Consider the following 72,089-nt stretch of genomic DNA (forward strand, 5'->3'; position numbering starts at 1 on the left):
AAGAATAACAGTCTTCCCCGCTGACGAAGGCAGTCCGGTGACAAAATCTAAGGCGATGTGAGACCACGGTCGAGAGGGAATGGGAAGCGGCCTGAGACGGCCGGCAGGAGGGGAGTTACCGGACTTAGTCTGCGCGCAGACCGAACAAGCAGCCACGAAACGACGCGTGTCATGCTCCCGGGTGGGCCACCAAAAACGCTGGCGAATGGAAGCAAGCGTACCCCGAACGCCAGGGTGGCCGGCTAACTTGGCAGAGTGAGCCCACTGAAGAACGGCCAGACGAGTAGGAACGGGAACGAAAAGAAGGTTCCTAGGACAAGCGCGCGGCGACGGAGTGTGAGTGAGCGCTTGCTTTACCTGCCTCTCAATTCCCCAGACAGTCAACCCGACAACACGCCCCTCAGGGAGAATCCCCTCGGGGTCAGTGGAGGCTACTGAAGAACTGAAGAGACGAGATAAAGCATCAGGCTTGGTGTTCTTAGAGCACGGGCGATAAGAAATCACGAACTCGAAACGAGCGAAAAACAGCGCCCAACGCGCCTGACGCGCATTAAGTCGTTTGGCAGAACGGATGTACTCAAGGTTCCTATGGTCAGTCCAAACGACAAAAGGAACGGTCGCCCCCTCCAACCACTGTCGCCATTCGCCTAGGGCTAACCGGATGGCGAGCAGTTTGCGGTTTCCCACATCATAGTTACGTTCCGACGGCGACAGGCGATGAGAAAAATATGCGCATGGGTGGACCTTGTCGTCAGAGAGGAAGCGCTGAGAAAGAATGGCTCCCACGCCCACCTCTGACGCGTCAACCTCGACAACGAACTGTCTAGTGACGTCAGGTGTAACAAGGATAGGTGCGGATGTAAAACGATTCTTGAGGAGATCAAAAGCTCCCTGGGCGGAAACGGACCACTTAAAGCACGTCTTGACAGAAGTAAGGGCTGTGAGAGGAGCTGCCACCTGACCGAAATTGCGGATGAAACGACGATAGAAGTTCGCGAAGCCGAGAAAGCGCTGCAGCTCGACGCGTGACTTAGGGACGGGCCAATCAATGACAGCTTGGACCTTAGCGGGATCCATCTTAATGCCTTCAGCGGAAATAACAGAACCGAGAAATGTGACGGAGGAGGCATGAAAAGAGCACTTCTCAGCCTTCACAAAAAGACAATTCTCTAAAAGGCGCTGGAGGACACGTCGAACGTGCTGAACATGAATCTGGAGTGACGGTGAAAAAATCAGGATATCGTCAAGGTAAACGAAAACAAAGATGTTCAGCATGTCTCTCAGGACATCATTGACTAATGCCTGAAAGACAGCTGGAGCGTTAGCGAGGCCGAAAGGAAGAACCCGGTATTCAAAGTGCCCTAACGGAGTGTTAAACGCCGTCTTCCACTCGTCCCCCTCCCTGATGCGCACGAGATGGTAAGCGTTACGAAGGTCCAACTTAGTGAAAAACCTGGCTCCCTGCAGGATCTCGAAGGCTGAAGACATAAGAGGAAGCGGATAACGATTCTTCACTGTTATGTCATTCAGCCCTCGATAATCTATGCAGGGGCGCAGGGACCCGTCCTTCTTCTTAACAAAAAAAAACCCCGCTCCGGCGGGAGAGGAGGAGGGGACTATGGTACCGGCGGCAAGAGCTACAGACAAATAATCTTCGAGAGCCTTACGTTCGGGAGCCGACAGAGAGTATAGTCTACCCCGGGGGGGAGTGGTTCCCGGAAGGAGATCAATACTACAATCATACGACCGGTGTGGAGGAAGAGAGGTGGCCCTGGACCGACTGAACACCGTGCGCAGATCGTGATATTCCTCCGGCACCCCTGTCAAATCACCAGGCTCCTCCTGTGAAGAAGAGACAGAGGAAACAGGAGGGATAGCAGACATTAAACATTTCACATGACAAGAGACGTTCCAGGAGAGGATAGAATTACTAGACCAATTAATGGAAGGATTATGACAAACTAGCCAGGGATGGCCCAAAACAACAGGTGTAAAAGGTGAACGAAAAATTAAAAAAGAAATGGTTTCGCTATGATTACCAGAAACAGTGAGGGTTAAAGGTAGCGTCTCACGCTGAATCCTGGGGAGAGGACTACCATCCAGGGCGAACAAGGCCGTGGACTCCCTTAACTGTCTGAGAGGAATGTCATGTTCCCGAGCCCAGGTCTCGTCCATAAAACAGCCCTCCGCCCCAGAGTCTATTAAGGCACTGCAGGAAGCTGACGAACCGGTCCAGCGTAGATGGACCGACAAGGTAGTGCAGGATCTTGAAGGAGAGACAGGAGTAGTAGCGCTCACCAGTAGCCCTCCGCTTACTGATGAGCTCTGGCTTTTACTGGACATGAAGTGACAAAATGACCAGCAGAACCGCAATAGAGACAGAGGCGGTTGGTGATTCTCCGTTCCCTCTCCTTAGTCGAGATGCGGATACCTCCCAGCTGCATAGGCTCAGCACCCGAGCCGGCAGAGGAAGATGGTAGTGATGCGGAGAGGGGGGCAACGGAGAACGCAAGCTCCTTTCCACGAGCTCGGTGACGAAGATCAACCCGTCGCTCAATGCGAATAGCGAGTTCAATCAAGGAATCCACGCTGGAAGGAACCTCCCGGGAGAGAATCTCATCCTTTACCTCTGCGCGGAGACCCTCCAGAAAACGAGCGAGCAAAGCCGGCTCGTTCCAGCCACTGGAGGCAGCAAGAGTGCGAAACTCAATAGAGTAGTCTGTTATGGATCGATTACCTTGACATAGGGAAGACAGGGCCCTGGAAGCCTCCTCCCCAAAAACAGATCGATCAAAAACCCGTATCATCTCCTCCTTAAAGTCCTGATACTGGTTAGTACACTCAGCCCTTGCCTCCCAGATTGCCGTGCCCCACTCACGAGCCCGTCCAGTAAGGAGAGATATGACGTAGGCGACACGAGCAGTGCTCCTGGCGTAAGTGTTGGGCTGGAGAGAAAACACAATATCACACTGGGTGAGGAACGAGCGGCATTCAGTGGGCTCCCCAGAGTAACACGGCGGGTTATTGATTCTGGGCTCCGGAGATTCGAAAGCCCTGGAAGTGGCCGGTGGATCGGGGCGGAGATGGTGAACCTGTTCTGTGAGGTTGGAGACTTGGGTGGCCAGGGTCTCAACGGCATGTCGAGCAGCAGACAATTCCTGCTCGTGTCTGCCTAGCATCGCTCCCTGGATCTCGACGGCTGAGTGGAGAGGATCCGAAGTCGCTGGGTCCATTCTTGGTCGGATTCTTCTGTCAGGTGCGTGAATGAGGACCCAAAAGCGAATTAACAAACAGAGTTTCTTTAATGATGAACACACGTGGGCTCAGATGGACAGGTAGATTCCGACAGGACAGGACAAGGTTGCAGCAAACACGATGATAGTCTGGTTCAGGCATGAGACACACAAACAAGAATCCGACAAAGACAGGAGCAGAAACAGAGAGAGATATAGGGACCTAATCAGAGGGAAAAAGGGAACAGGTGGGAAAGGGGGTGAATGAGGTAGTCAGAGAAGACAAGGAACAGCTGGGGGAAAGAGGGACAGAAACGGTAACCTAGTACGACCAGCAGAGGGAGACAGGGTGAAAGGAAACAAGACACAACATGACAGTACATGACAAATGCACTCCGTGATCAGTATCCCATACCTTGATTTGGACTCATACTCTGACCCTCCCATGCTCCAATCTGCGTGCTCGTTGCACGGTAGTATGCATTTTGAGAAACACCCAATGTCTTTACTGACGGTGAACATGTAAACCATCTCACATGTAAACATTCTGTTAACATGACAGTATTATTTTGTGCATCTGACCTGAGTAAATATGACATTCCTTTTCTGTGTTAATCTGAGAGACCACTAAAACAAGGAGCTGTAAATGTTTATGTAATGTTAATTACTTTCACAAAATAAAGCATGCACAGAATAAAACAAATTGTCTTTAAATTACAATGCTATTTTCCACAGATGTAGAACACTTTGGCAAACACACACAGGAACCTGCATGAGGACAAAATGAGGTGGAACAATAGTGATACAGTTTATTTCTAATTGAACCAAACTACCTAATAATCCCCTCCATATTGCCTAACTCTCACACTCACATGCACATGCACACATAATCAAACATGTTTTTTCTTGTTTACTGAGTATATTGTGTACATTTATAATTAATATACTTCAACTAATTGAACAAACCTTTTTACTTATATTTGTGGTGTGATTTTCATATTGGCCCCTTCGGGCTTCCAACCTCACCTTCACACTGTTTTTACCAGTTCATTATCGGTACTGTTTTGTTTTATACTTATTTTCTTTCACATATTCCGTCACCTCCCTATTTACAAATGAAGCACTGTCCATAAGTGACACATTGAAACAAGTATTATAAATATAACTGGTTGTTGCAGTCTTTCTGGAACATTTCATGGTATGTTCAGAGAAATTTCTTCAGACACAAATGCAGTGTGCAGCATCCTGACCAACATTTTTCACATGTTAATATGGTTAGTGTACTTTCCCCTGCAGTTCACTATGTTTTAAAGGAATTTGTACATCCCACTCCTTCAAATAGTTTTTGTGTTATTTAGAAATAGAAATCTCTATGACCCTATGACCTCCTCCCTGCTGAGGGAGTGAGAGAAGTGAGCGCTGGAAAGCTGAGGAGTATCCGAACTGTGAAAACACTGGAACATTTCTCAATCAGTACATTCTTTGATGAATCCCTGTTCCCTTCTCCTGTGCAATCCATGAGATCTAAGCTCTTTCCCTAAAGTAAGAATGTATTTCTGGTTGAAGATGTGTCATTGAGACTTTGACCACTGACATACTCTCTGACTCTACTGACTAAGTGGTGAGTAGCTCCATGCTGTGTGGCCTGGGTGCATATTTGTCAGTCTAACTTCTTTCCACCATTCCCTTTTTCCCCCCTTTCCATTTGGGCGGCAGGGTAGCCTAGTGGTTAGAGCATTGGGCTAGGTTGCAAGTTCAAATCTGTCATTCTGCCCCTGAACAAGGCAGTTCCTAGGCTGTCATTGAAAATAAGAATTTGTTCTTAACTGACTTGCCGAGTTAAATAAAGGTAAAATAAAAATTGCCCATCATTCTTACCTTTTTTTCCTTGAAGTACTAACACAGCAAAATGGGAACATTCCCAGAACATTACCAATATTCCCATTAAGTTCTAGTTAGGGTTTATTCTAACATTAGGATGACAACAGCCCAAAAATCTTAAAATAAAATAAAATTTGTTCAGAATTTTTCAACCACTCAATTTCTCATTGGGTTTCCTGGTAATGTAATAATGCAATGTACCAGTCATGTTTTTAGAGCATACAGCGGCAACAAAATGTAATAGCAATAGAAATGGTTCTCAGAAATCATTATGGGAATGTTCTACTAGTGCTGATGGAGATGTAATTAAAAACACCCATAACAACACAGGGAAAATTCCCACAAAGCTCTCCTGAAGTTATATTGTGATGTTATGACATGATTATTCCATTAAAGTTCCCTATACATTCTTCAGAGATCATGTCTGGATTCAATTAAATTGGTTCTGAGAAAACATTACTGGAACGTTCCACTTACATGAATGGATATGTCATCCGAGACAGCTACCCAGGTACAGGATCTTAATTTGACCAATTTCTCACAGCAGGAAAATAATCCTACAGCAACATGAAATGTGAATTGCTATGTGGATTATAATTCATGGCAATTTTGTATGTGTTGATACATGTTTATTAGGGCAAAAAAATATTCTGCTAATGTTGATGGAGATATTACTACTAACTATAAGAACAAATGTACTGTACTGTAATTATATGAAGTTGTCAATCTTCTTACATCATTATATTTTATTAGGGTATTGTCACGTTCTGACCTTAGTTCCTTTGTTATGTCTGTGTTTTAGTTTGGTCAGGGCGTGAGTTGGGGTGGGTAGTCTATGAGGCAACATATCCCAAGGACCCCAGCTTCTGCAGCCATCGTGAGGAGGATTCAGGAGGAGGAAGTTGGTGCCCCAACCACCCGACACACAGAGCCAACATCTCCAATATCGGAAGTAATTAAAGATACGGTCCCTTAAACATTTAGTTATTTTCAGGGATTTTCTGAATGAATACAGATCTACAATATGACAAGACTGAAATGTAAGTTAAAGGCACAATATGCAGATATAGCACTGCCATTGCATGGTTGCTGAAACCCTACAATGTCTGCCTCATTTCAGTTTATGTGACAAAAGACATCATTGTACCATCTAAACCGCTGGAAAATATATTTTGAATAATTAAAAATTATATACTTTTTAGCTGTGTGATGCTGATGTAAAATGAGTCAAAAACTGAAACTTTAGGACGGGAAACATAGAAATAGTGTACATGGAACGGCTCTACCCCTTATCAGACTTGCTTTCCATGAGAATTAAAGATCTATAACTACTTTTCTATATTATTTGGTTGGATCGCCTACAATACTATAAGTATTGTTCGTTTAAGATAACACTCAATTTTCGTTCTGGAGGGTTCTAACCATTTTGGTGGTAATTGAAGTGAGCTCACCGGGAGCTAGTTTTCTAATTACAGGTTCATGTAATTGCCCTAATCATTCACCTGTACATTTTAAAAAATTATATATGTAACCTTTATTTAACGAGGCAAGTCATTTAAGAACAAATTATTATTTACAATGATGGCCTACCAAAAGGCAAAAGGCCTCCTGAGGGGACAGGGGATAAAAAATATATATAAATATAGGACAAAACACACATCACGACAAGAGAGACACCGCAACACAAAATAAAGAGAGACATAAGACAACAGCATACAATGGCAGCAACACATGACAATACAGCATATTAGCAACACAACACAACATGACAACAACATGGTAGCAACACAACATGGCAGCAGCACACCATGGCAGCAGCGCGAAACATGGTAGAAACATTCTTGGGCACAGTTTAAAAGCACAAAGGGCAAGAACAATACATCACGCGAAGCAGCCATAATTGTCAGTAAGAGTGTCTATGATTGAGTCTTTGAACGAAGGGATGGAAATAAAACATTCCAGTTTGAGTGTTTGTTGCAGCTCGTTCCAGTCGCTTGCTGCAGCGAACTGAAAAGAGGAGCGACACAGGGATATGTGTGCTTTGGGGACATTTACAGAATGTGACTGGCAGAACAGGTGTTGTGCCTTGCGAAATAATGGTGTTTTTCCTATTTTGTTGCATTGCAACAAATTAGTTAGATTGCACACAGGTGGACTTTATTTAAGTGTCACATGATCTCAGTATATATACACTTGTTCTGAAAGTCCCCAGATTCTGCAACACCACTAAGCAAAGGGCACCACCAAGCAATCAACACCATAAAGACCAAGGAGCTCTCCAAACAGGCCAGGGACAACGTTGTGGAGAAGTGCAGATCAGGGTTGAGTTATAAAAACATATCAGAAACTTTGAACATCCCACGGAGCACCATTAAATTCATTATTAAAAAATGGAAAGAATATGGCACCACAACGAACCTGCCAAGAGAAGGCCGCCCACCAAATCTCACAGATCAGACAATGAGGGTATTAATCAGAGAGGCATTAAAGAGACCAAAGATAACCCTGAAGGAGCTGCAAAGCTCTACAGCGGAGATTGTAGTTTCCGTCCATGGGACCACTTTAAGCAGTACACTCCACAGAGCTGGGCTTTACGGAAGAGTGGGCAGAAAAAAAGCCATTGTTTAAATAAATAAATAAGCAAGCATGTTTGGTGCTTGCCAAAAAGCACGTGGGAGACTCATATGGAAGAGGTACTCTGGTCAGATGAGATTAAAATGTAGCTTTTTGGCCATCAAGGAAAATGTCTGGCGCAAACCCAACACCTCTCATCACCCAGAGAACACCATCCCCACAGTAAAGCATGTTGGTGGCAGCATCATGCTGTGGGGATGTTTTTCATCGTCAGGGACTGGGAAACTGGTCAGAATTGAAGGAATGATGGATGGCTCTAAATACAGGGACATTCTTGAGGGAAACCTGTTTCAGTCTTCCAGAGATTTGAGACTGGGTTCACCTTCCAGCAGGATAATAACCCTAAGCATGCTGCTAAAGCAACACTCAAGTGGTTTAAGGGGAAACATTTAAATGTCTTAGAATGGCCTAGTCAAAGCCCAGACCTCAATCCAATTGAGAATCGGTGGTATGATTTAAAGATTTCTGTACACCAGTGGAACCCATCCTACTTGAAGGAGCTGGAGCAGTTTTGCTTGAAGAATGGGCAACAATACCAGTGGCTAGATGTGCCAAACTTATAGAGACATACCCCAAGAGACTTGCAGATGTAATTGCTGCAAAAGGTGGATCTACAAAATATTTACTTTTTTTTTTTGGGGGGGGGGGTGAATACTTATGCATGCTCAAGTTTTCTGTTTTGTTTGTCTTATTTGTTGTTTGTTTCACAATAAAAAAATTGTTGCATCTTCAAAGTGGTAGTCATCTTGTGTAATTCAGATGATACGAACTCCCCCAAAAAATCGATTTTAATTCCAGGTTGCAAGTCAACAAAATAGGAAAAATGCCAATGGGGTGAATACTTTCGCAAGCCACTATATGTAGAGGATGAGGGCTGCCGTATGTACAGTAACTCAGATAGGGTGGAGTGAGGCCTAAGTGGGTTTTATAAATAAGCATCAACCAGTGGGTCTTGCGACGGGTATACAGAGATTACCAGTTTACAGAGGAGTATAGAGTGCAGTGATGTGTCCTATAAGGAGCACTGGTGGCAAATCTGATGGTCGAATATGTGCTGAGAGAAGAACAGTGTATCGACTAGCCATACTCCCAAGTACTTGCATGAGGTGACTACCTCAAGCTCTAAACCCTCAGAGGTAGTAATAACACCTGTGGGGAGAGGGGCTTCTTCTTATCAAACCACATTACCTTTGTTTTGGAAGTGTTCAGAACAAGGTTAAGGGCAGAGAAAGCTTGTTGAACACAAAGAAATCTTTGTTGTAGAGCGTTTAACACAAAATATGGGGAGGGGCCAGCTGAGTATAATACTGTATCATCTGCATATAAATGGATGAGAGAGCTTCCTATTGCCTGAGCTATGTTGATGATGTAAATTGAGAAGAACATGGGGCCTTGGTGACATGCAGTGGCTGAGACAGCAGATTTTCTGACTTTATACACTGCACTCTTTGAGAGAGGTGGTTAGCAAACCAGGCCAAAGACCACTCAGAGACACCAATACTCCTTAGCCAGCCCATAAGAACGAAATGGTCTACCCTATCAAAAGCTTTGGCCAAGTCAATAAAAATAGCAACACAACATTGCTTAGAATCAAGGGCAAAGGTGACATCATTGAGGACCTTTAAGGTTGCAGTGACACATCCATAGCCTGAGCCGAAACCAGATTGCATACCAGAGAGAATACTATAGACATCAAGAAAGCCAGTCAGTTGATTATTGACAAGTTTTTCTAACACTTTTGATAAATAGGGCAAAATAGGAATTGGCCAATAACAGTTAAGATCAGCTCAATCTCCCTCTTTAAATAAAGGATACACTGTGGCTGCCTTCCAAGCAATGGGAAACTCTCCAGAGAAGAGAGGGGTTAAAAAGGTCAGAGATATGCTTGGCGATGATAGGGGCAGCAACTTTAAAGAAGAAAGGTTCTAAACCATCTGACCCAGGTGGTTGTTTGGGGTCATGTTTTTAAGGAGCTCCTTTAGCACCTCAAACTCAGTTACTGCCTGCAGCAAGAAACTTTGTAGCGGGGCAGGGGAAAAAGAGGGAGGAGCATCAGGGTTGCATTTGAAGGGTTGGGAGATGCGGAAATGTTGGACGGTGAAGGAGGCATGGCTGAGTCATAAAGGAATCCTGACTTAATGAAGTGGTGATTAAAGAGCTCAGCCATGTGCTCTTTGTCAGTAAAAACCACATCATCAACATTAACTTATTGGTGTTAGACCCCAAGAGAGCGAAGTTCTCCTTAAAAAAGTAAGGGACCGTACATTTGGCGAATGTGGCGAATGTCAAAATGTTCCCTTAAGGTATGTAACTAACTTTGGCCTTCCGTATAGCCTGAGTGCACTTATTTCTCATTTGCCTGAATGAGATCCAGTCAGCCTGAGTATGCGTGTGCCGAGTGTTTTGCAAAATTGAATTCTTGAGGTGGAGTAACTCCGCAAGATCACGGTCGAACCAGGGCCTGAACCTGTTCTTAATTCTTATTTTCTTTATGGGAGCGTGTTTGTTAACAATACCATTGAAAATATTAAAAAATAAGTACCAATCATCTTCGACAGAGGGGATCAAGCAGATTCTATAGCAATTTACAGAGGCCAAACCATGAAGGAAGGCTTGCTCATTACAGTTTTTTAGCAAGCGTCTATGACAAATCAGGACAGGTCGTTTCACTGAGCAGCCATTACAAACACAGTGGGACACAGGCCAGGGCAGACGGTGGACAGATCGCCAGGTGGAATCCAAGCAGCAGTGCAGCAGGCAACGGGAGTATTATATTTTTCTGGGGTCAGATTCCTTGTAGAAATGCCAGGGGATGGTCTGAAAAGCAGGAGAGAGCTTCGATTTGGGTGGGGTAGGCTGTAGGCTGTGAGACTCTCCTGCCATTGTTGGGCTCGAAAGCTTTGACACCTCTCACTTCACACCTCAGTGCTAATTGAAGTTGTATCTGTTCTGTTCTAGCAAGCTTGGTAGCCTTAACTTAGCGTTCAATTCTTATAAAGTAAAATCTATCACTGGAATGTATTTTTATTTTTGGGTTTCAAAATAGCTTCAGACTAAACATTACTCAATCAGTTCCAGGTCAGATGGTGTTTTCAGGTTTCTGTCGTTTGTTTGCCAGAGCAGTAGCAGTATAGCTTGTGAATTGGAATCTTTGGTAGTAGGAATCCTTCCTGGTAAATTTGTCCAAAAGCAGGTTGTAGGTTTGGAGTTTTGATCTGCAGTGAAGGTTGTGTTGTGGAGGACAGTATCCTGTATATGTCCTTGCCAAAATATGAAATTTTATCGAACTGTAAATCTATATCTTTTTTTAAAACATGCAGAAAAATGCGGAGGCTTACATGCAGCTGTGTGTGTATCTATCTCCCCCCTAGTGCATTAACTGAGGTTAATCTATTATATATACAGTGCATTCGGAAGTATTCAGACCCCTTGACTTTTTTCACATTCTGTTACATTACAGACTTATTCTAAAATTGATTAAATTGTTTATTTCCTCCTAATCAATCTACACACGATACCTCATAATGACAAAGCAAAAACTGATTTTTAGACATTTTTGAAATATAACATTTACATAAGTATTCAGACCCTTTACTCAGCACTTTGTTGAAGCACCTTTGGCAGCGATTACAGCCTCAAGTCTCTTTGGGTATGAAGCTACAAGCTTGGCTCACCTGTATTGGGTGAGTTTCTCCCATTCTTCTCTGTAGATCATCTCAAGCTCTGTTAGGCTGTATGGGGAGCGTCGCTGCACAGCTATTTTCAGGTCTCTCCAGAGATGTCTGATCGGTTTCAAGTCCAAGTTCTGGATGGGCCACTCAAGGACATTCAGAGACTTGTCCCGAAGCCACTCCTAAATTGTCTTAGCTGTGGGCTTAGGGTTGTTGTCCTGTTGGAAGGTGAACCTTCATCCCAGTCTGAGGTCCCGAGAACTCTGGAGCAGGTTTTCATCAAGCATCTCTTTGTACTTTGCTCTGCTCATCTTTCCCTCGATCCTCACTAGTCTCCCAGTCCCTGCCCTGAGAAAAACATCCCAACAGCATGATGCTGCCACCACCATGCTCACCTTAGGGATGGTGTCAGGTTTCCTGCAAACGTCACGCTTGGCATTCAGTCCAAAGAGTTCAATCTTTGTTTCATCAGACCAGGGAATTTTGTTTCTTATGTTCTGAGAGTCTTTAGGTGCCGTTTGGCAAACTCCAAGAGGGCTGTCATGTGCCTTTTATTGAGGAGTGTCTTCCGTCTGTCCACTCTACCATAAAGGCCTGATTGGTGGAGTGCTGTTGAGATGTTTGTCCTTCTGGAAGATCCTCCCATCTCCACAGAAGAACTCTGGAGCTCTATCAGAGGTACCATTGGATTCTTGGTCGCCTCCCTGACCAAGGCCCTTCTCTCCCGATTGATCAATTTGGCCTGGCAGCCAGCTCTAGGAAGATCTGTGGTGGTTCCAAACTTCTGTGTTCTTGGGGACCTTCAATGCTGCAGAAATTTTTTGGTACACTTCCCCAGATCTGTGCCTCGACACAATCCTTTCCCGGAGCTCTACGGACAATTCCTTCAACTTCATAGCCTGGTTTTTGATCTGACATGCACTGTCAACTGTGGGACATTATATAGACAGGTGTGTGCTTTTCCACATGTCCAATAATTGAATTTACTGCAGGTGGACTCCAATCAATTTGTTGAAACATCTCAAGGATGATCAATGGAAACAGGATGCTCCTGAGCTCAATTCCAAGTCTCATAGAAAAAGGTCTGATTACTTATGTGATAATGTATTTCTGTTTTTATCTTTATAAATTTGCTAAAATTCTAAAACCCTGTTTCTGCTTTGTCAATCAACACAATAGTGATGCCATACTGTAGGAGTACCTTTTTTAGACAAATTATCAGGTCCCATCATCGCCTATATAAAGCCATTTTTACATCTGATTTATTATGTCATATGCTACAACTTGGGTCCGGAATTGGTTAGGTTGGCCAACTACAAGATCAGGGAAAACTCTGCCCCAGCACCCTTGTCTCATGATTTCGTGGCCATGTATTGACATGTTGAAAGTCAATATGTAATGAAAAAGGCATGGAACCATTTGTCTTGTCTATGACATGTGTATAGATTCATTGGCTGACCCAAAGCCTAGGGCTAGTATTCATAATTTCTGGTCCTGAGTTTTCACCATAGCTCTGGGAAGGGTTAGGTTAAGGGGTGCTCACCCCCTGTGCCTATTCAAAACATCTTCCCGGAGCGAGTGGTGGAAACACATGACCAGCACTGAAGAATTCTCCTTAGTAATAAAGCACATGCAACTATCGTTGCATTTGCAGACAAACATTAAAATACATTTCCTACTATGATGGGTAGGCCTAGGCCTAGATTGGATACCAGTAGCCTAGTCACTGCAGGTTAGAAAGTTATTTAACTCACGACTCTTTTCAAAAAGTCTATTATGTACAGAGCGTACATTTGGGTCAGCCCAAGGGGTCAAAATGGTTTCCTTTTATGAATGCATTTCATGCAACTATACAGTACTTCGTTTTACAGACTGGTGACATTAGCAGAATATGTTTTAATACTACAAAAAAATACTGAAAAGACAGGCGACTTTGATACCGACCAAATGAGATAAATCAAAAGAACATTGTCTTGAATGTAACCAAAATCCCCGGTTTACAAAAAGATGGCAGACGAACATATTGTAGAATATGACATCAATCAAGTCTAAGTTATATAATTTTGGCAATTTTAATAACATTTACCAGGAGGTGCTGCAGCATCTCCAACACCCCTACTTCCTGTCGCTATGAATTGCAGGCTTTGGTTTCAGCCTAGAACAAACAAAAAACATACTCTTGGTATTACAAGCAAAAGGATAAGATATGACCCTGTGTTACTAGTCTTTGACCTCTGTGACCTCTAGGTATAAGGTAATTTCCTTTACATTTTAAGTCAATCCCCTGATTGAATTAAATGATTTTCTGAACTGAGGGCAAGGGCAATTAAATATGAACCAATCTTTTTCAGATCCTCAGTATTTGAAATTGATTTCATTGAGGGAAATGATTTTGACATGTAAAATACACTGATTTCAAGGATTTTACATTCTAGGGTTCCTAGAGTGATTTGCTTCCATTTCCACTCCTGCATACCACCACCATGTTCACCATGGTCAACTGTTGCTATGAAGATTCACCCTGATCATGTGAGACTTCATGATAATTTTTTTTTTTTTGTCTCTGCAAAAGTTGAATGATAAAAGACCCTTCGTGTTTCCAGAGCTGCTCGAAGTTGCTTCACATACAGTGTCTTGAAAAGATTATGGGCAAGTTACAAGACAAATAATAAGAGGTCATACTGTGTTAAGGAGCTAGACTAACATAAACATCTAATAGGACTGCATTGGGTTTCATGAGTGGTCAACAGGGGTATTGCTCCATGTCGCGAGGAATGTATGAAGACTTTAGAGAGATTGAGAAAGAGATTGATGGGCATTTAAAGTAGTTCGAGTGAGAGATGGAGAGTGAGGATGATAATGAGAGGGGAAAAGAGTGAGTCAGAAAATGAAAGAGCAAGTCAGAGGAACAAGAGAGAGAGAGAGAGAGAAAGAGAGAGAGAGAGATAGAGAGAGAGAGGGGGTGGGGGAGGGAGAAAGAAAGAAAGAGAGAAAGAGGAGGGGTTTTAAGACTGCCTCTCAATGAGGTACCAGTGAGGATAGGCGGTCACTCACACACACCACCACCCACACTCGCTCAGTCAGTCATTGAAGACAGAGATGGCTAAGCAAAGTTGACCATTGGACCCTAGACTTCTTGTAAGTCAACATCCGGACGTTGATCGTTCCCTCATTCGGATTGTCTGTCCTTTCCTTCTCTTTGCTCTTCATCATTATGCACATCAAGTGGGAAATAATCTCATCTTCACCAAAGACAGGAACTCTGCTCCAATGACTCTAAAAGTGGACTCTACTCTGTTCTACTTGCCTAGGTCAGCCAGATGAACACACACAAACCAGCCCACAAAGCCAAGGTATGTCCCCTACTCTGGAACCTGGGCATTTTGGGTTACTGGTATCATTCCAAGATTTTTTGTTAGCGGTAACAACTGATGGGCTGCTAATAGTAAGTACCTACTATAACAATTGTATTTTATTAAGCCATTGACTCATGTGTGAATTTGACAAGACAGTTATTGAATTGTATTCATCTGAGTAATTTACTGCAGTAGCCCAGGCAATGCACAGAGTGGTTACTGTTACTGTGAAGTATTTAGTCTGTAATGTGATACCCAGATGTCTAGCCAGTAGATTTTAGGGGAGTGACAATAAATAGCATTTTTTTTGTTCATGTAATGAGCCCGGGACACGTCACAGGTTTATGAAACAACTTGTGGCGCAGCTAGAACACACAGTACCACACTCAAAACATCTAAGAAGACATAAGTATCTTTTAAAATGTAAATTCTTGACTCAATAACTTTGAGCTTGTGTATTTTAACGCCAGAAAGTCACACCTTTAGTTGCAAGTAAAATCACAGTTGGGGAGCCCGGTTTTAGGACAGTAGATAACAAGTTGTGGTGTCCCTAAACACTGCTCCACTATCCAGAACTCAAGATGTCATTGTATATAGGTGATTTAAAATCAAATGTTTCTTAAAAAATACTTTTATCACAATAAATACTTTCCTCATTTTATCAGGAGCCATAACCTGGTATTGACTGTGACCATTTTATTCAACAATAGATGGAATTTACATCATAAAACCTTCAATTTTAGTTTACAACTAAATCACAAACAACATGTGGTTTGGGATTATTTGGTTTATCTGTCAATAGGATTTGGCACTTGCACATTTAGAAATAATTATTTGAATTCCTTATTGGCTGTTTATATGTCTGTTTGCTGCCTGTGGCTGTTTGCTGCCTGTGTTTGTACAGTATCATAAACAATGCAATTACATGTCGAAATGGTTATGTGCTTACTCATTTTTAAGTTGATCTATTGAGAACAAGTGCTTTACACTTGATGAAGAGAGGAGTGGGATATTTAATGTGTACATATTTTTTTTATTCAGAAATATTTGTTGATTATGGTGGTAAAGACTGTGTGGCAATAACGACAGGATAATGTTGTTAAAAATGACTTTGTGGAAATTAGTATTTACAATATGATCGATTGTTATAAAAACATATTAAATATTATGTGATAAGCAATATTGAGCAGGGGTTTACCCATTTTATACAAAAGTTATACAAAAAGTCATTATTTTCTGATGGCAATAACCTGGAAAATGTCAATACCGACCCTATTTGTGCTGGTAATGACAATGTTTTAATGACAATTTGCTAATATTTGGGATTACACTACCAGGTTTACTTTGTTAATATGATCAGTTTCCATTTGATAAACTCCAACCATAATAGAATGAGATGTATCCTTCCAAATAGAGGAGAGTCTAGATGACTTATGACCGTTTGACACATTCCAAGTTACTTTACTTGGAGGTGGATATATAATATATTATACGTCATATCCTTGTTCTTCACCGTCTCTTCCCAGTTCTTGTGTGACTCGATATGTACAATTTTGAAAAAGCACAGCGTGGTGGTAATGATGCAATACTGTGGGACAAATTTGGGACAACTGTATTTCGTGGAATACAATAGATTCAGTGCTTATGCACTATGAACATTCATTATTTTTTTTAAAAAATCATGTTGAAATACATTGAAGAAGTTCAAAAGTCATGTTCTGGGCCAAGTGCCTTGCCAATGCAAAACAGTCAAATGGATTGTTATGTTAGGGTCCACTTACTATATATACACCAGTCAAAAGTTAGTACACACCTACTCATTCAAGGGTTTTTCTTTATTTTACGATGATCTACATTGTAGAATAATAATGAAGACATCAAAACTATGAAGTAACACATGGAATCATGTATAACCAACAAGCCAACCATTGCCTTGATGACAGCTTTGCGCACCCTGGGCATTATCTCAACCAGCTTCACCTGGAACGCTTTTCTAACAGTCTTGAAGGAGTTCAAGCATATGCTGAGCACTTGTTGGCTGCTTTTCCTTCACTCTGCAGTCCAACTCATCCCAAACCATCTGAATTGAGTTGAGGTCGGGTGATTGTGGAGGCCAGGTCATCTGATGCAACACTCCATCACTCACCTTCTTAGTCAAACCCTCTGTTCCTAGACTGTCATTGAAAATAAGAATGTGTTCTTAACTGACTTGCCTAGTTAAATAAAGGTAAAATAAAAAAGAAATAAATTACACAGCCTGGAGGTGTGTTGGGTCATTGTCCTGTTGATAAAAATTATAGTCCCAATAAGCACAAACCAGATGGGATTGTGTAATGTTGCAGAATGCTGTGGTAGCCTTGCTGGTAAAGTGTGCCTTGAATTCTAAATAAATCACAGTGTCCCAGCAAAGCACTCTCACACAATCACACCTCCTCCTCCATGCTTCACGGTGGGAACCACACACACAGAGATCATTCGTTCACCTATTCTGCATCTCATAAAGACACTGCGGTTGGAACCAAAAATCTCAAATTTGGACTCATTTACACCTGTCAAATGTCCATTGCTTCTGTTTCTTTATCCCAAGGAAGTCTCTTCATCTTACTGGTGTCCTTTAGTAGCGATTTCTTTGCAGCAATTCAACCATGAATGCCTGTATCATGCAGTCTCCTCTGAACAGTTGATGTTGATATGTGTCTGTTACTTGAACTCTGATGCATTTATTTGGAATTCAATTTCTGATTTCTGAGAATGGTAACTCTAATGAACTTATCCTCTGCAGCAGAGGTAACTCTGGGTCTTCCTTTCCTGTGGCGGTCCTCATGAGAGCCAGTTTCATCATAGTGCTTGATGGGTTTGGCGACTGCACTTGAAGAAACTTTCAAAGTTCTTGAAATTTTCCAGATTGACTGGCCTTCATAACATGGACTTATTATACCAAATAGGGCTATCTTCTTTATACCACCCCTACCTTGATTGTATCAAATGCATTAAGAAGGAAATAAATTCCACAAATTAACTTTTAACAAGGCACACCTGTTAATTGAAATGCATTCCAGGTGACTACCTCATGAAGCTGGTTGAGAGAATGCCAAGATTGTGAAAACCTGTCATCAAGGCAAAGGATGGCTACTTTGAAGAATCTCAAATATAAAATATACTTTGATTGGCTTACCACTTTTTTGGTTACTACATGATTTCATGTGTTAATTCATAGTATTGAGGTTGTCGTGTAGAGTAGTCCAGAAGGCTACACTGAAAAACCTACAGTAACCTCTATCAAATAAAAAGATAGCGGAGCCACAAAAGTACTGAATCCGAAAGAGAAACAACAGTACTGCCACCAAAATAATACATTATGTGACAGCTATAATCAATGCTGCCCCATCAACAACTCAATCCAAAATGGTCCACCCTTGAACTGAAAGAGAGGCTCGTTTTGTAGGGGAAGCCCCTCCCATCAGAACATACCAAACACTAACTAATAAAGCAATTACCATCAAAGCCTACATTTTCCACTCAGCTAAACATCATGATGGCACTGTGATGGCACTGTGAAAGACAGCATCCAATTGGTTGAGTAGAGTGTTGCAGGCTATTTTGTAAATGACATCGCCAAAGTCGAGGATTGTTAGGACAGTCCGTTTTACAGGGTATGTTTGGCAGCATGAGTGAAGGATGCTTTGTTGTGAAATAGGAAGCTGATTCTAGAGTTAATTTTGGATTGGAGATACTTAATGTGAGTCTTGAAGGAGAGTTTACAGTCTAACCAGACACCTAGAATATGTGGACAACTACAAATAGCTAAGTCAGAACCGTCCAGAGCAGTGATGCTGGACGGGCGGGCAAGTGCGGGCAGCAATCGGTTGAAGAGCATGCATTTAGTTTTACTTGCATTTTAGAGCAGTTGGAGGCAACGGAAGGAGAGTTGTATGGCATTGAAGCTTGTCTGGAGGTTTGTTAACACAGTGTCCAAAGAAGGGCCAGAAGTATACAGAGGTGATTGAGTCCTGGTGAATCCAATAATCACTTATGCGCGTGATGGGGGGAAGGCAGGTGTGCGGAATGATGATGGCAGGAGTGCGCAATGCTGAGGAGCCTGGCGCCCTCGATGGCGAGGGGGGAAGAAACCTTCATTTTTTGCAATCAGGATGAAGAGAAGATTTTGGATGATGCTGTGTTGAAAATGTTATCCATACTTTTCTGAATCTGGTCGAAATAATTATCTTTGTATTTTTGGCAAGTTTAGAATTCCGTCCATAATAATGGAAGCTACTAATAAAATTATTCAACATTTTTGATATGAGGCATTTTTCTCAGAAAGGCAATTTCAAGTCTAGGAATTCCTCTTTCAGGAAATAGCTTTAACATTCAATAAGTAGATTATATTACTATAAATGTTTTCATGAAAATACATAATTTATTCATTTTAAAGTAAAAAAAAAACTTGGAATTTATTTGGACTTTTTTCAACAAAAGTCCTGTTTGATAAAGTAGCTCACAAATGGTATTTATATTTTTATTACATTTTCTGCTCTTTTAAATGCTGTACTCATATTGTAGGGATATTGGAAGCAGGGTGTTTACATGAGTTGAGTTACTTGAATAAGCAACTCTTTAAATATACTTATCTTCAGACTCGATTTCTTCAGTGCTGTTGGAGTCTTTCATTAGAACAACAGCCACCATGTACCATATCAAGAACATTGCACAGGAAGTGGCGAGTGGGTGCTAATTTGCTGATGTAGAGGGACATTTGGATGCTGCACTTGTTCTTTGGCCTCCACCGTGCTAGCCAATGTGTACATTATGACATGAAGTTTATGTAGATTATATATTATATTTTCTATGTCGAAGATGGGATGAAAGTGACCAGTGCCTGATATCTGAGTGGGTCTTTGAAAGAAGTGTATGGGATGGGCCACGTTACAATCATGCAAAACATTTTAAATATTATTTCAGATAAAAACCCTTTTATTTAGGATCAAATGTTTAATCATTTAAATGTTTTATTGTTCGGGGGGTGGGGGGTGGGTTTGTAGTCACAAACGTGATGTAGTCATTTGTGTGCTGTGAATATGGGACAAAATACTTTTTAGTACCTAACATACAGTGAATTTGTCCCAATACTTTTGGTCCCTTAAAATGGGGGGACTGTGTAAATAAGGGGTGTCATTTAGTTCACCCAATATGGATAACAATACCCTCAAATTAAAGCTGACAGCCTGCACTTTAACCTCACTGTCCCAAAACATTTGGAGTTCACTGTGTATATATATATATATATAAATAAAATTGAGATTTGTGTCACTGATCTACACACAATACCCCACAATGTCAAAGTAGAATTATTATTTTCGAAATTTTTACAAATTAAATAAACATGAAAAGCTGAAATGTCTTGAGTCAGTAAGAATTCAAACCTTTTATTATGGCAAGCCTAAATAAGTTCAAGAGTGAAAATGTCCCTCTCAAGTCACATAATAAGTTGTATGGTCTCTCTCTGTGTGCAATTAATGTTTAACGTGATTTTTAAATGACTACCCCATTTCTATACACCAGATATACATTTATCTGTAAGGTCCTTCAGTCGAGCAATGAATTTCAAGGACAGATTCAAACACAAAGACCAGGGAGTTTTTCCAATGGTTTGCAAAGAAGGGCACTTATTGGTAGATGGGTAAAAAAAACTGACATTGAGTATATCTTTGGGTCAATACACCCATTCACTACAAAGATACAGGCGCCCTTCCTAACTCAGTTGCTGGAGAGGAAGGAAACCGCTCAAGGATTTCACCATGAGGCCAATGGTGATTTTAAAATGGTTACAGAAGATTAATGTCTGTGATAGGAGATAACTGAGGATGGATCAGCAACATTATAGTTACTCCACAATACTAACCTAAATTACAGAGTGAAAAGAAGGAAGACTATACGGAATAAAAATATTCCAAAATATGCATCCTGTTTTCAATAAGGCACTAAAGTAAAACTGCAAATAATATTGCAATGATATTAACTACATGTCTTGAATACAAAGCGTTATGTTTGGGGCAAATCCAACACAACACATCACTGAGTACCACTCTTCATATTTTCAAGGTATCGGCTACATCATGTTGTGGGTATGCTTGTCATCAGTAAGGACAAGGGAGTTGTTTAAGATACAAAAAAATAAAAAAAATGGAAGAGAGCTAAGCACAGACAAAATCCTAGCAGAAAACCTTGTTCCTGAGTGGCATAGTTACAGTTTTGACTTAAATAGGCTTAAAATTATATTGCAAGACATGAAAATGGCTGTCTAGCAATGATCATCAACCAACTTGATAGAGCTTGAAGAATAAAAAGTCAATAAAATGTGTGTAAATATTGTACAATCCAGATGTGCAAAGATCTTAGAGACTTACCCAGAAAGACTCACAGCTGTCATCGCTGCCAAATGTGATTCTAACGTGTATTGACTCAGGGGTGTGAATATTTATGCAAACAACAGATTTCTGTATTTTAATACATTTGCTAAAATTTCAAAATACATGTTTTCACTTTGTCATTATGCGGAATGGGTGAGAAGGAAAAAAATGTATTCAATCAATCTTGCATTCGATCTATTTAAACTATTTTTCAAAATGTGGAATAAGTCAAGGGTTATGAGTACTTTCTGAAGGCACAAACTATACAGACTGAGTAACATTTCAACTAACTATCTACTAACCGTAGCTCTAACCCTAACCTTAACCTTTATCCTAACCCTTATTATAAACCTAACCTTAGCAAGCTTATCAACAGATAGTTTGTTGATGGTATGACCATCTCTAGAGCATTTACAGATGAAGAGTTTGCACTATCCAAATAAAGTGTGACTGTCACCGATATCTCCAAACTTTCCACTTCAGTTTAGTAGGTATCCACTTTAGAAGTGAGCAGTGCAAGATAATAATTTACCGGTCTTAATTACAAGTCGAGGGCAGAGGTAATTTCCTCACAAACAATCTCTCAGATAGTAGTGGCCAACTCTTTCTGTTGTCGGGTGTTGAGTGCTGCCATGTTCCCAGAGGTGAATTGTGAACAGACAGAATATGCCTGATGCTGGAGCGAAATAGACCTGCTAATGATTCTTGCAATACAGTGAACGTCCCACACCATATTAACATGTTACATGTTGACAATTATTTTTAAATAAGTCTGTTAATTCATAGTTATTTTGCAAAGGAGAAACCCACACATTTCAATGCCACCGGAACCATAAGTAACAAACTCTTATGATAAACTATTAGGAATCCAAATACCACCTTATACCATTTCAAAACATACTTAATCAATTAGATACAATATGCAGTTTTTTGCCTTGAAAGAAAGGAAAGGAAATAAGCCCATATATTCCATCTGGACATGATTATGTGGAGAACCATCTCCATAAAGTATGTGAATGTGCCAAAGTTTTCCCTGAAACAGTGCCGGATCCCTGCTGGGGAGGACTATTACTGCTATTACCTTGAAGTACACTCCAGCCAGAAAAGGAGCCCCCAAGAACCTTTTGGGGGTCAAAACGATTGCCACTGTGGGGAACCTTTTCATTTTCATTTCAATAGTATTTTGTTATTTCAAGTTAGGGTTAGGGTTCCATTTTGAACCTTTTAAATAATATATTGTTACTGGTATTTACATGATTATCATTGTTATTGTTAATATTAATGTATTATACATTCATATTTTTATATAATCAATATTATTAATCAATATTTAAATATTATCAATATTGTATTGTAACAAAATGCTGACTTGTAGCAATGGAAGGCTACTTGGTTCTTTAAAATCACATACACTTACAGATATAGGATTTTCATTTGACCAGTATTGTCATAGCAAAATAATCCTGTAGCCACAGGTTTTTAATGTTTAGTCCATAATGTTGTTTGATTGGTGGTTAGGCTATTAGCTGTACATAAGTAGGCTACATGAAAAGTGAAATACTATTTATATAACCATGTTAGTACAGGTTTTCATTGAATTTATATAAATCACAAAGCTAGTCTGTATTTTCAGCGGAGAATGACATTTTTCTCAGTTACAAAAATGTGATCAAATTAAGATCCTACACTTGTATGTCAGCTTTTAACAAGGCTGCAGAACTGGTCGTGTTCAATCTTAACCTTTAATGACTTTAAAAGAGAACACAGGAATGATAACTACTCTCACAGGTGGCCAAAAAGAACATTATGAAAGCTACGTCTCCAATCTTCTGACAGAATACCACCACTAGAATACATATAGTTTAATATAAATACAATTTATCTACTGATAATAAACTAGGAAAACATTTTTTATTCAGTGATAGAAAAACCTGTCATTACAAACTCAATTTGCTTCATTTGGAAGGCTAGCTAGAGGACTAAAAAGGCACTACGCCTCACTCAAAGTTTAATTGAGGCACAATTCCCAATCCATCCTGCTTGCGGGATACTGCAACATGGATGGGGAGGGCTAAGTGGAAGCATTGAGATTGAGCCTTAGACTAGCTACATTTCTTTACTTCAGTGGGGCGGCAGGTAGCATAGTGGTTAGCGCTTTGGGCCAGTAACCAGAAAGTTGCTGGATCGAATCCTTGAGCTGACAAGGTCAAAATCTGTTGTTCTGAGCAAGGCCACTGCTCTCTGTTAATGTTGATTAAGGCAACAACAAAAAAACACACCTCTCTGATTCAGAGGGGTTGGGTTAAATGGGAAGACACATTTCAGCAGAACACATTGAGTTGAACAACTGACTAGGTACCCTCCTTTCCTTGACTTGGTTGCTGAGCCTGTCAGGCAAATCCACTAGTAAAAAATACATTTTAAATTCTCCGCACGTGCCAGCAACAAGGGTCCTCCAAGAACCCCTCAACTAACCAAAGGTGCAAATAAGAATCCATTGACTAGCAAAGGTTCCTTGAGGATATCCTTGGTAAGAGTGAAGTGTGTGCACACATGCCTGTGCACGTGTGTATATGTTATTTGTGTTGGGTCACCTCTGTTTACACCAAGGTAAACCGTAATATTGTAAAGTTATATTTGCCACATCAAATACTTTGTTTCTCTGTCTGGCCCTCTGTAGAGCCTCCGTTCTGTAATAAAGTGAAAAAAAAGTACTATCAGCAATTTTGGGCAGTAAGCATTATGACATTTTGATCTAGTATCTATTGTTAACAGTTAGCTTTTCCAGATGTTCATAACCAGTGTTCTGCAACAGTATGGAATTGGGAGCAGATTGACTAGCTCTTTCCCAGCTCTCAACATGGCCTTCAAAAGTTTGTCATCAAAAACTCAAAAATGTTCTCAAATAGACAAGCCATAAGGTGCTATGTAAGAAAAAATATCAAATTTGAAAACATATTTTAAAAAATGTGTCAATCCCCATGTGACTTAGAATTGTATTTCCGTAATATGATATTAAGTTAGCAAGTGTGGACGAAAGGCACCATTGTGCCTATAATTTTGGAACTCACTATTGAACATTATTGATCAATATTCCTTTATTTTGCTCTCCTTTCACGGTGAGCAACAACACTTTGAGATGTAGATCCCTGAGCAGTAGTACTGTAGTAGTGGAAATATAAGTTGTTGTTGTGGTGCTATCGAGTAATAGTAGTAGTACTGTAGTAGTTTGTAAAAGCAGAAGTAGTAGTAGTAGCAGCAGTAACAAGGGTCATAATGTAATGATAATGTTATGTCCATTGTAGGCTAGGCATCTGTGCTTCCTCTTCCTCATGTGCTTCCCTTTGGCGTGGGGTGGCGTCCCTGGTCCATGTCGGCACTCTGTGACCAAGGGTCACCTCCTCAACCTCAACTGCCTGGTGAGGACACCTCATACCACACCAAATCATGCAGTAATATCAACAGACTCTACAAACTAAATATCAAGTTGAGATACAGATAATTAAAATCACTCAAACAGTCATAAGTCATGCCTGAATGTATTGATGTTAAGGTTTCCTCCCAAGTTAGACTTATTTTATTGTTCTAAGGTCATTTCTTTACCTTATGTGACCCACACACATAACTAATGAGAACTATATGTGGCAGATGGGAATTCTGTACGGCTGCATGCCTACTCCTACTTTCCTCCTGGAGAATCATAACTGCCCAATTCTACGCTTCTGTTTTAAATGTCAATGTTTGTATCTTTGTTTGCCACGTAGATTGATAATCAGTTGGAGAATGGCTGGTCAATAACCTACGTATTCACTGAGCGCCAGAGTTTGGTGAGTATTTCCTACTTCACTGCAATTACATCTTTCACAACAAAATGACTTTGATTTGTGCAGATAAAGAATGGTATACCAAAGATAAACAACATCACAATCAGTCAGTGTCAAGACAGTCCTACACTTTCAAGATGTGCCAGGCTGGCAAACTGATTGAAACTAATGCTCTCACATCTGTCAAGGAGATTCAAGTCCATTACATCTCTTGCTCCTTTCGGCCTTTACGCAATAGTCTAATTGCATTTAGAAGACAAAATGTAATCCCATGAAAGAGCCCTTGGTTGTTAATAACCTGGAAGGGAAATGGTTTGAAAATACTTATAAACTGTGTGAAGTTACAGGAGGTAAACAGAGAGCGAGAGAGCTGTGTGGTAGCATGGAGTCGGGATGCCTTCCCTAATTTTAACTTGCTGGTTAACAGTTTAAAAGTTTAACAGTTTAACTTGCCCCAGTTTATGGTTTATGGGTTAACAAGGTCTCTGACAAATGGAGGTCTGATTTAAAGGTTTTCTCACCTGGGGAGAGGAACAACCACTTCAGTGTGGGCAAGTGATGTACCTTACAGACAGACCATATATTACCATAAACAGTGGGGCAAAAAAGTATTTAGTCAGCCACCAATTATGATGGTGCAAATAAATTCATTAAAAATCCTACAATGTGATTTTCTGGATTTTGTTTTCTCAATTTGTCTGTCATAGTTGAAGTGTACCTATGATGAAACAGGCCTCTCTCATCTTTTTAAGTGGGAGAACTTGCACAATTGGTGGCTGACTAAATACTTTTTTGCCCCACTGTATATTGTTTCCCCTGGGGAGGGCAACATGCAGGGGAGGTCTTTAGGGGGATCTCAGGGGGTTAGGACGTGTTTAGACTGAGAGGAAAGCATGTAAGACATATTTAGGAAGGTGTGTGGTTAAGTGTTGTATCTGACAGACAGGCTATAATAGTTCAAGAGAAGCTGTTGATGTGTTGGTAATGTTTTTTTTCAGTGGGTAGATTAGCTGTAAAATTGCAGATAGATTGTAGCTTCCATCAATGTAATTGTCTGCTTCACTTCCAATCCCCATATATTTTTTTGCAAATATCGTTCAAAAGTTTGGGGTCACATTGAAATGTCCTTGTTTTTGAAAGAAAAGCACATTTTTTGTCCATTAAAATAACATAAATTGATCAGAAATGCAGTGTAGACATAGAAAATGTCTATTGTAGCTGGAAACGGCAGATTTTTTATGGAATATCTACATAGGCCTACAGAGGCCCATTATCAGCAACCATCACTTCTGTGTTGTCAAGAAATTGTCAAGAAACTGAAGATCTCGTACAACGCTGTGTACTACACCATTCACAGAACAGCGCAAACTGGCTCTAACTAGAATAGAAAGAGGAGTGGGAGGCCCCAGTGTACAACTGAGCAAGAGGACAAGTACATTAGAGTGTCTAGTTTGGCAGTCCTCAACTGGCAGCTTCATTAAATAATACCAGCCTCAACATCAACAGTAAAGAAGCAACTCCGGGATGCTGAACTTCTTGGATTAGCTAACACAAAACTGCCATTGGAACACAGGAGTGATGGTTTCTGATAATGGGCCTCTGTACGTGTATGTAGATATTGCATAAAAAATCTGCCGTTTCCAGCTACAATAGTAATTTCCAACATTAACAATGTTTACACTGTATTTTTGTTCAATTTGATGTTATTTTAATAGATGCTTTTCTTTAAAAACAAGGACATTTCTGTGTGTCCCCAAACTTTTGAATGGTAGTATATACAGTGAGGAGAACAAGTATTTGATACACTGCCGATTTTTCAGGTTTTCCTACTTACAAAGCATGTAGAGGTCTGTACATTTTATCATAGGTACACTTCAACTGTGAGAGAAGGAATCTAAAACAAAAATCCAGAAAATCACATAGTATGATTTTTAAGTATAAGTATTTGATACATCAGAAAAGCAGAACTTAATATTTGGTACAGAAACTTTTGTTTGCAATTACAGAGATCATACGTTTCCTGTAGTTCTTGACCAGGTTTGCACACACTGCAGCAGGCATTTTGGCACACACCTCCATACAGACCTTCTCCAGATCCTTCAGGTTTCGGGGCTGTCGCTGGGCAATACGGACTTTCAGCTCCCTCCAAAGATTTTCTATTGGGTTCAGGTCTGGAGACTGGCTAGGCCACTCCAGGACCTTGAGATGCTTCTTGCGGAGCCACTCCTTAGTTGCCCTGGCTGTGTGTTTCGGGTCATTGTCATGCTGGAAGACCCAACCACTACCCATCTTCAATGCTCTCACTGAGGGAAGGAGGTTGTTGGCCAAGATCTCGCGATACATGGCCCCATCCATCCACCCCTCAATACGGTGCAGTCGTCCTGTCCCCTTTGCAGAAAAGCATCCCCAAAGAATGATGTTTCCACCTCCATGCTTCACGGTTGGGATGGGGATCTTGGGGTTGTACTCATCATTCTTCTTCCTCCAAACACGGTGAGTGGAGTTTAGACCAAAAAGCTCTATTTTTGTCTCATCAGACCACATGACCTTCTCCCATTCCTCCTCTGGATCATCCAGATGGTCATTGGCAAATTTCAGACGGGCCTGGACATGCGCTGGCTTGAGCAGGGGGACCTTGCGTGTGCTGCAGGATTTTAATCCATGACGGCGTAGTGTGTTACTAATGGTTTTCTTTGAGACTCTGGTCCCAGCTCTCTTCAAGTCATTGACCGGGCCCTGCCGTGTAGTTCTGGGCTGATCCCTCACCCTCATGATCATTGTTGCCCCACGAGGTGAGATCTTGCATGGAGCCCCAGAACGAGGGTGATTGACTGTCATCTTGAACTTCTTCCATTTTCTAATAATTGCGCCAACAGTTGTTGCCTTCTCACCAAGCTGCTTGCCTATTGTCCTGTAGCCCATCCCAGCCTTGTGCAGGTCTACCATTTTATCCCTGATGTCCTTACACAGCTCTCTGGTCTTGGCCATTGTGGAGAGGTTGGAGTCTGTTTGATTGAGTGTGTGGACTGGTGTCTTTTATACAGGTAATGAGTTCAAACAGGTGCAGTTAATACAGGTAAGGAGTGGAGAACAGGAGGGCTTCTTAAAGAAAAACTAACAGGTTTGTGAGAGCCGGAATTCTTACTGGTTTGTAGTTGATCAAATACTTATGTCATGCAATAAAATGCAAATGAATTACTTAAAAATCATACAATGTGATTTTCTGGATGTAATTTTTTTTTTGATTCCATCTCTCACAGTTGAAGTGTGCCTATGATATAAATTACAGACCTCTACATGCTTTGTAAGTAGGAAATCCTGCAAAATCCGCAGTGTATCAAATACTTGTTCTCCCCACTGTATATACTACCATTCAAAAGTTTGGGGACACTGCTCAAAAAAATAGAGGGAACACTTAAACAACACAATGTAACTCCAAGTCAATCACACTTCTGTGAAATCAAACTGTCCACTTAGGAAGCAACATTGATTGACAATAAATTTCACAGGCTGTTGTGCAAATGGAATAGACAACAGGTGGAAATTATCGGCATTTAGCAAGACACCCCCAATAAAGGACTGGTTCTGCAGGTGGGGACCACAGACCACTTCTCAGTTCCTATGCTTCCTGGCTGATGTTTTGGTCACTTTTGAATGCTGGCGGTGCTTTCACTCTAGTGGTAGCATGAGACGGAGTCTACAACCCACACAAGTGGCTCAGGTAGTGCAGCTCATCCAGGCTGGCACATCAATGCGAGATGTGGCAAGAAGGTTTGCTGTGTCTGTCAGCGTAGTGTCCAGAGCATGGAGGCGCTACCAGGAGACAGGCCAGTACATCAGGAGACGTGGAGGAGGCCGTAGGAGGGCAACAACCCAGCAGCAGGACCGCTACCTTCGCCTTTGTGCAAGGAGGAGCACTGCCAGAGCCCTACAAAATGACCTCCAGCAGGACACAAATGTGCATATGTGTGCGCAAACGGTCAGAAACAGACTCCATGAGGGTGGTATGAGGGTCCGACGTCCACAGATGGGGGTTGTGCTTACAGCCCAACACCGTGCAGGACGTTTGTCATTTGCCAGAGAACACCAAGATTGGCAAATTCGCCACTGGCACCCTGTGCTCTTCACAGATGAAAGCAGGTTTACACTGAGCACATGTGACAGACGTGACAGTCTGGAGATGCCATTGAGAACGTTCTGCTGCCTGCAACATCTTCCAGCAGGACCAGTTTGGCGGTGGGTCAGTCATGGTGTGGGGTGGCATTTATTTGGGGGGCCGCACAGCCCTCCATGTGCTCGCCAGAGGTAGCCTGACTGCCATTAGGTACCGAGATGAGATCCTCAGACCCCTTGTGAGACCATATGCAGGTGTGGTTGGCCCTGGGTTCCTCCTACTGCAAGACAATGCTAGACCTCATGTGGCTGGAGTGTGTCAGCAGTTCCTGCAAGAGGAAGGCATTGATGCTATGGACTGGCCCGCCCGTTCCCCAGACCTGAATCCAATTGAGCACATCTGGGACATCATGTCTCGCTCCATCCACCAACCAGCCACGTTGCACCACAGACTGTCCAGGAGTTGGCGGATGCTTTAGTCCAGGTCTGGGAGGAGATACCTCAGGAGACCATCCGCCACCTCATCAGGAGCATGCCCAGGCATTGTAGGGAGGTCATACAGACATGTGGAGGCCACACACACTACTGAGCCTCATTTTGACTTGTTTTAAGGACATTACATCAAAGTTGGATCAGCCTGTAGTGTGGTTTTCCACTTTGATTTTGAGTGTGACTCCACTCAGATCTCCATGGGTTGATAAATTTGATTTCCATTGATAATTTTTGTGTGATTTTGTTGTCAGCACATTCAACTATGTAAAGAAAAAATGTATTTAATAAGAATATTTAATTCATTCAGATCTAGGATGTGTTATTTTAGTGTTCCCTTTATTTTTTGAGCAGTGTATATGCACATACATATTTACAAATATATACTTTATATACAGTGCCTTGCGAAAGTATTCGGCCCCCTTGAACTTTGCGACCTTTTGTCACATTTCAGGCTTCAAACATAAAGATATAAAACTGTATTTTTTTGTGAAGAATCAACAACAAGTGGGACACAATCATGAAGTGGAATGACATTTATTGGATATTTCAAACTTTTTTAACAAATCAAAAACTGAAAAATTGGGCGTGTTCAAATTATTTATTTGAAACTGAACACTAACTAGAAAATAACAAAAGGAATAACCGAAACAGTTCTGACAGGTGATACAAACACTAAACAGAAAACAACTACCCACAACCTAAGGTGGCAAAACAGGCTACCTAAGTATGATTCCCAGTCAGAGACAACAAAAGACAGCTGTCCCTGACTGCCGAAACATAGAAATACAAAAACCTAGACATACAAACATAGAATGCCCACCCAAATCACACCCTGACCAAACAAAAATAGAAACATACAAAGCAATCGACGGTCAGGGCGTGACAGCCATATATATTTCAACTGTGATGTGATGTTTCACAAAAGATCAGAAACTTTCTTTTCTCATTGTTCCCACAGATTTTTAATTGAAAATAAACATTTTTGCTAAAAGTATTATTATAGTGTTGATAAATTGACTATGACTTTTCAGATCACCAAGTAGTGCTATCTGCAGGGTTAGCTCCAGGTAAATATTGCAATTCTTCAGCCATTTCTGAAACTGTTACCAAAAACAAGCTACAAATGATTCTGTCTCTTCGCCGTAAAATCTGCAGAGCTGGGAAGGTTGTATCCCCCATATAAATAACATTCTATTGGTTGCAAGAATTTTGTATAATAATTTAAATTGTAAAAACTGAAGTTTGCGTATCAGTCCATAAACCATGTGCAATGGAATCGGTACGTCAAAAATCTCTTCCAAACTATTTTGAAATTTAGATCTGTCAATTCTTTGGTCCTTAAATGAAACTGGTATACTTTTTATTTATCACAATTTTCTTTAACCAATTATGGTCTTTAATGCAGGGCTGACAGGCAAGTTCCTTACTTTGCCCCTTTTCAACTTTCCTCTTCCATTTTTGCGGTAATGCTGCAATTAGTTGTTTGTCATAATTTCCATATATTTTTGTTAAATGCATGTGTGACATAATCCCACCAGGCATATTTATGATGTAATTTATGAAGATTATACTTTTTTTTTTTAATTATAATGTTTTTTTCTATCAATTACTTTATTTGATTTTAACCACAATATTTATTGTATTATTTGTTATGTCTTTTCTGGTGGATTAAAATTTGATTTGTTTGTTTTAAAATAGCGATATTTGGGAGATGGTTTCATTTTAAAATAACAAAGTGAGAGGTTGAAATCTTAAAAAAGGATAAAGAACATTCATGAACATAGGGTGAGACATTCTTACTCATTTCCTAGAGAACCAGTTTGGATTTAAGTATAACATTTGTATGACTGAAGCCTTTACTGAGAGTTCTAACTCTTTAATATTTAATCATTTCTGCCTTCTGAATACAAATTAATTATATAAATAGGCCCTTTTAATTTTGTCTCACTTGCCATTCCAAATAAAATGGAAAATATTTTTAACAAACAATTTAAAAAACTGTTTGCTAGGTATAGGCAAGACCATGAGCAAATAGGTAAAATGACTAAAAAGTTAGGCTGATTTTTCCACAAATAGACACCTTTCCATGTTAGCAATATCTTACCTATTTTTAACTTCCTATTAACATTTCCTGGAGTGAGATCGTTTATTTAGTTTGGGAAATGTATACTGAGTATATCCACATCACCATCAGACCATTTTATTTGCAAACTACATGGTACTGTAAAAGTCATACTTTTTTGTGATCAAATATGTAAATAGTACACTTATCATAATTTGGTTGTAATCCAATGATCCAGAGTTTGTGGAGGGATCCAAGTTGTGGATTTATAAGAAAACTTGAATCATCAGTGTACAATGACACCATTGCTTTTCAACCCTGGATTTCTAATCCCTTGATATTATTGTTGGATCTGATTTCAAATCAACATTTATTTGTCACCTGAGCCGAATGCAAATAGTCTGTGTAGCCATTTGAATAGCTGTTCAGGAGTCTTACGGCTTGGGGGTAGAAGCTATTTAGGAGCCTCTTGGACCTATACGTACCGCTTGCCATGCGGTAGCAAAGAGAACAGTCTATGACTAGGGTGGCTGGAGTCATTGGCAATTTTTAGGGCCTTCCTCTGACACCCCCTGGTATAGAGGGGGAATAGGCTTTGTTGTGCCTTCTACATGACTGTCTTGGTGTGCTTGGACCATGTTAGTTTGTTGGTGATGTGGATGCCAAGGAACTTGAAGCTCTCAACCTGCTCCACTACAGCCCAGTCGATGAGAATTGGGGCGTGCTCGGTCCTCCTTTTCCTGTAGTCCACAATCATCTCTTTTGTCTTGATCACGTTGAGGGAGAGGTTGTTGTCCTTGCACCACACGGTCAGGTCTCTGACCTCCTCCCTATAGGCTGTCTCATCGTTTTCAGTGATCAGGCCTACTGCTGTTCTGTCATCAGCAAACTTAATTATGGTGTTGGAATTGTGCCTGGACATGCAGTCATGAGTGAACAAGGGAGTACAGGACGGGGCTGAGCACGCACCCCTGAGAGGCCCCCGTGTTGAGGATCAGCGTTGCGGATGTGTTGTTACCTACCCTTACCACTTGGCGGCGGCCCGTCAGGAAGTCCAGGATCCAGGTGCAGAGGGAGGTGTTTAGTTCCAGGGTCCTTAGCTTAATGATGAGCATTGAAGGCACTATGGTGTTGAACGCTGAGCATTTTCACATAGGTGTTCCTTTTGTCCAGGTATGAAAGGGAGGTGTGGCGTGCAATAGAGACTGCATCATCTGTGGATCTGTTGGTGCAGTATACAAATTAGAGTGGGTCTAGGGTTTCTGGGATAATGGTGTTGATGTGAGCCCTGACCATCATTTCAAAGCATTTCATGGCTACATACGTGAGTGCTATGGGTCGGTAGTGATTTAGGCAGGTTACCTTAGTGTTCTTGTGCACAGGGACTATGGTGGTCTGCTTGAAACATGTTGATATTTCAGACTCAGACAGGGAGAGGTTGAAAATGTCAGTGAAGACACTTGCTAGTTGGTCAACGCATGCTCGTTGTACACGTCCTGGTAATCCTTCTGGCCCTGCGGCCTTGGGAAAGTTGACCTGTTTAAATGTCTACTCACATCGGCTGCGGAGAGCGTGATCACACAGTCATCTGGAACAGCTGCTGCTCTCATGCATTTTTCAGTGTTACTTGCCTCGAAGCGAGCATGCAACTTATTTAGCTCATCTGGTAGGCCCGTGTCACTGAGCAGCTCTCAGCTGTACGTACCTTTGTAGTCTGTAATACTTTGCAGGCCCTGTCACATCCACATAACAACACTGTCATCTCAGATTTTCAAAATATGCTTCTCAACCATAGGAAAACAATAATTTGTGTAACAGCAGCTAGCTAGCGTAGCATTTAGCGTTAGCATTAGCGTTAGCATTCAGCAGGCAACATTTTCACAAAAACCAGAAAAGCATTCAAATAAAATAATTTACCTTTGAAGAACTTCAGATGTTTTCAATGAGGAGACTCTGTTAGAGGGCAAATGTTCAGTTTTTCCTGAAAGATTATTTGTTTAGGAGAAATCGCTCGGTTTGGTGCGTCACGTTTGGCTACCAAAAAAAAATAAAAAATCCAGTCATCAAAACGCCAAACTTTTTTCCAAATTAACTCCATAATATCGACTGAAACATGGCAAACGTTGTTTAGAACAAATCCTCAAGGTGTTTTTCACATATCTCTTCGATGATATATCGTTCGTGGAAGTGTGCTTTCTGTCCTGAATCCCAGGAGAAAATGACCGCAACTGAAGATTACGCACCAATTTAGACAAAGGACACCGGGCGGATCCCTGGAAAATGTAGTCTCTTATGGCCAATCTTCCAATGATATGCCTACAAATACGTCACAATGCTGCAGACATCTTGAAGAAACGACAGAAAGCGCAGGCTCGTTCCTGGTGCATTCACAGCCATATAAGGAGACATTGGAAAAAAGAGCTTCAGAAATTCTGCTAATTTCCTGTTTAAAGTTTCATCGTGGTTTCGCCTGTAGCATGAGTTCTGTGGCACTCACAGATAATATCTTTGCAGTTTTGGAAACGTTAGACTGTTTTCTTTCCAAAGCTGTCAATTATATGCATAGTCGAGCATCTTTTCGTGACAAAATATTGCGCTTAAAACAGGCACGTTTTTTTATCCAATAATGAAATAGCGCCCCCATAGACTCAACTGGTTAACGAGCCTAATGCAATGGTAAATCTAAGCACAGGTGGTAGCGATATAGCTTCTGGGGTGTGTGAGAAATATTTAAGCTATTTTCACTATCTCAATTATCACAGCACTTGCTGGCGTTGCTGCGGAATGACTGGGTTTTGATGATGAAGTCGAGGAAGTGTCGAGGCTTGGCCAATCAGAATGTGATCCATGGCAAAATGTGTGGTTGATTCATGTTGTGTATTTCCGGACTTTTATGCATTGCCTTGGAATAAACTCCAATTTCAATGTTAGTCCATTATAGTTTGTTAAATGCCTTACAGAAGCAAAATAACAAAATGTAGATCTATCTCTGCTAAATACGTGAACTTGAACCCATTTTCAGACTACATTGTTCTAAGTAATAGGCCTAATGTATTGCATTATGGCTGAGCATGAACATGCCAAGCATTGTCAATAATCAAGATTAAATGCATTACTGATAAGCACTAAGAATGGGAATGAGAATAAATAATTCGAATAAATTCTAAACAAAACCAAACAATAACTTGTTTTAAATAGGCTACCTCACAATTAAAGGCCCCATAATTTCTCCCCGTGGGAATATAATATTTAAACAACCCAGACTATGGAGCGTTTTACGCACATCCATGCATTTAGACCTGCATGTCTAAAATAATGTGGGCCATACAATGCATAGATATAAAGGGAATATCAGCTCACTGTTTGACCACTCTCAAACTTGATATTTCAATAAAGCTTTGGTGATTAAGATTTATTTCCAAGCGGTTTCAGGAGTCAAAACCTTTATCGACAGTTTGGACTACTTCGGTATTGAACTGGAAAGGTTCAAAAAGGAGCCTTCATTGAGAGGAGGGGAGGCTATGCTTGATTTTTGAATCCCCCCAAAATGGGAAAAAAACAGTCATTTTTTTATGTTTCAAAAGCACATTACACTACTCTTGTTCCATGCGGATAACATGGCTGGATAGGCTGCGCTTCTGCTGTTAAAATCGATGCCATAGCCAACTGCGTTCCTGCTTTTGGTTGGTCTTAAACATCCCTATTTTCGCTGCCTAAAATTAGCACTTCGGGATTATGTTTTTTAGGACACACGTCAAATATTTCCAACCTGCCCATCGGAGCGCATACGAGCTGATATAAAACAGATAATTTACCGAAACTGGCGTTAAGACTGGAAATGCCAGTGCGCCCGTTTTACATGAAGAAATTGCTAACTTTTCCGTTTGACACTATCGCCACCTCAAAGCCAGCCGAAGATTGAGCCCTTAATCGGACATGGTAGAAGTATAATCTTTTATTAAACCCATAACCATGTGTATGAGGTGCATACTTTTGTTTCAAATTAGATTTGTTTAAGACTACCAAGAAACACTGTGTGAGCCAGATTTAGCCCACTGCAGTAAAATACTAAAGTTGTTCTTGAAAACGCTCATTATTTACCAACTGCCTCAGACCACTTGAAGAACAGTTGTGTATACAGATCTCTGCAAAACCTTGAATCAAGATCTTTATCTGTCTCTCTGTAACCTCCAAATACTTCAAAACAAAGTTGACTACAATTACAAAGTTGCCAATGTCTTTGCAAATGTTGCAAAAAAATACACTGCTCAAAAACATAAAGGGAACACTAAAATAACACATCCTAGATTTGAATGAATGAAATATTCTTATTAAATACATTTTTCTTTACATAGTTGAATGTGCTGACAACAAAATCACACAAAAATTATCAATGGAAATTGATAAAAAAAGTCTGGATTTGGAGTCACACTCAAAATTAAAATGGAAAACCACACTACAGACTGATCCAACTTTGATGTAATGTCCTTAAAACAAGTCAAAATGAGGCTCAGTAGTGTGTGTGGCCTCCACGTGCCTGTATGACCTCCCTACAATGCCTGGGCATGCTCCTGATGAGGTGGCGGATGGTCTCCTGAGGGATCTCCTGCCAGACCTGGACTAAAGCATCCGCCAACTCCTGGACAGTCTGTGGTGCAACGTGGCGTTGGTGGATGGAGCGAGAGATGATGTCCCAGATGTGCTCAATTGGATTCAGGTCTGGGGAAGGGGCGGGCCAGTCCATAGCATCAATGCCTTCCTCTTGCAGGAACTGCTGACATACTCCAGCCACATGAGGTCTAGCATTGTCTTGCATTAGGAGGAACCCAGGGCCAACCGCACCAGCATATGGTCTCACTAGGGGTCTGAGGATCTCATCTCGGTACCTAATGGCAGTCAGGCTACCTCTGGCGAGCACATGGAGGGCTGTGCGGCCTCCCAAAGAAATGCCACCCCACACCATGACTGACCCACTGCCAAACCGGTCATGCTGGAGGATGTTGCAGGCAGCAGAACGTTCTCCACGGCGTCTCCAGACTCTATCACGTTTGTCACGTGCTCAGTGTGAACCTGCTTTCATCTGTGAAGATGACAGGGCACCAATGGCGAATTTGCCAATCTTGGTGTTCTCTGGCAAATACCAAACGTCCTGCACGGTGTTGGGCTGTAAGCACAACCCCCACCTGTGGACGTTGGGCCCTCATACCACCCTCATGGAGTCTGTTTCTGACCGTTTGAGCAGACACATGCACATTTGTGGCCTGCTGGAGGTCATTTTGCAGGGCTCTGGCAGTGCTCCTCCTGCTCCTCCTTGCACAAAGGCGGAGGTAGCGGTCCTTCTGCTGGGTTGTTGCCCTCCTAAAGCCTCCTCCACATCTCCTGATGTACTAGCCTGTCTCCTGGTAGCGTTTCCATGCTCTGGACACTATGCTGACAGATACAGCAAACCTTCTTGCCACATCTCGCATTGATGTGCCATCCTGGATGAGCTGCACTACCTGAGCCACTAGAGTGAAAGCCCCGCCAGCATTCAAAAGTGACCAAAACATCAGCCAGGAAGCATAGGAACTGAGAAGTGGTATTTGGTCACCACCTGCAGAACCACTCCTTTATTCGGGGTGTCTTGCTAATTGCCTATAATTTCTACCTGTTGTCTATTCCATTTGCACAACAGCATGTGAAATGTATTGTCAATCAGTGTTGCTTCCTAAGTGGACAGTTTGATTTCACAGAAGTATGATTGACTTGGAGTTACATTGTGTTGTTTAAGTGTTCCCTTTATTTTTTTGAGCAGTGTATATACAGTATCAGTCAAATTTAGACACACCTACTAATTCAAGAGTTTTTGTTATTTTTACTATTTCTACATTGCAGAATAATTGTGAAGACATCAAAACTCAACTATGAAATAACACATATGGAATCATGTAGTAATCAAAAAAGTGTTAAACAAATCAATGTAGCCACCCCTTGCTTTGACAGCTTTGCACACTTTTGGCATTCTCTCAACCGGAGGAATGCTTTTCCAACAGTCTTGAAGGAGTTCCCACATATGCTGAGCACTTGTTGACTGCTTTTCCTTCACTCTGCGGTTCAACTCATCCCAAACCTTAAAAATCGTGGAGGTTTTGGGTCATTGTCCTGTGAGAGTCCCACTAAGCGTCTTCACTGTATTTCTGATGAATTTGATGTTGTTTTAATGGACAAAAAATGTGCTTTTCTTTAAAAAATAAGGACATTTCTAAGTGGCCCCAAATTTTTCAACGCTAATTTTAGATTAAGGTTGTAACGTAACAATATGTGGAAAAGGGAAAGGGGTCTGAATACTTTCTGAATGCACTGTATGTGGTTCGGTGACCCTCATGAACCGGCACAAATGTGAAACTTTTTGTTTTTGTTGTATTGTTGGGGGGCATCTAAGAGGCAGTATATGTGAAGATCAGTTGTCTCTGAAGTTATTGGGAAAGATTGACTGTCAGAAGGACAACGTCTCGCGATGAGATGATCGACCACTGAGAGGGATGGGGGCAAACTGAGAGTAAATATATTATATATTCTGGTGTGAATATATATATTCACACCAGAATATATATATATTTAAACATTGGAATATGCTCAACTCTTGCCTCTTTTTCAGTTATCAAAAAGGCCTTGCAGTGCAAAACCCTAACACCAATTGAGTGAGGTGGCAAGCCTTTTCAAAGGGAGGAATTTCCCACTTTTTTTTCAGATACTTGTCTACAGGGATGAAACAATATGTTGAAACCAGGGGTTTGAGCCTTTTTCAGCCCTTTTTGGAAGACTTCAAAATTCTATCTAAGTATATACGCTAATGCATCAATTAAAAGTTAATGGTGCATTTTAAGAAACTTCAAAGTTATGGTAGCCACAGTCCTTAATCCATTTCAGGGCTAAACTATCTCTAGAATAGTCGTCGCTAGATCTTCCTTGTTGGTCCTGTTAAACAGGTGAATTGCCTCTGGCACAAATGAGGCCATATGCCTATTGGTGGAGCACTTCAGACAGTGCAGGTGGCGTCCAAGGGGGAGCAGTTGGATCTGCGGGTTGAGGACATGGGTGCTGTCCCCCAGCATGTCATACATCTTCCTCCTGGTCTGCTGCTCAAAGAAGGAGGCACCACAGTGATCTTAGACCAGGTATTCACTATGGCTTAGAGGCGGTCCTTCTCTTGACGGAGAGGGATGTGAACCAGCATTTTAAAGAGAAACACAGAACACGCTCTTAATGAAAGAACTGTAAAAGGTTTACAATATAGATTTGTGGACACTGAATCAGTTCAGTTTCTGATGAAGTATTGCTCTGATGGGCGTTTTTGATGATGGCGTCTGTGTTTTGTTCAAACTTCAGGTTATTATCAAAGATATCTATACTGGTGCACAATGTCCACCTGCTCACCATGGATGATCACCATCCAGGGGGGCGTCCTTTCCTGAAGTCAACAACCATTTCCTTCGTCTTGGACACATTCAACTCCAACAGCGCGCTGTCACACAATAATGATGTCCTGAAGGGCTGGGCTGTGGTCCTGCTCAGACCCTGAGAGGAGTTAGAGAAGGAATGTGTCATCTGACAGTCATTGGTGTAGAAAATGTAAAAAAGGGGTGACAATACACACCATTGTGGTGAACCTGTGCAATTGAGTAGGGTGTCTGACATTAACATACACTCTCCGTGGCCAGTCAGTTAAAAAATCCATAATCCATTAGAAAAGGCAATGGTCAAGATTGAACTGTGAGTCAAGTTTTCTGGCTAGGACGGAAGGCTGCATGGTGTAAAATGCAGATGAAAAGTCCAGAAACAAAGTCCCTCCTGCTCTCCAGATGTCTGTCGATGGTATCCATTAAAAACAGCTTGATGTCGTCCACACTTCTCTTTGTGCGATACACGAACTGCAGGGGATCCAGAAGAGCAGGAAGTGCATTCATTTGGTATTATAGGGGCTTTTTGAAAGGGTTAAAAAGGTCTAATCTTTCCAAAATTTCATATGTATGGTTTGGCGACCCTCATTAATGTCACATATGTCAAAAGCCGGTGTTTCTGAGGTGTTCTTTTCCACTTGTTGGAAGACTTCCAAATTCAATCTAGATAATGGTATTTACCCTTATGTAGTCTATGAAACTCTTCAAGCTTTTAGGGTTGTATGAATTGAACTTCTCCCAAAAGTATTGTTGGGTGGCATCTATGGGGCAATATACAGTACCAGTCAAAGGTTTGGACACACCTACTCATTCATGGGTTTTTCTTTATTTTTACTATTTTCAAAATTGTAGAATAATAGTGAAGACATCACAACTATGAAAAAACACATATGGAATCATGTAGTTACCAAAAAAGTGAGATTCTTCATAGTGGCCACCCTTTGCCTTGATGACAACTTTGCCCACTCTTGGCATTCTCTCAACCAGCTTCATGAGGTAGTCAAGCATTTCAATTAATAGGTGTGCCTTGTTAAAAAATAATTTGTTGAATTTCTTTCCTTTTTAATGTGTTTTAGCCAATCAGTTGTGTTGTGACAAGAAAGGGCTATCTTCTGTATGCCACCACTATTTGGTAAAAGAACAGTTCAAATAAGCAAAGAGAATTGACAGTCCATCATTACGTTAAGACATGAAGGTCAGTCAATCTGGAACATTTCAAGAACTTTGAAAACTCCTTCAAGTGCAGTCGCAAAACCATCAAGCGCTATGACGGAACTGGCTCTCATGAGGACCGCCACAGGAAAAGAAGACCCAGAGTTACCTCTGCTTCAGAGGATAAGTTCATTAGAGTTACCAGCCTCAGACATTTGATCCCAAATAAATGCATCACAGAGTTCAAGTAACAGACACATCTCAACATCAACTGTTCAGAGAAGACTGCGTGAACCAGGCCTTCATGGTCAAATTGAGGCAAAGAAACCACTACTAAAGGACACCAATAATAAAAAGAGACTTGCACGGGCCAAGAAACACAAGCAATGGACATTAGATCGGTAGAAATTGTCCTTTGGTCTGATGAGTCCAAATTTGAGATATTTGAGTGAAGGAAAAGCAGCCAACAAGTGCTCAGCGTAAGTGGGAACTCCTTCAAGACTGTTGGAAAAGCTGTCATCAAGGAAAAGGGTGGCTACTTTGAAGAATCTCAAATATAAAATATATTTTGATTTGTTTAACACTTTTTTGCTTATTACATGATTCCATGTGTTATTTCATAGTTTTGATGTCTTCACTATTATTTTACAATGTAGAAATAAAGAAAAACTCCTGAATGAGAAGGTGTCTCCAAACACTGGTACTGTATGTGAAGATCAGCTGTCTCTGAAGTTCTCGAGTCAAGATGATTTTGACTGTCAGTAGGATTGCATCTCGCAATGGGTTAATTGACTACTGAGAGGGATGGGGGGCAAACAGAGTTGATTTTATACCAGCGGGGCCAACAGGGACTTGTCTTTCACACTAGAATATATTTTTTTAAGCATTGCAATATCCTCATCTCTTGCCTGTTTTTCAGTTGTGACTAAGGTCTTGCAGTGTATACACTTAGCACCCATTGAGTAGGGTGGCAAGACATTTCAACGGGGGAACTTCACACTTTTCTTCAGATTCTTGTCTGCAGGGATGAAAAGAGGCACATACAGTATGTTGAAACCAGGTGTTTCTGAGCCTTTTGTTTAGCCCTTTTTGGGAAGACTTCCAAACTCAATCTAGGTAAGGGTATGTATCCATGTGTAGTCGATAAACCCTTCGATAATCCCTGGGGGATTTTTACTCAAACGTGTCTGTGGAGATGCATATGTGAGTCTCACGCCAATCAGACCATGGATATAAGAAGGCTTGCCCCTGGACACTTGTAACTTCAGTGGGTGGCTGGGCGTGGCACTGCCAACATCAAACTTGATGTTGGGCCAATCGCAGCATCAATATATTACAAATGGCCTTAGGACCTTATCAAGTATATTAACAAGTTAGGCGTGGCCACCCCATCATCATACTTAAGGTAAAAACAGGATATCCAATTTGAAAATGGACAACTGCAGTGCATTCGGAAAGTATTCAGACACCTTGACTTTTTCCACATTTTGTTACATTACTGCCTCATTCTAAAATGGATTAAATACATTGTTTGGCCACCCACCCAAACTGAGCAATCGGAGGAGAAGGGCATTGGTTAGGGATGTGACCAAGAACCCGATGGTCACTCTGTCAGAGATCCAGAGTTCCTCTGTGGAGATTGGAGAACCTTCCAGAAGGACAACCATATCTGAAGCACTCCACTAAATCAGGCCTTTATGGTAGAATGGTAGAGTGGCCAGACGGAAGCCACTCCTTAGTAAAAGGCACATGACTGCTCGCTTAGAGTTTGCCAAAATGCACCGAAAGGACTCTGACCATGAGAAACAAGATTATCCGGACTGATAAAACCAAGATTGAACTATTTGGCTTGATTGCCAAGTGCCATCCCTACGGTGAAGCATGGTGGTGGTGATTTTTTTTTTCAGTGGCAGGGACTGGGAGACTAATCAGGATCAAGGGAAAGATGAATGAAGCAAAGTACATAGAGATCCTTAATGAAAACCTGCTCTAGAGCGCTCAGGACCTCAGACTGTGGGTGAAGGTTCACTTTCCAACAGGACATCGACCCTAACTACACAACCAAGACAACGCAGGCGTGGCTTTGGGACAAGTCTCTGAATGTCCTTGAGTAGCCCAGCCAGAGCCCGAACTTGAACCCAATCTAACATCTCTGGAGAGACCTGAAAAAAGCTGTGCAGCGACGCTTCCCATCCAACCTGACAGAGCTTGAAAGGATCTGCAGAGAAGAATGGGAGAAACTCCCCAAATACAGGTGTACCAATCTTATAGTGTCATGCCCAAGAAGACTCAAGGCTGTAATCGCTGCCAAAGATGCTTCAACAAAGTGCAGAGTAAAGGGTCTGAACACTTTAAAAAATGTAATACATTTACAAAAATGTCTAAAAATCTTGAGATTGATGAGGGAAAATAAAGATTTAATCAGTTTTAGAATAAGGCTTTAACATAACAAAATGTGTATAAAGTCAAGGGGTCTGAATATTTTCCAAATACACTGCATATTCTCGGTCCAAGACTACAAGTACAGGCCTGGATGTGACATCCAAAAGCCCATTTTGTCACCTATTTCCACATCTATATAATGTAAAAACAAATATATATATATATATATTTAAAAGCCCTAACCCTGGTCTGCTTTTGGAAAGGAGATTCAAGTCTCAATACAAACCAGTGTTAAAAAATGCAGTGACGATAGGTTTCTTTTTCCTTTGAAACACAGAGTGACGTCTGTTACATCAAAGCAGCATTTCCACAAATCCTGGAGCTTCTGAACACACACTTCAAGTATGTCAGGAAATCGGACAACGGGCGCTATGTCAAACTCCTGAAAAAGGTCATATATGACCTCTACTCCCAAAACTGCATACCTGAAATTAATGAGGAGATTGAGGTGAGTGCTACTTACTTATGAGCTTTCCTACTCTAGTCCAGGAACAGTCTCTTCCAAAGGTGTTTTGGATTGTGCCAAGGTGCATCATGCAAAATGCATCATCATTATGAGGTGGCAAGTGACACTTTGCAACTTGACAATCCTATGTCTTGAAAATGTGTCTGCTGACAGGCGAAGTGAGAGGGTTTACTCCACCTAAAATCTGTCCAAGAAAATAAACCACGAATTGAGGCATTTTTGTATGGAGGTCAATGAGTTTTGAATTTGGTTAACAACAAAATGTAATGGTTAGGTTGCAATGAATGCACTGATATAAGTGGACGTAAGTGTCATTTCGGCAACTTAAAAAAATGCCACTTTATATAGGAGTTGGGCCTGTTTTTTTACACGCTTATCTGCCCTCTCATTGGTTAGAATGGTCCCACCTAATCTCGCCTCCCCCCGCTTGCCGTCAATGTATTTCCATTAGAGTGGTCACCCGACTATCTTGTCAATATAATGGATAATCTTTGCTGCTCACATGCAAAACATTTGGTACTGTATCAACAGTACACCAAAGGAAAAACTACCAAAATATATTTTTGGGGTTGATTTTTCCTTTATTTTATGAGAACCCCTTGTCCAACATCCTCACTGTGAAGTTTGGGCTAGCTAAATGGCTAGTCGTATCCATGATCAAATATTAAATTAACCCCAATACAAAACAAATGACTTGATCCAATCAGTGATTGATTGAAAAAAATCTTAGTTGATTTCCTGCAATCAAACTAAATATTTTGAAATAGTTGAAATAGTAATTTGTTTTAGAGATCTTTACAAAACCCTTTCAAACTTTTAAATACTCTAAGACTTAAGCCAAGATTGCCAATAGCCAATGCAGTGGCTTTGAAAACAGACACTTTCATTTTGTGAGAAAACTGTATATAATGATCTACAATAGCCTGATCCTCTGGCAACTCCCTTCACTGAGATCTGAGTTTTCATCATTAGAAACATTCATTAAGCATGATGTATTATTCAATGAGTGCCATTAAAAACCCCTTGAAAGTGTTTCAGGAGGTTTTGAATTGTTAGTAGGGAATGAATGTGACCCGTTCCATCTCCTCTCTCCTGCCGTCCATGTCACAGGACACCCCATTGAAGTTTGTCAGAATGCACAGCACCTCACCCAGAGAGGCTCTGACGAAAGCCCGGGGGGTCATTGAGATGTACATGACCCTGATGACCAAGAGCAACGGGCCCGTCGACTGGAACTGTGAGGAAGAGTATGCAGAGGATTACCAAGAATCCACCACTGCCCTCCCCACCCCCACCGCAGGTAGCCGGAGATGAAAACTAATAATTATGATAATATCTATTAATAACCATATTCTAAGAGATAGGTAGTCGTTTTGTATAGTTTTACTGGTGGTTTCAGTCTCCCATAACTACCACATACTTTATTGATTGTTATTGCCATTTGTCCCCCGTAGTGGTATATTTTATGAGCATAGGCTGGAAAGATCATCTTTCATTTGGATCTGTCAACTTGCATGTTATGAGGAAAATACCTAAATTAACACCAGAAAATCTCGAAAACACACACCTCAACAATGCCTCATGTTAAAAAGCCAGCAATGCTCCCAGAAATTATTAAGAGATTCTGTGTATATGTTTACTTTGCTGTTTCAGAAGAAAACATTTTGCCACCCATGATTACTCAAAGCTGTTTTCAAACTGTTCTCTTAGAGCTATTTACTCTAACCATTCCCATGTCCCTGTCCTCTGCCCTAGCTGAACCTGAACGCCAGTGTACGTGTCCGACAGTGGGTCCGGTAACCCCTGATGTCTCCCTGGTGTCCCACAGCGTATGGAGCAGTCCCCCACAGCCCACCCTCTCCCAACTCACCTCGATTGTGCCTCCCAGGCTGACTCATCCATCCCTGGGTACCAAGGGCGCTGAGCCCCGGGTGTTCCTGGTGAGTTCTGGTACCGTAAGACCCCCCTTCCCCAGGGAGCTGCAGCGGACTGTCCCCGATGGACGTTCACTTGGAGGGGGCAGAGAGGGGGATATACACTGGGACTTTCGTCCACCTTCACCCAATGGAACTGAGTCAGATTCGGGACTCTACCAGGCAGTTGCTGACACCCCGTCTGCCACGAATGAACCTTCCCCGTCTTCCCCTCCTAGTCTGGTTCTTCTGGGGACCGTTGGCTCCCATGACGAGACATTTTACTACCCCCAGACTGAGAGGATAAGGGAGACTTCCACAGCCCGACCAGCAGGGAGAGGAGCAGCAGGCTCACCCCACAGTCACTTCGCTGTTGCTGGGGCCAAGCTGGTCACACCAGTCCCTTTCCTTTACAAGTTGATTGGCATCACCCCCAGTAGTGATGAGAGCACTGCCTATGTGTTGGCCAAGAGGTCGCTGGATGCCAGGAATTATGGAATACTTCAGGATTGGGTTTCAACAGAGACCCCTCATCTAGACGACACTAGAGAAAAATACCCAGGCACAGAGAGATATTTACATGACTGGAACCCTCCGATTGAAAGCACTACGACCGAAGCATCTCTACGTTTGAAGATGACAGTGGAGGAGCCAGACAAACTACACACCACTACAGAGGCACACGACCAAGTCACGAAGACTGAGCCAAACCATCCTAGGACATCCAATAAGGAAGTATTCAGCACAGGTAAAGCAAAGCACCCTGTTTAAACTACTTTGTGAATCCAACGGATTCAAACTACACACAATCAATTTCATAGAGATTAGCAATTTATTTGACTGCACTGGTATTAACCCTCTAGAGTCTAAGCCCTGTCTAAGCATGGTGGGTCTGTCCTAAATCTGAGAGATATAAAAAGAGCAGGAAACTATATATATATATATATATATATATATATATATATATATATATATATATATATATATATATATAATGGTGGTAAACCAGGGGGTTTCGTCAAGACGTTTACACAGATCAGACACGGACAGAGTAGGATTAGCTCGGTTTCAAGGGTGTGTATTTAAACAATAAATTAAAAGAAAAGGTTAGGTCTCCCCCATGAGACCTTCTCTGGGATACTGTCTTCGGGCTCCGGGTCTTGCTCAGTACCTTGGTCTCTCAGAATCTCGTTCGGGATGCCCACCTGGCTAAAGAGGTGGAACAGCTCCCGGGTGATTCCCTTGGATACCACCGGCCGTAGGGGAATGGCCTCGGGATACCGGGTGGCATAATCTACCACCACCAGGATGTACCGCTGTCCTCGTGCTGTTTTTACCAGAGGTCCCACTATGTCCATGCGTTCAAAGGGTACCCCGATGATCGGTAGGGGGACCAGTGGGTTTCGGAAGTGTGCTTTTGGGGCAGTGAGTTGACATACATGGCAGCTGCGACAGTAGTCTTCCACGACCCTCCTCATCCTGGGCCAGTGAAACTGGGAGGCGATCCGTTCCCGGGTCTTCTCCATTCCCAGGTGCACCCCCAACAGGTGGGTGTGGGCCAGCTGAAGAACGGTTCCCACGTACCGTTGGGGCAGCAACAATGTAGCTGTCCATCCAACGCTATCACTTGGGCTGCGGCAGCTTTCAAGTTCGGATCCTCCCACTGGGCCATCCCGAATTGTCCCATCAGTTGGCCCCCAGCGCGTGTCTTGACTGGCCCCTCGAAATCGAGGAGGGGAGGCAGGGCTCCTCCTCCCGTGGTTCCCCGGTGAGGGGGGCGGGTTCTGGCGCCCCCTCCGACTCCGGACCCGTAGATACAGGTTGGTCAACTCCGGGCCACACAGGCGATGGGTCGTCCCTCTCCTCTTCGGCCGGCTCGTATCTTTTTCTTCAGTTTGTGCCCCATAGGGCCGCGAACAGCGGACAATCCCGTCCCACTAGGACAGGTACCGGATACTCTGGTACTGCACCCACCATCATCTAGCAGCTCCCTTGTGGCGTCATGATGTTGGTCCATACGGTTGGATACCACTTTGTGTCTCCCTACCACATTTGGTCTCAAGGTTCAGCAGGCTCGTGGTTACGAGCGTAACCATACATAACCATAGAGCTTCCGTGTCGTGTCCGTCAACCATGAATCACCGGGACCATGGGTGCAGTTGATTCATGGTGCACCCAACAGGAGGTGACATAGTTCACTGCGTGACCCACCTCACCTCGGGGACTAGATAACTAATAACAAGTGAGTTGCAAAAAAACAACAACTGTGCCACTCACTAGATGAAGATCATTTGCAAATTAAGTTTGAAAGAGTGCGAAAGTCAATATTGAAAAGGGTGTTGCTAGCAAATGAGTAACATCCACCTTGAAGTTGATAACAGCTGCTGCAGCTGCTGTCGCCGTTGTCACTCTACTACAACACAAGCTGACTAACGTTACTAGTATTAGCATGAGAAAACTACTGCTTGCGCCACTGATTGTTTTTTCTTGCGCTCTCAGTAGTGACCTGTCTAAGCCTTTAAGAAGGCCTAGATGTAACAGTATAATTTTAGACCGTCCCCTCGCCCATACCCGGGCGCGAACTAGGGACCTTCTGCACACATCAACAGTCACCCTCGAAGCATCGTTACCCATCGCTCCACAAAAGCCGCGGCCCTTGCAGAGCAAGGGGAACTACTACTTCAAGGTCTCAGAGCAAGTGACGTCACTGATTGAAACGCTATTTAGCGCCCACGCTAACTAAGCTAGCCGTTTCACATCCGTTACATAGACACGTCTCTTTTTTAAACTGTCCCACCCATTGCAAGTCAAAATGTGATTGGTTCACTCCACTGTCACTCCAAGATTCACCTCTAATACAGTTGAATCAAAGACAGTACAGTATGAAGCTAAAACTGCTTCTACAATAGAATCTCCGATCACACTTGTAGACAATGTTATGGCGATGTTGGCTAGCAAAGCTCATGCGTACTAGAAACACTTCTACTAAGGTTGTCTCTCGCCAAACTGCCATGTGCAAAGGCACTCCTTCGATATGAAGTTGTTTTGCATGAAAATTAAAACGTGTCAGTTTGTTGCTTTCATGAGGTTGGAGTAACTTAAGACATTGGCTCGAATCTAGGTTGTGCCTTTAGATTGATAAAATGTAAAGCTAAGGAGTCATTTTTCACATCCATCATTGACTTCTCAAAGCCCAAACCCCGCCCTTTGGTTGGTTTCGCTCGCAAAGGCCTTCTGTCCAGCTTCTGAAGGCCTAGCCAATGGCTAGCTGAGCTAGCTATATATTTCTACGCAGAGACCACCAAAGAAAATCGCGATTGGATATTTTTTCTCTTCAGTATTAACCCTTCTCTTTCCAAGACAAACTGAAGAGATGAAATCAGAAGATCATTAAAAGCATTGTAAAGATGGTATATAAATGACAACATTTTAGTTTGAATTGAATAAATGCCTAGATGGCACTCATGGTTCCCCACTGCACTTTGTACCATCAAATAAATGCCCTTGAGCTTTGAATAAAGATTCAGTCTACAAACAATGGCTCATGTTCTTCCTCATTCTCCCTCAGATATCCTGTCAGAGAGGACAGCTGCAGACGATGCTCCTATTTCAGAAAGGTCCAGTGAAGGCTCAGTGAAGGAATTCCGACACGGGAAAACTGGTCATTCCGATTTAAGCATCTCCTACCAGACAGCCTTTATCATTGCAGCAGTGTGCAGCGGACCAATCCTGATCATTACCCTATTCTGTCTCAGTGAGAAGAAGGTAAGATGGATCACACACTGAACAAGATATGCATTTTTTGGTCACAGATACTTTTTAAAAAGTCAGTCAGTATCTGGTGTGACCACCATTGGCATCATGCAACGCGACACATATCCTTTGCATGAAGTTGCTTGTGGCCTGTGGAATGTTGTCCCACTCCTCTTCAATAGCTGTGTGAAATTGCTGGATATTGGCGGGAACTAGAACACTGTCGTACACGTCAATCCAGAGCATCCCAAACATGCTCAATGGGTGACGTGTCTGGTGAGTATGCAGGCCATGGACTGAGGAATTTTCAGCTTCCAGGAATTGTGTTCAGACCTTTGCAACATGGGGCCATGCATTATCATGCAGAAACATGAGGTGTTGTCGGCGGGACAATGGGCCTCAGGATCTCATCACGCTATCTTTGTGCATACAAATTTGGCATCGATAAAACGTAATTGTGTTCATTGTCCATAGTTTATGCCTACCCATACCATTACCCCAACGTCGTTGGCAGTACATCCAATCGACCTCACAACCGCAGACCACGTGTAACCATGCCAGCCCAGGACCTGTACATCCTGCTTCTTAAGGGTGGGCTTATTTCAGGCAAAGTGAGGGCTGCCCTTGGAGCCAACTACCTTGGTGCCAATGTGGAGCCGATGAGCAAAGGTGCATTGGCACAATATGGGCAGTTTACATGGGTCTAATGTTTTAACCCTCATTGGGCCCACATTGTGCCAATGTGGGCATTGTGTGCTGGGAAAAGAGTTGATTATTTCAAGCAAAGTGAGCGCTGCCCTCACAAGATATGGGCTATCCACACTGGGACACACTGGGGCAATGTGTTGATGAGGAAAGGCACATGGGCCCAATGTGGGCAGTCTGCTTGAGGCCAATATTTTAGACCGCATTGTGTTAATCTGGACATCTTTGCTGGGTTAGTGCTTAATCCAAAGTTAATGAAACACTGAAAACAGCCTGAAGTGATTTCAGTAGCACTTCATTCTGTAATGCTGTGTCAGACAGTATGTTTTTGGTATTTCAAAATGACGGGGTAATTGACAGATTTTGTACAGTCTTCAAAGAATTCCCTGCCATTGATAAGATACAATTGTGTTTGTTGTCCGTACCTTATGCCTGCTCATACCATAACCCCACTGCCACCATGGGGCTCTCTGTTTACCATGTTGACATCAGCAAACCTATCGCCCACACTTCACCATACACCTGGTCTGGAATTGTGAGGCTGGTTGTACGTACTGCCAAATTCTCTAAAACGGCGTTGGAGGCAGCTTATGGTAGAGAAATGAGCATTCAATTATCTGGCAACAGCTCTAGCGGACATTCCAGCAGTCAGCTTGCCAATTGCACGCTCCCTCAAAACTTGAGACATCTGTTGCATTGTGTTGTGTGACAAAACTGCACAATTTAGAGTGGCCTTTTTTTGTCCCCAGCACAAGGTGCAGAATCATATTCTTGATATGCCACACCTATCAGGTGGATGGATTATCTTCGCAAAGGAGAAATGCTCAATAACAGGAATATAAACAAATTTGTGCCACAAAATGTGAGAGAAATAAGCTTTTTGTGCATATGGAACATTTCTGGGATCTTTTATTTCAGCTCATGAAACATGGGACCAACACTTTACATGTTGCGTTTATATTTTTGTTCAGTGGTAGTTTACATCTACCTCTAACAGTGGGGAAAAACCATGCTAACTCTTCCCTCTCTGATTCCTAAATGAAAATCGAATTACATTTTTTTTCTTCCAGAGACTCCAAGCCCTTATCCACAGTACCAGCATAATTGAAAACCAGAGGTACATTTATTTAATTATATCCTTAAATGTCATGGTGGTAAAAATAGAAAACATAATGAACAGTGGAGTCCTTTGAAGGCTATTTACAATAAGCTAGTATACTAAGCTATACTATATATACTATATATATATACTATATATATATATATAGTATACTAAGCAAGTATACTCGGCTATTTACGCGGCACTATTGCTAAGCAACCACAGCACAGACATTATGGCATTGGTGTGCTACAGCTACAGAAATTGTCAGTGTGTGATCATTTGCAACTTATAATGAACTCCAACTCATGTCGATTTTTCCTGTAAAGATATCTGGAAACCTACATTATAAGCTATATAAATGTTAGACAGCAGCATTTATTGGTATGTTCAGTGTTATCCTAGTGATCCTGGTGTCCATCCCTATGTCCAGATCAATGAATGTATTGTTTCAGATAATTGTTTAGGATAAAACTGCAGAAATGGTCTGTTCTGTTGCAACTTATTTTTACATAATGAATATGATACCTCACCCTCACAATGCCATTGTCTAGTCTGCACTGAAACCTAACCCGTGTAACATGTTCCACAGGGCATGCAGCAGCATTGAGGACATTGAGCTACAATATTGTAAAGCCAAGGATTGAGAGAGCTGGTAAGAGCCACTACCCTTCCTTCCCACTTCTGAAATGCAAAATGATTTTTGGATGTCATTAGAGAAGATCTGAAGAGTTTCACTCCAAAACGCTATATATCAATTTTCATAAACATCGGTAAATTAGGTTTTATTGTTTGATGGTTTCATTTCAGAGAGACAAATAATGTTTTTTGCTAAATGCTATCCATCAAAATTAACAAAATATATATTTTTTTGATACATCCACAAATGATACTTAAAAGGGTGGAAAAAAAAGATTCAATACAGAAATATGAGATCTGTGTGTAAAACATTTACATTTTACATTGAGAGTTTGGGACGATAAGTTCTGAACCCATATTGGTTTGAATGGTGCTAGAAATGTTTATGTTGTATTCTTTTGAACTTAACAACATGAATTGGGGTATTTAGAGTACTATATACATAGAGAACATTGAAGGAAATGTACATTTGGATAAAAATGCAGAAATTTAGCAGAGTGACTACAGTAAGTGCAATGATCTTAAGATAGATAGGTGAGACCACCACTATATCACCGTCAAATATACAGGATACAAATTCTATAAATAAAAACATTGAGAACAGTTATATTTTACACACACATGGAGGTACGTACACATTTATTTCTATTTCTGACGAAAATGCACAAATGTGAAAATATGTGGAAATAACCCTTATTCCGCTTCAAGCTCTTAAAATGGCCAGGGTCTGGTTTTGCTTTGAGTCTCATTTCAAATGGTATTTATGTGTCTCAATTACTCAAGAAGGGTATCTGGGATTGCGGCCCCATATTTGGGATTGACTGGACCCCTATTGAGATCGGCGAGAAACAGTGTAATACTATTCCTAGGGACCTGTGTTTAGGACAATGATGTCACATGACCTGGATTCTAACTTTTATTTAAAGCTTTGTCAGCCAACTGTCCTTTTTCTTTGCGTCAATTGGTCAAGCATCAACCCCAGACAATTAATGTCATTGTTGGTGTAATTCTCTTTCCTACACAATGCTTATAATGAAAGGTTAAAATCTAGGTCATGTCACATGATAGCCCATAACCGGAGGTGTAAAGTAACTAATTACAACTACTCTCGTTGCTGTAATTGAGTAGCTTTTCCGAGAACTTGTACTTTTGAGTGTTTTTCAGTAATTGTATTTCTACTTGAGTGTTTGTATTTAAACTCATTTACTTTTACTCTGAGTAACATCTCTCTCCCTCTCTCTCTCTCTCTCTCTCTGTAGGATTGGTTTAACCTGGCAGTAAGAGATAAACAACCACGTAATTCATCAAACAAGAGAAGACATGGAAATTTGGCAACTATTTAACTCTTGTGAAAGTTTTCCATTTTTGTATATAAATATATAAAAAATGTCTAAAGGTACCTATTTTTATACAAATTAAGTTTATATTGCTTGAAAGATTTAACAGAGAATCATATGCTCTCCAAAATTACACAATATCTGCATGCTTCCCTTTTGCTGTCAAAAAGGTTTGAGTGAATTTATCTGTTACACACAGCGTTAACTTGACTCTCAAAGACTGTTTGGACAGTTTCATGCCCACCACACACACAGCTTTGATCTTCCATGAAATAGAATGGACCAAACAATCCTCCAAGTTTTGACCTAGTAGCCATCAGCGCAACAGTGCAAGTCAACATTAAACTAAAGGAAGTCTTTCCATGTGACTGAAAGAGTCTCATGACATTGTTCAATGGAGTTGGGCCCATGAGCCAAAGCAATACAAGGTGTCATCACCCCAAGAGGACAGAGGATGTATTTTTGGAGATCAATAGATTAAATACAAACAGATTAAATACAAACAGAACACCCATAGTTATTTGTTTTGAGTGTACTCCCTACATGCCATGCAGCATACTATATTCATTTGACTTCTGATATTCTCTTGTTTTATCCCTACCAAATGAAGAAGAGGATTTCAATCTGTCTCTCATGCCATGATGCCAATGAAATTGTGTTATAAAACGAGTAATTTGGATACTGGATGCTGATTGGTTGATAAGAGTTCGTTATTCACAATAATCCAAGACAAATGCCAGTTCCATTTTGATTATCATTGTGCATCCGCTGTCCCACAGCTGAGCCAGGCAATTCATAAACTTTATATCACAGTAAAAAAAAAGCATATACACATTATTTCCCTTTACTTCTAGCCTATCATTTGATTTTCAACAGCAGAGATTTAAACATGCTTGTTTATTATTGCCTGAAATGTTTTAGACTATAGGATACCTAATCTTACGCTATCAAAGTTAGACAATATTGGCCTACTTCCCTTTTTATTGTGAAAAAGTTTTGAGGGAATTCGTTAGTAATTATTGTATACCAGTGGTCACCAACCTTTTGAGTCAAGATCACTTTGAGTCAAAATGCAAGCACAGATCTACTGCTTGGATTATTTTCAACATAGCTTAAACAACGTAAGCCTATGCAACATTAACCTATTAAAAACAGTACTGTCGCAGTAAGGTTTGTGTTGTAGGCTATAGGGCCAATACATTATCACTGCATATTGGCTTTGCTTGAATTGCCTTGCCAATTAATGTTGTTCAGACCATTTAAAAAAAACATATTTCAATATTTGAGGTAGGCTCCATGATCACAGCAGGTAATAAATATTTTTATTTTACTGGGCTGATGGTGCCTGCATCTGATGGTCAGTCTCAGCGGAGGGAGAGCTGCAGACTGAGGGTCCGCCTCTCAACGTCCCTTCGCTCTCCCTTTCTTCCACTGACCAAAATGGAACACTGTCTTCCAGCTGATGGCAAAACTCGAGTCACACTGCATTATTCCTGCGTCATGCAACAATCTATGTTGTTACTCCTATGAACAGAGAAAGTTAAATGTTCCTTGATATTAAAAAAAGACCAAAGCCGCTAATAATAACAAAACAAGCTTATCAATACACTTCCCTACTCATTCATTAGGGTGCAAGTGTTAAATTCCCCAGCAAGAAAATCAAAAATGGTCGCTCAAACAGAAAGGGGAACTTACAAAAAGTCACTGACAACAAACAAACAAAACAAGTGAGGTTTTAGGAAGGGTTCGGAAAGACACTCATGAGGTTGTCCACAGAAAGTTGACTACTGGGACCTAAAATAAACCCACAATGAGCACCCACTAAATTAGCCCAAGAAGAAGCAAAAACCAAAGAGAATCCACGTGAAAACGTAAAGAGGAACCAATCCAAAAAGCGGAGCAAAACTAAAACGGGGACGATCAGATAAAGGCTCGTTTTTCTAGAAATCAGAATAGGGAGCGCCAACGAAAGGTGTTGAGCCTCTGTCTCTCTCAAGAACTTTAACATGAACTCGCTCATAAAAACAGCAGCTCCTTACAGTATTAATTGACACTCTCTCTCTAGTCATGGTTTTAAAAGTTTGGAAATCTCACAGTATCAACTTCGCTGTAGCTTTTTTAAATGCCTGCTACATTACTGCAGAGAAATCGGAGCAATTCCGATTGGCCAGCGGTAGGCCTATAGTGCACTTGATTTGCTCTCTGGCCCGCCAGGAGGGCGGATTTGTACCTTCAGACACATGAAATCGTTCCACATGTAAATCGGAACACCGCCTACATAAACGTTTGGTGACCGACTAGAAAAGCCTTAGAAATCAACCAGTCGATTGCAATCGCCCAGTTGGTGACCACTGTTACACACAGTGTTAACTTGACTCTCAAAGACTGTTTGTATGGTGTCATGCACACCACATAACTTTGATCTTCCATGAAATAGAGGATTCTCTGTCACTGAGAAAATATTATAGACGTCAAGAAAGCCAGTCAGTTGATTATTGACAAGTTTTTACAACACAGTTAGGTTCAGCTTGATATCTCCCTTTAAATAAAGGACACACCGTGGCTGTCTTCGAAGCAATACGAACCACCCCAGAGAGGAGAAACAGGTTAAAAAGGTCAGAGAAAGGCTTGGCGATGAAAGGGGTAGCAATGTTAAATAAGAAAGGGTCTAAACCATCTGACCCAGATGGTTTCTTGGGGTCAAGTTTAATGAGCTCCTTTATCACCTCGAACTCAGTGACTGCCTGCAGGTAGAAAATTTGTAGCAGGGCAGGGGAAAAAAAGAGGGAGGAGCATCGGGGCTAGTCACATTAGAAGGGGTGGGAGATGAGGAATGTTGGACGGACAAGGATGCATGGCTAAGTCAAATTGGAATCCTGACTAATGAAGTGGTGATTAAATAGCTCAGCCATGTGCTCCTTGTCAGTAACAACCACAAAATCAACATTAAGGGACATGGGCAGCTCTGAGAAGGAGGGTTTATTCTCCAGGTCTTTAACCGTTTTCCAGAACTTCTTGGGGATAGACCCACAGAGAGAGAATTGCTCCTTAAAGTAACTAACCTGCCGGATATCCTGAGTGCACTTATTTCTCATTTGCTTAAATGAGAGCTAGTCAACCTGAGTGTGTGTGTGTTCCGAGCCTTTCGCCAAATGGAATTCTTGAGGTGGAGTAGGGGCTGAACTTGTTTTTAATTCTCATTTTCTTTATGGGGGTGTGTTTCTTAACAATACCACTGAAAAAAAAGCCAGGTCATGAAGGAAGGCTTGCTCAATAAAGTTTTTTAGCAAGCTTCTATGACAAATCAGGACATGCCATTTCACCTTAGCAGCCGTTACAAACACAGGCAGTAAAACAGTGATCCCTAAAGTTATTACAGAAAAACAAGACAGATATGTCAAGACTGATACGATTATTTGTGAGGATAACATCAAGGAGAGTAACCTTTTCTTGGTGTTTGGAGTCATACCTTGTAGGATTGGTAATAATCTGAGAAAGATTTAGGGAGTCCCATTGCTTTAGGACTTGTTCAGGTGGTTTAAGCATGTCCCAGTTTAGGTCACCTAGCAGAACAAATTCAGTGTTCGTGTAAGGGGCCATGAGAGAGGTTAGGGCATTTAGGATACAGGCCTGTGCTGATGGTGAACAATAACTTCCAGCAAAAGTCAACAAAGAGCTACTTGAAAGGTTAATGCTTAAAACCAGCTAATCAAATGTTTGGGGAACAGACTTGCTGGAGACGACCAAGCAATGAAGGTGTTCCTTGGTAATGATTGCCACTCTACCACCTTTGGAAGATCTGTCTTGCCGAAAAAGGTTATAACCAGAACGATTAACGTCAGTGTTCAAAACACTATTTTTTAACCATGTCTCAGTAATGACCAACACATCTGAATTGGAGCTGTGAACCCACACTTTCAATTGATCCATTTTAGGTAATAAGCTTCTAGTGTTAACGTGCAGAAAACCCAGGCTTTTACGAGAGCAGAAATCAGTAAATCAGATATCAGAGCACAAGTGAGAATAGGGGCCAGCAACAGTAGATGGGCCAGGGTGTAGATGCACATTTCCAGATATCATCAGCAGTAATACAATCAGGGCATGGCAGAGGATAGGGAGAGTTCGGGGTGTTGATTTATGACAGTTGAATGTGCATTAGATGGCAACAAGACCATATTGTACAGCAATTTCATCAGGTAAGATGAATACAAAGCTGGCGAGAGGTGGTTAGAACAGGATAGGTGGCCAAGAGTCTGTGTAAGTGTCCTGAGTGTGGGAACAAACATATTCTGTCCCAAGGTCGGGTAACCAAGCAAGTTCATAGCCAACAAAGCATACAGGAGTCATGAGGCAAACAACATAAAGCACAATAAAAAAAATAGTCAGTGTGCTGGAGGTGAGCGAAAGCTTGGGCGAGAGGGGGTGTGGCGAGGGCTCCTGTACCAGACAGGGGGAGACAGGCCAGGGCATACGGTGAATAGATCACCAGGTGGAATCCAAGCAGCGGTGCAGCAGGCAATGGGAGTAGGTGTCAAACCCACCTGTAAAAATATTTTTTCGGGAGGCAGATTCCTTGTAGAAAATCCACGCTAGCTAGCTAACATAGCTAGCAGGTCTTGGTCCACCATTTTTTTCCACGTTGAAAAGGAAGTCATTACCTAGCTATAGCTTTTCAGTTTCAGTACACCTCTTCAATTAACCCTTGTGTGGAGTTCATGTTTTTGTTATTCACCCAATGTTCGCAGGTCTGATGGACCCATGACATTATTGGGTTTTTAAAACAATACAGCCATAACAATTTACGTAAAAATACCTAATACTTTGATGTTGACTAATATCAATGGTTAATATTTTCCATTTACATGTGATTTTTGTAAACAACAGTCAATTATAATCAAGACATTGGTGGAATGAATCACGTTTATCTTGAACAAATATAAATGAAACAGAGTTTCATCACTATTGATGTTTATTGCTTTGAACTGAACAAATTGAAAGGAGTAATTTAACAAACAGTATTTTAATTGAACACAAATTATGGACGGTCTACACACCACATGATGGACAGAGTTTTACTGTGTGTGTGTTTCAAATGTATTTCTTACACGTGATGCATGTGTACTGTGTCTTCCTGTCCTTCTTGGGTCCACACAAGCGCTTCTTCTTGTTGCTTCCGGCTGCAATCTAGAGTGATGTAAAAACTTAGTTCAGGAATTTTACTAACATCTCACTCACATATATAGTTAGAGCAGGCCAAGGTAGGAGAGTCAGACACACACAAATGCAACATCACTCACACATACTTCCGGTATTGGAGTTGTTTGTTCTGTGGGTCGGGCGGATTGGGCACCAGCATCCTCCTCCTGAATCCTCCTCACGATGGCCTCAGAAGCTGGGGTCCTTGGGATATGTTGCCTCCTCTGGATTTCTGGTCTTACCAATGCCTTGCCCAACTCCTCGAGAAAGAGCCGTCTCCACCGGAGCTTCCCTCTGTTAAAATCTGGGCTCAACGCGTTGACAAACGCGTTGTAGTGCGAGATGTCCAAGATGTTGAAGAATATCACAAGTGGTCAGCGTACGGTTCTTCTTTTGCAGCTGTGGCCAGTCACCAGCTTGTATAAGTTGTCCTCCACTCCATTTGTAGCATTGAAATCAATTATGATCTCTGTTTTTTAATGTTCCTGGTCACAGATTCTCCCATCCCTATGCAGCGTACTCATGAGGACCACATTTTTGCCTTTCTTTGGCACATAGGACACTTGGGAAGTGTTGGTCGTGAACACAAACTTAGAGGAATTGATAGGCCTGTTCCGTGTATTCAGCAGCTGAAGTGGGAACTCTGGCTTGTTTCTTTTATACTGTTCCTACCATCATCAGCTTCCTCTTGAGGAGCTCCTGCCCCGGTTGTGTGAAGTAAAAGTTATTTAATGTGATGTTGTGGCCATGGAGTCCCTGTCTCATGTCGAGGACAACCCGCATCCCTTGGTTTTTCTCAGGGGCTCCTCCTTCTGGCTTCCCCGTATACACTTGCAAGATCCGAGCTGATGAAGCAGCATCACAGGCAACCCAGATCTGGATTCCATATTTGTGGGTTTAGACGGTATGTACTGCCAAATTAGTGCAGTCCAGAATGATTTTCTGGATGATGTCTGGGATGAACAGTTCAAAATTAGACTTTATGTCCTGCGCATGAGTAACCACCATCAGCGTCGGCCCTGGTATCATTCTTATCACATTGGCAGCCATGTCGGGTGGCTCATTCCATGGGCAAGAAGACTATTCAATATCACAATTTTTGGACATCCATATTTCTAGGCTGCTGATGAGCTGGTTGCTGATGGACTGGTCCTGGGGCTGGCTAAGGGTCAATCTTGTCCTCCTGATCCCCATATTCGGGAAAATTCTTCATCTTCCAAATTGGAAGATGCTCCTTCCACACTAGCTTCTCTCTCTTTCTAAGGCCCTCTGAGCAGATATTATGTTTGCCAAATTGATTGATTGTGGTAAGGAGCCACACATGCAAAGCTATTTTTTAATGTTTTTTTTAACAATGTATCGGAATAACATTGTGCAGGTTCGCGCAAGACATTGTGTAGTTTCACACACTACAACGGGTAAAGAGTGTGAGAAAAGCAGGAGACAGGCAGGTTATTGGTGCATGTTGAAACAGAAGGCCCAGGGAGGAGGAAGACAGAGTGAAGGCACACAGCAAACATTTTTGTTTCATTTTTACTTGTTTTCAGCTATACACACACTTTTCCACACTTTTATTACCCTTGGGTCCAGTGGACACGAACACCACGTGTAATAAAAAGGTGTAGGGAGGTGCACAGTGTGCACTCAATTAAAATGTTTTATATTACATTCTTCACAGAAAATGAGTCAAGGCCAATGAGTCTCAAGTTGAAAATATAATTAATTGTATAATTTTTCTGTTTGTAAACAGGAAAATGGGTCCCTCAGACCCAAACACCACACAAGGGTTAAGTACATTTACTTTTGATACTTAAGTATATTTAAAACCAAATACTCTTAGACTCTTTTAATCAAGTTGTATTTTACTGGGTGACTTTCACTTGAGTCATTTACTATTAAGGTATCTTTACTTTTTCTCTAGTATGAAAATTGGGTACTTTTCCACCACTGCAGTACATTAATACAGTTCACACTCAAAAACATTAGCCTACTGGAGTTAGTTTCTTGTATTTACCCAAGTGAGCATGTAGCTAGCTACACCTATGGGCTTTTAAATTGTTCTGTTGTGTGTAATGTGCAGTAGCCTAGATCATATATAGATCATGTATTGGATAACGCCACAATCTTTTGGGCTTGGGCTCATTAAATGTCTTTATTGTAGGGCTCATAAAATGTATTTCATGTATGGCTCATCAGCCTCAGGTAGCATCTGGCTTTTTGATCAAAGCTCTAATCAAATCCAGACACAGGCCTATTTGTATGCGTTATAATTCTTTTGAATGACCCTTCGGGTTTTGGTGGGAAATACCGTGTTGTCCGGAAGAAAATAAATGTATTCTCTGGATGGAACATTTGTAAAATGCTAGCGCTGATGCCAATGAAAGTATATGCTATAAAATGGGTAATTTGGATATTGGATGCTGATTGGTTGATATGCGTTATTCACGGATTATCCATTTGAATTATTAAGCATTTTAATTATCTTCTGTGCATCCACTGTCCCACAGCCCAGTCAGGCAATTCATACATTTTATCTCCACTAATAAACATTTCCTATTACTTCTAGCCTTTCATTTGATTTTCAAAAGCGGGGGTTTGTATAAGCCTTGCTGTCTGCCTCTCCAATCTGTGCAACAATGTTGCAATATAAATCAAATCAACGTTTATTGCCATAGTTGAAGTTGTTTGTAGAGCCGTCAAAATGAGGGGTGTTGTACAAAACAATACCATCACTGATTGGATCATCTCTAACCAATCAGAGTATCAGATGCTGCTTTACCCAAGTGTTCTGGCTCTGGCCCAACCCATCAGTTTCTGGGACCAATCAGAACGGTTAGAATGTGTTTGCTTTCTAGAAATCGTCAGGGAGGTACTCAGATCTTGCCTCATTGCAGAGAAGAAACATATTGCCCGTGGGTGTGGCACAGCGTTCGGCCAGAGCAAGGAGTTTGGGTAGCAAGCCAACCTTAGCCATGGTTTATTCACAATAATCCACTGGTTCTCATGCATTATTGCTTAAATAACCTTCTCTGTCAGTTTGTATACTTCTGTTTGTGAAGTAAGGGAATACATTTTAAGTTCTGATAATTGATGACTGTGTTGAGAAACTTTTACTAGCATTAGGCTTACACACTTAAATAGAAACTGCAATTTGATTTTCAGCATGTTACCTAAATTCTGAAATGTTTCAATATAACCTGTGCCCTGTAATAAGTTCAATTGAACACCATTGCAGTAATAACCCATGTGTTTCACCATCGGATTATGCTTTATTTCTGAAAAATGTGATCATTACACAATGTATTAGATAATGGTAATCCACACTATCATGTATGTATAAGATAATGGTAAATCCCAAGATCATGTATGTATTAGTATTATATAATGGTAAGCCCCAGGATCATATATGTACTACTTTAATTCTGTATAAAATCATAGTAATAATAATAAAAAATGATTGTTAAGAATGACATGGACCTGTTAAATATTTTGACTCTTATGTACAATTGCAGTAAATTGAAGTTGAGGGGTGGTCCATTTATATTGGTCCATTTTTCCTTGCTTTATTGTTTTAGGCCGAAATTCAATCTGATCCGCATTAGATCTGCGTTATAGCTCGCTTGAGTCGACATTTAAAGGTCATATCCGATTGATCCGGCATCTGCAGCATTTATTGTGAATGCAATCTCTGCACAAGTGGGAACATTGTCTTTAAAAGCGGCATTATCTACATTTCGACCCTACATCTTCAAACAGTACGTTTATATTTTCAAACGGGGCTTTACATTTGGAAGAGGGTTTTCTCTCACCTGAGTAGCCTCGTTTCACTGCCAAAAATACAATTATTCCATCTAGTGTTCAGCGAAATAACAACACAATGTCAAATGCAGGTAGCCTAGTCAAATAATTAACATCCAATAACATTAACTGTTCATTTCTCACGGGAAACCTTCACTCTTGCTCAGACATTTAGATAACGAAACATGACAATTTGAAAAATAAGCCACAGGAGTTTTTTTGCGTGAGAATAAAGACCACTTTCGGGTAGTAAGACGTGTATAAAAGCAACAGATACCATTATTAAGAAGGGACTAGAAGCGTCTTATATGGTGAGCTACCGAGTGGTTAGGACAGGCAAGCCCCATACTATTGGGGAGGACGAAATTATTTCTGCTTCCGCGGATATGGCTGAGACAATGCTGGGGGGAAAAGGCCAAAAAAACTATACAGATAATGCCTTCATCAAACAACACTATTTTACAACGCATCAGTGATATGGCAGGAAATGTTTTGAAACAATTACTGCTTCGCATACAAGCCAGTGAATTATATGCATTACAGCTGGATGAGTCAACAGACATAGCGGGCCTGGCACAGCTCCTGGTTTATGTCCATTACGTTTATGGGGGGTCAATTAAGGAAGACATCCTCTTCTGCAAACCACTGGAAACCAGGACAACATGAGATAATAGTTTTAAAGTACTAGACAGCTTTGTGACATCAAATTGACTTTGGTGGTCAAGATGTGTTGGTATCTGTACTGATGACGCAAAAGCCATGACAGGGAGACATAGTGTAGTGGTAACACACGTGCAAGCACTTGTCCTGATGCCACTTGGATACACTGCAGCATCCACCGAGAGGCTCTTGCTTCCATTGGAATGCCTGACAGATTGAAAGACGTTTCGGACACTACAGTAAAAGTTGTTAACTGAGTTAAAGCAAATGACCTGAACTCTCGTGTATTTTCTGCTCTATGCAATGACATGGGCAGCGATCATGTAACACTTTTACAACATACAGAAGTGCGCTGACTACCAAGGGGCAATGTATTAACACATTTCTTTGAAATGAGAGACGAGCTTAAAGTTTTGTTTACTGACCATAATTTTCACTTGTTTGACCGCTTTCATGATGACGAGTTTCTCACAAGACTGGCCTATCTGGGTGAAGTTTTTTCTCGCCTGAATGATCTTATTCTAGGATTACAGCGACTCTCTGCAACTATATTCAATGTGCGAGACAAAATTGAGACTATGATTAAGAAGTTGGAGTTCTTCTCTGTCTGCTTCTTAGGGATAGGGTGCAGTATTCGGAAGTTTGGATGACTGAGGTCCCCAAAGTAAACTGCCTGTACTCAGGCCCAGAAGCTAGGATACGCATATAAATTGGTAGAATTGGATAGCAAACACTCCAAAGTTTTCAGAACTGTTAGAATAATGTCTGTGAGTATAACACAACTGATATGGCAGGCAAAAACACGAGGAGAATCAATCTGGAAAAAAAATTAAGCTCACCACTCATTAAAAAGGCAGTCTATGGGAAAATCAATGGAATACCTCCCAGATTTCAGTTCACGAGGCTTCCAGATATCAATAGTCCCTAGAAAAAGTTTCAGGCTTGTTTTTTGAAAAGCTAGAATTTGTCGTTTTTCTAGGTCGCTCCCATTTTGGCAGTAGTATTGTGATGCTCGTAGATGACGGTGTGCACTTCGTTATTTATCTCCGGTAATGAACATACTATTCTCCGTCTTAAATTTGTACAATTTATTTACATATTAGGGTACCCGAGGATTGATTAGAAACATTGTTTGACTTGTTTGGACAAAGTTTATTTGTATCTTTTGGGATTCATTTGTATGCATTTTGAACGAGGGAGACAGGTGGATTACTGAATCATGCGTGCCAACTAAACTGAATTTTTTGGGATGTAAAGAAGGACTTTAATGAACAAAACAACCATTTGTTATGTAGCAGCTGAGACCCTTGGGAATGCAAACAGAGGAAGATTTTCAAAGGTAAGTGATTTATTTTATCACTATTTCTGACTTTCGTGACACCTCTGCTTGTTTGGAAAATGTTTGTAATGCTTTTGTAAGTGGGACGCTGTCCTCAGATAATCGTATGGTATGCTTTTGCCGTAAAGCCCATTTGAAATCTGACAAAGTGGCTGGATTAACATAAAGTTAAGCTTATCTGTGTCTGAATCTTCTCAAGGCTTTAAAATCCTATGGCACACATACAATATCCGTGTCTGAATCGTGTCACGGCTTTAAAATCTTTCACCTCCCCTTTATCTACACTGATTAAGTGGATTTAACAAGTGGCATCAATAAGGGATCATAGCTTTCACCTGGTCAGTCTGTCATGGAAAGTGTGTTCTTAATGTTTTGTACTCTCACTGTGTATAAACTAAACTGGTATGTTTCTTGGGTGGGGGTGGGTTATACAACTACTTTGAGCAAGCTTTTGAACTGGGTAGTTATGTTAAATACTGTACGTAATTACATGGTCAGACTCCAAACAAACGTAACAAGAGACAGTCAGTTTTATTTGACTCAATTTCATCAATCAGTTTCTCTGGAAATAAAGCCAATTCCGGGAGATTAGAAGTCAGTAGCAATTAGATACGTATTCTTGTCTGAAAGCCTAAATTACGTTATTAGTTTACTGCCTAGTTATTATTTTACTGTCTAATCAGGCTATTTTAATAGGTGTTCATTTTTGCTGCTGACATGAAAGGTGTAGCTGATAACCAGTTCTTGTTTACAAGTGAGGTTACCACGCAGTAACATTTGGCACAAACACAAGACCAGTGTGCAGAAGTTGCTTTTTGACAATGAAAAGGCTGTGGTTGAACTGTAAAATACCCAGCTAGCCCATCAGATAACTCCCACGTCTAAGCGACTGAGGAGAAAAGAACGAAAGCAGGGTTAAGGGCCATCACTTTCCCGGCATCATTCAATTTAGATGTATCACATTAAGAGCCAGAAAATCTCTCCAAATCTGACAGGGGATGACCTACACAACAGTCCTCCTCTCCACCGCAGAGAGATCAGCCTGTAATATTCTTCAACACCCCCGAACACCCCTGCCTAACCCCTTACCAACCCAACCAGCTAAAACCCAGAGGAACTGGACTTATAAAAATAGAGTTTGGCTCATTTTGTGGTTTTGGATGAATGGAAAGTGGGGCCTTTGAGTTTGCTTTCAGTACAGCGCCACAAACCAGTCATAAAAGACAAAAGGTAACAAATATACAGAACAAAAATATAAACGCAACATGTAAAGTCATCAAAAAGAAAGGAGGACCAAGGAACTCTTCATATAATTGATTAAAATGCCTTTATTAGTATGGCATGTTCAATAGAAAAAAGTTTTTTTTTAAACGACGTGTTTCGGCCTTCGTCAGGGAGTACTCCATGCAGCCAAAACATGTCGGTTTTTAAAAAGCTTTGTTTCTATTGAACATGCCATACTAATAAAGGCATTTTAATCAAGTATATGAAGAGTGCCTTGGTCCTCCTTTCTTTTTGATGACCAATTTACACCTTTTACCAAAGAGCACCTTCTATCTACCAAAATGTACTATTGTGTACATTAGTAGCGCTTCCCTTCCTCCTCTTGCAACATGTAAAGTGTTGGTCCCATGTTTCATGAGCTGAAATAAAATATCTCCAAATTTTTCCATACAGAAAAAGCTTATTTCTCTAAAATGTTGTGCACAAATTTGTTTACATCCATGTTAGTGAACATTTCTTCTTTGCCAAGATAATCTGTCCAACTGACAGGTGTGGCATATCAAGAAACTGATTAAACAGATCCTTACACTGGAGCAACTTTTGCATGGGACAATAAAAGGCCACTCTAAAATGTGCAGTTTTGTCATACGACACAATGCCACAGATGTATCAAGTTGAGGGAGCGTGCAATTGTCATGCTGATTGCAGGAATGTCTACCAAATCTGTTGCCAGATAATTTAATGTTAATTTCTCTACCATAAGCCGCCTCCAACGTTGTTTTAGAGAATTTGGTAGTACGTCCAACCAGCCTCACAACCACTTTGGCAAGCATTGTCCCAAAACTCGCTCATTTCAATAGTGACTGGTGACTCGACTTGCATTCTGGAGTAGGATAGCTCCTCTCTGTTAGGCAAGTGGGCTCTCATAGCAACAGCAGCATTAGGGAGCCATATTCGGTCCAATGCCTTGTGTTTACTGATTCCCAAAAAAGGGGGTAGGGGATGCAGCCCATTCCGGTCCTCCATGTCCTCAACAGCATTTTGTAAAAGACCCAATCTCTTCGAGTTAGGGTTCAACAGCTGTTTGATTCCCGAACAGAGAAGAGAATACCCAGGCGTCAAGCTAGATTCTTTCTCTTATCTGACAATATCATCGTTCTAACTATACTTCTCCAACAGGGGGCACTTGGTCATGCTCTATACCAGTGTTGTGTTTGAGACAACCTAAAGTGAGTCTGAGTCAAGACCAAAACCGGGGGGGGGGGGGGGGGGGGGGCAAGACAGATTCAAGTCTGAGACCGGGAAGGGGACAAGGGGTCCGAGACCGAGCCAAGACCGAGACCAAACCAGGATTCTGTAAAATCACCACCATATTAAGAATTCAAAATGTCCAGTTTATCTGTCTTCATATTTCAGAACAACATATGGAGCCACTCTACAAATTATTACTTATTGAAACAGAGAGGGGAACAATCAGCCTTCTACACCTTCAGAGAAGGGCTACGGATTTGTAAAATAATAATACTACAATAATATTATTTACAATGATGTTCCGATTTATTCTCTTCAGTTTTTGTTGGAAAGGAAAGTGTTAACACTGAAGAGATACATCATATTTTTCTTTAATGGTCTCTGGAGAGATAAATCTAGCAAGCTAGGTCAGCCATTGGCTAGGCCATCAGAAGCTAGATGAAGGCATCCGCCATTCAACTGTATTAGGGAAAAAGTTTGGAGTGACAATGGAATCAACCAATCGCATTTTGACTTAATGGATGGGACCGTAAAACAAACTTCTGCCTTCTTGAAGGCCCACAAATAACTGTGCAATAGGAAGCAATAGTTTTCCCACGGTCTAGCTAGCTAGCTTTTGTTGCCAACTAGTTTGCAGCAGCTGCAGCAACTGTTATCAAAGAGGATGTTGTTGATCATTTTTAGCTTCTCCCTTTTCCGGAATAACTTTCAACCAAAGGTTATGTTTCAAATGATCATCATCTTGTGAGTGGAACTGTGTTTTTTATTGCAGAGCACTTGCTATTGCTAGCCATCTCTTTGAATAAAACTTGTGTGTAATACATTGTTGTATTTAAAGTGGAACTGACAGCATTTCTGCAACATTACACACAGGAAGAATGTGACACTTTTGTTTCTATTCTGAAAAGCGACCACTTAGATATGGCAATTTTCACGTTGTCATAAATTCTTAAAATGATTGAGAATTACATACAGTACCAGCCAAAAGTTAGGACACACCTACTCATTCAAGGGTTTTTCTTTAAATGTCCTATTTTCTACATTGTAGAATAATAGTGAAGACATCAAAACTATGAAATAACACATATGGAATCATGTAGTAACAAAAAAAGAAACATCAAAATATATTCTATATTTGAGATTCTTCAAAGTAGCCACCCTTTGCCTTGATGACAACTTTGCACGCTCTTGGTATTCTCTCACCCAGCTTCATAAGGTAGTTAGTTACCTGGAATGCATTTCAATTAACAGGTGAGCATTGTTAAAAGGTCATTTGTGGAATTTCTTTCCTTCTTAATGCGTTTGAGCCAATCAGTTGTTTTGTGACAAGGTAGGGGTGTACACAGAGGATAGCGCTATTTAGTAAAATACTAAGTCCATGTAAGGGTAAGAACAGCTCAAATAAGCAAAGAGAAATGCCAGTCCATAAGACATGAAGGTCAGTCAATCTGGAAAATGTCAAGAACTTTGAAAGTTTCTTCAAGTGCAGTCGCAAAAACCGTCAAGGGCTATGACGAAACTGTCTCTCATGAGGACCACCACAGGAAAGGAAGACCGAGAGTTACCTCTGCTGCGGAGGATAAGTTCATTAGATTTACCAGCCTCAGAAATTGCAGCTCAAATAAACGCATTAGAGTTCAAGTAAAATACACATATCAACATCAACTGTTCAGAGGAGACTGTGTGAATCTGGCTAAAAAAGGACCACTAAAAAAGGACACCAATAAGAAGAAGAGATTTGCTTGTGCCAACAAACATGAGCAATGGACATTAGATCAGTGGAAATCTGTCCTTTGGTCTGATGAGTCCAAATTTGAGATTTTTGGATCCAAACGCCAAGTCTTTGTGAGACGCAGAGTAGGCAAACGGAGACTCTCCGCATGTGTAGTTCCCACCGTGAAGCATGAAGGATGAGGTGTGATGTTGTGGGGGTGCTTTGCTGGCGACACTGTATGTGATCTATTTAGAACCAGCATGGCTACCACAGCATTCTGCAGCGATACTCCATCCAATCTGGTTTGTGTTTAGTTGGACTATAATTTGTTTTTCAACAGGACAATGACCCAACACACCTCCAGGCTGTGTAAGGGCTATTTGACCAAGATGAAGAGTGATGGAGTGCTGCATCAGATAACCTGGCCTCCACGATCACCAGACCTCAACCCAATTGAGATGGTTTGGGATGAGTTGGACTGCAGAGTGAAGGAAAAGCAGCCAACAACACTCTGGCACACTCAGACAAGGTGCTCTGAAATCTGAGTAGATAGCCATAGTGAACTTGCCAACGCAAGATATATGCTAACTAGCTAACTAAATGACACCTGTATATCTGTCTGTGTATAGCCACCGAAAAACAATATGAGGGGAAAAAGTCAGTCACTCACCCACTCCTCCAATGGCATGACGTGACATCCTCCTAGCAGCTCTCTATCTAGTTAACTTTAGGCTCTGTGTTTTTAGGTTGCTACATAAATAGTTACGCTAGCCTATTAGCCATTTTATGACTGATTGCATTGACATTCCCAGCCTTAGTTACATTCGTCCGTTTTTGTCCAGAATATTGAGTCATTGAAACTGAAACAGTGCATCCAGAATGGGTGGAGGCAGCAAACAATGTACCAGGCCAGCTGTATTTTACAACCTGATACCAATATGTTTTTGACTACCAAGAAATGTATTGGGGAATTATATTAGTATTAATATATTCTATTAATCTACAATGACTTTTGGTAAATCATGGAACGTTGAGTCAAACATAACCTATTTTTAAACCTCTCATGAAGTTGGAGTTCATAAACTGGGAATTCATATTTTTTTACTGATATTTGTAAGTTTGTTTCATATCTGCAAAGTAGTTAAAAACACTGTCATTTCCACTTTAAACTTTAGGTCACTGGTTACTTTGCGTACTAAACCTGAAAAGTTATTTCCAATGGGAAGCAATAGTTGTACATTTTGATTTGGAAATGCTTAATGGTTGTGTTTTATGATTGGGAACTACTGGCTTTTTATGTCAGAGTTTATGAGTATACGGTTTATACCTGCGTGTACCCTCCATTACAGCACTTGCCTTTGTGTTTTACAAACTCCTTACACTTCTACATGAGTGTGCTGGTATTACGGTTGCTGTCCTTTCAGAATCCCTAACCTGTCACACAATGAAAGCATTGGTTTCCCAATGCGCAAACATGTCTATAATAGATATAAAGACTGGTAAGTTCATGTTTCAAGAAAGGAGTGTATATATTTGGCTTTTCTCCTCATTTTGTTACGTTACAGACTTATTCTAAAGTTGATTAAATTGTTGTTGTTCTTTCATCAATCTACACACACTACCCCATAATGATTAAGCTTAAACAGGTTTTTAGTCATTTTTGCAAATGTATCAAATAAAAAAAACTGAAATATCACATTTACACAAGTATTCAGACCCATGCTGCCATCACCATGCTTCACCGTAGGGATGGTGCCAGGTTTCCTGTAGACGTGCTGCTTGTCATTCAGGCCAAAGAGTTCAATCTTGGTTTCAAGGCAACCAGTTTTGATAGTCTTTAGCCGCACCCTCATCCTACTCCTCCTCTGTTCATCGGGTGATGTGGAGGTAAACCCAGGCCCTGCATGTCCCCAGGCACCCTCATTTGTTGACTTCTGTGATCGAAAAAGCCTTGGTTTCATGCATGTCAACATCAGAAGCCTCCTCCCTAAGTTTGTTTTACTCACTGCTTTAGCATACTCTGCCAACCCTGATGTCCTTGCCGTGTCTGAATCCTGGCTTAGAAAGGCCACCAAAAATTTGGAGATTTCCATACCCAACTATAACACTTTTCGTCAAGATAGAACTGCCAAAGGGGGAGGAGTTGCCATCTACTGCAGAGATAGCCTGCAAAGTTTTGTCATACTTTCCAGGTCTATGCCCAAACAGTTCGAACTTCTAATTTTAAAAATTAATCTCTCCAGATATAAGTCTCTCACTGTTGCCGCCTGCTACCGACCCCCCTCAGCTCCCAGCTGTGCCCAGGACACCATCTGTGAATTGATCGCCCCCCATTTAGCTTCAGAGTTTGTTCTGTTAGGTGACCTAAACTGGGATATGCTTAACACCCCGGCAGTTCTACAATCTAAGCTAGATGCCCTTAATCTCACACAAATCATCAAGGAACCCACTGGGTACAACCCTAAATCCATAAACATGGGGACCCTAATTGACATTATCCTGACCAACTTGCCCTCCAAATACACCTCTGCTGTCTTCAATCAGGATCTCAGCGATCACTGCCTCATTGCCTGTATCCGCTACGGGTCCGTGGTCAAACGACCACCCCTCATCACTGTAAAACGCTCCCTAAAACACTTCTTCGAGCAGGCCTTTCTAATCGACCTGGCCCGGGTATCCTGGAAGGATATTGACCTCATCCCATCAGTTGAGGATGCCTGGTCATTCTTTAAAAGTAACTTCCTCACCATCTTAGACAAGCATGCTCTGTTCAAAAAAATCTGAACTAAGAACAGATATAGCCCTTGGTTCACTCCAGACCTGACTGCCCTCGACCAGCACAAAAACATCCTGTGGCGGACTGCAATAACATCGAATAGTCCCCGCGATATGCAACTGTTCAGGGCAGTCAGGAACCAATAGCAGATGTTCTGAAAGAGCTAGAAAAACCTGGACCCATACAAATCAGCTGGGCTTGACAATCTGGACCCTCTATTTCTGAAACTGTCCGCCGGCATTGTCGCAACCCCTATTACCAGCCTGTTCAACCTCTCCTTCGTATCATCTGAGATCCCCAAGGATTGGAAAGCTCATCACCCTCTTCAAAGAGGGAGACACCTTGGACCAAAACTGTTACAGACCTATATCCATCCTGCCCTGCCTATCTAAGTTCTTCGAAAGCCAAGTCAACAAACAGATCACTGACCATCTCGAATCTCACCGTACCATCTCCGCTGTGCAATCCGGTTTCCGAGCCAGTCACGGGTGCACCTGAGCCACGCTCAAGTTACTAAACGATATCATATCCGTCAAACGAGCTTCAATGCCATACAACACTCCTTCCGTGGCCTCCAACTTCTCTTAAACGCTAGTAAAACCAAATGCATGCTTTTCAACTGTTCGCTGCCTGCACCCGCATGCCCGACTAGCATCAGCACCCAAAGCCTCCTTCACTCACGCCGCAAAACTTATCCTAGTAAAACTGACTATCCTACCGATCCTCGACTTCGGCGATGTCATCTACAAAATAGCTTCCAATACTCTACTCAGCAAACTGGATGCAGTTTATCACAGTGCCATCCGTTTTGTTACTAAAGCACCTTATACCACCGACCACTGCTCCGCCTTATCTCAGTTCACTGGTCACGATGGCAACACCCACCCGTATCACATGCTCCAGCAGGTGTATCTCACTGATCATCCCTAAAGCCAAAACCTAATTTGGCCGCCTTTCCTTCCAGTTCTCTGCTGCCTGCGACTGGAACGAATCCAAAAATCTCTGAAGTTGGAGACTTTTATATCCCTCACCAACTTTAAACATCTGCTATCTGAGCAGCTAACCGATCGCTGCAGCTGTACATAGTCCATCGGTATTTAGCCCACCCAATTTAGCCCACCTCATCCCCATACTGTTTTCATTTTATTTACTTTTCTGCTCTTTTGCACACCAGTATCTCTACCTGCACATGTTCATCTGATCATTTATCACTCGTGTTAATCTGCTAAATTGTAATTATTCAGTAGGCAATTTGAGAACAAGTTCTCATTTACAATTACGACCTGGCCAAGATAAAGCAAAGCAGTTCGACACATACAACAACAGAGTTACACATGGAGTAAAACAAACATACAGTCAATAATACAGTAGAAAAATATGTCTATATACAATGTGAGCAAATGAGGTGAGATAAGGGAGGTAAAGGCAAAAAAGGCAATGGTGGTGAAGTAAATACAATATAGAAAGTAAAACACTGGAATGGTAGATGGTGAAACACTGGAATTGCAGT

The 72,089-nt window shown here is 41.4% G+C and overlaps 1 protein-coding gene across 4 annotated transcripts; it reads left to right on the top strand.

Moving 5' to 3' along the window:
- The first annotated feature begins 14,453 nt into the window (after positions 1-14,453).
- csf1 (macrophage colony-stimulating factor precursor) lies at positions 14,454-53,433 on the top strand. 4 transcript variants are annotated; one of them, XM_036947884.1, is made up of 11 exons: positions 14,465-14,557; positions 14,731-14,772; positions 24,491-24,604; positions 24,950-25,012; positions 42,987-43,157; positions 44,286-44,475; positions 44,931-45,836; positions 48,657-48,853; positions 50,617-50,663; positions 51,238-51,300; positions 52,544-53,290. In XM_036947884.1, the coding sequence occupies exons 2-10, from the start codon at positions 14,740-14,742 to the stop codon at positions 51,290-51,292; spliced, it is 1,776 nt and encodes a 591-aa protein (XP_036803779.1). In that variant the 5' UTR covers positions 14,465-14,557; positions 14,731-14,739; the 3' UTR covers positions 51,293-51,300; positions 52,544-53,290.
- The last annotated feature ends 18,656 nt before the right edge of the window (positions 53,434-72,089 follow it).

This window comes from Oncorhynchus mykiss, chromosome 17 (assembly GCF_013265735.2).
Source record: "Oncorhynchus mykiss isolate Arlee chromosome 17, USDA_OmykA_1.1, whole genome shotgun sequence".
Lineage (NCBI taxonomy): Eukaryota > Metazoa > Chordata > Actinopteri > Salmoniformes > Salmonidae > Oncorhynchus > Oncorhynchus mykiss.

Excerpts from the sequence above, each read along its gene's own strand:
- csf1 (XM_036947882.1), top strand. The coding sequence starts at position 14,775 with ATGTCCCCTACTCTGGAACCTGGGCATTTTGGGTTACTGGTATCATTC. Across the intron at positions 45,837-48,656 it reads TAAGGAAGTATTCAGCACAG|ATATCCTGTCAGAGAGGACA; the intron begins GTAAAGCAAAGC and ends ATTCTCCCTCAG. Across the intron at positions 48,854-50,616 it reads TCTGTCTCAGTGAGAAGAAG|AGACTCCAAGCCCTTATCCA; the intron begins GTAAGATGGATC and ends TTTTTCTTCCAG.